The sequence below is a fragment of the Amphiura filiformis genome, chromosome 6 (assembly GCF_039555335.1).
Source record: "Amphiura filiformis chromosome 6, Afil_fr2py, whole genome shotgun sequence".
In the NCBI taxonomy this organism is placed as follows: domain Eukaryota; kingdom Metazoa; phylum Echinodermata; class Ophiuroidea; order Amphilepidida; family Amphiuridae; genus Amphiura; species Amphiura filiformis.
Genome location: NC_092633.1, coordinates 21,550,993 through 21,605,627, shown reverse-complemented (window position 1 = coordinate 21,605,627; position 54,635 = coordinate 21,550,993). Strand labels below are relative to the sequence as shown.

Below are 54,635 nucleotides of genomic sequence, written 5' to 3'. Positions count from 1 at the left end.
CCTTCCTCAATAGCATGTGTCCCTCACGGACCAACCTAGGCAAACAAACAAACAAACAAACAATAAACAAACCGGCAAACAAACACACGCCTAAAATCAGCCATCTTTTATATTGTGAATTTTGTTAATAAATCATATGCAGTAACACTATGGCTGTCGAAAGATAAAAAAAACACACACCTTAAAAAATAACCTTAATCTCTTTTTAACAACGGGATTAGCACTCAATGGGAAAATCCCGCAATCAATCGCCATCGTCTCCTTCACATCCTGTTTTTGTCGTACTTGCCCGCGATATTATTCCATCTCCCTGATCTACTGTGTATTTCACATTGCAGTCTGCACCCAAGACTACGACCTTGTCTATCAGCTGTTTTGGCGACCTCTCTCGAACTCTCGAACCTTGTCCTATGACCTGCAATCTGTGTACGTGAATACCGTATAAATTTTAGTGCTTTGAACAAATCACTCATCAGCAATGGCAGCGGCAGCAGTAGACGAACTCAGCGGCAAGATACAAACAGGTATGTATGGTCGAAGGAAGGGAGAGCGTGGCCTAGCGGTTAAGGCATAGGACTGTGAACCCAAGGGTCAAGGGTTCGAATCCCAGGTCCGGCTCTTTGTGTCCTTGAGCAAGACACTTCACTCTACTTGCTTAGTGCTTCGGAGGGCACTTTAAGCTGTCGGTCCCGTGTACATGCATATTTTCTCACATTAATGTAGTGTGCACGTTAAAGAACGTCACAGGCTATTCGAAAAGAGCAGGGATCATCCCGGTCATGTTGACTGTACTTCAAAATACACTCATCTACTCTAGGTTCCAGAGTAAAAAATAAGTACAGCTTGTCTGTACGCAGTGCGACAATACTCATACATATGAGGGAGGCACTTATAAGGAAGAAGAAGAAGGGTATGCTTATTTGTAAAACTAGACAAGAATTTATTTTAAAAATTCACTTTTACAGTTCATAAATTAGAAAGCTTACTACTTCCAATGCAGCTGAATTCGGCAACATATGAATGATGTTCCATGTTCAGCTTTTTATCATGTATGTTTATCTTCGATGATGATTAGAGATTGCATATCTAATGTGCAGTTTGAATCATGGAAGATGTGTAGTCAACAATGTATCCACCCCTTGAAATGATTAACATTATTCTGTCGGTCAGACATCCGGGCATGAATCGGCTGACATAGCCCTGGAGTGAAAACAACATTCGCATTCACTGAACTCTGAAGTGTATCACAAGCTATCACACTATTGTGCCAGGTTCGACTCTCTGCAAATAAAAATATGAGATAAGTTGTTTTCACTCCAAATTGGAGTACATTGTATGCATGAATGGATGTGACGTGGCCCAACCGATATGCATCAGGGCTGTCAACTCTCACGCATTGGCCGTGAGTCTCACGCATTGGGTCACTTTCTCACGGTCTCACGCCAAGGTAGTATAATCTCACGCCTAGGTAATAAATCTCACGCAAAAAGCTGGAAAATGAGTAAAATCTCACGCATCGTCATGAATAATTTGTTGCTCCTACCCCCCCCCCCCCACCCACCCGCTTTTCACATTCTAGAGTGGCGTGGCTCAAATAATCATGGTACAAAACTGGTACAAAATGAACATTGGAGTCGGCAAATCCCGGTACGCCTCTGTCTCACGCCAAGCAATTCCAAAAAGTTGACAGCCCTGATATGCATATTTATTAATTCAAGTTATTTGCAATTGCATTTCATAATTTATTCATGGAACATGGGAAGATATACTGGTATTGAAAATATGCAAGTGCAGACATGTGGGTGTGATTTTATTAGATCATCAAGCTACTATTAAAAATAGAAAGAGATTCCACAAAAAAAAAATCCTAATCCACTCGAGAGGAATTATAAGCCGATTTATACGCTATTCAATGCAAATCGTCACTTGAATGGCTTTAATCAGCGCAGTCACTTAAACACGGCCATCAATGTTTATCATCGTTATGCGACTCCGCTGCAGCTCATGGATCATAGATTCAAAATTTTTAATTTAAACAGACCCCAGGTGACCTGTACAGGGAATGGATGGTATTAGTACCCCTTGCATCGGTCAATATGTTCTTTGATTGCGTCATTGTGTTTCCTAGTTCAAGTTGATTATTACCAGCGAAAACCTGATCAAATTCCCTCATTTCCTTTCAAAGTACTTCCTTCTAATACTTGCAGATGTCTGCGGGACTTGTAAACCAAGGTGGAAATGATGAAAGGTTTTCCGAGACTGGCAATGTTATTTCTACAATCAGCCAAGCTTGACTATATAGATAAGAAATATTGGTGTTATAAAATTACCGGAAGTAAATTGTTTTCCTTTGTTGTCACAGCCACAATGCTCTATGGGTAAAAATGATGTCATTCTGCTTAGAAGTCACGATATTAAACGGTGGTTCATAACCGGCCAAGCTCAATAGATAAGAAGCTTAGCAAATTGATAGTAACTCATTCATACCTGATTGCTCAGAATCGACTCATAACGATCATAGTACAAACATGACAAAGGGACTGGGTTTGTCAATTCTCCTCCTATTAACCCTAACACCAGTAAAAACCACAAAATACCATGATGAAAAATTCATAACATGCATGCATCCCAGGGTTCTGCGATGATGCAATCACCAAGTGTGATATGCTCACGGAATTGCTGGCCGGGCAGCAATAACCCGAGCAGCTACCGGTCCGCGATCGTTAAGCTTGGCATGCGGGGTCAAAGGTTCAATCCCGGGGTGCCAAGTCAAAAATTTTCTTCTTCTTGAAAAATTCGGATCTTCTCTGACTTTCCGATACCAAAAAGCATGGGTCAGTGTTAGAGTTAGAAAAGATGTATTTTTCCAGATTAGAGTGTCCTCTAACCCTGACACCAGTAAAACCACAAAATACCACGATGAAAAATTCATAACATGCATGCATCCCAGGGTCTGCGATGACGCAATCACCCGAAGTGTGATATGCTCACGGAATTGCTGGCCAGGCAGCAATAACCCGAGCAGCTACCGGTCCGCGATCGTTAAGCTTGGCATGCGGGGGTCAAAGGTTCAATCCCGGGGTGCCAAGTCAAAATTCTTCTTCTTGAAAAATTCGGATCTTCTCTGACTTCCGATACCAAAAAGCATGGGTCAGTGTTAGGGTTAATAGCTCAATGATTTACAGGCCAAAAAATATTGTTGTGTTGCCCTCAAGTGGGACAAATGAGAAAGTTGGGTCGGTCGGTCGGATATCTGTAAAAATCATCATTCAAAAAAAAAATGTGACCCTGATTTTTCTGGATTTAGGGTCGGTTGATTGAGGGCAACATAACAATTTTTTTTGGGCCTTAGTTAGACCAAGAATTGGCCATGATGCAACTGAAATTATGAGACTGGGTGAGGTAAAATTGGGGGGGGGTCAAGATTTTTGGTCAGCTGGGGGGGTGGAGCAATTTTGCCTAAACGAAAGGGGAGCTATTTTTGGCACACATTCATGGGGTGCCTTTTAAATTAGACATTCTAAAAAGTTTGACATTTGCAAGGGGGCTAACAATTTAGAGCATTTTATTTAAAAGGCTCCCCATGAATGTGTGCCAAAACTTGCTTGCCCTCCCACCTTAAATAAGTGCATGCCACTTGAACTCATGTGTGTCTAAAACATGCTTGTTTCCAGTAGAGATGCTATAGTTGTTTTACTTTTGTCCTGCAAATTTAATTAATAAATAAGCTCTTTTTAAAGCTCATCATCAAGTTCCAAATGGTTCCTAGTTTAATTTGGTAAAAACAGCCTTAAATTGTCTTATCATATAATGTGGGTGCAGCTAGCAGGAAATTTTGCATATTTGATCTTGTTCCTACATTTCATCTTGTTTTTCTGCACCTTTTTGTGGCGAAATGGTTCCCAAAATATCTGTCCCAAAATCGCTTGCCCTCTCCTTTTGACCTACCAAAAATCTCTTGCCCTCCCCCACCCTGGGTGATAGAAAGATATAGAAAATATATATTTGTTGGATTTCAAGGATGCTTATTTTATCTAACCCTATTTTCAGCATTTCAAGGAGGCTTTTTAAAACATGTTCTTCAAGATATGTAAAGAATGTTCTCAGTAGCACCAGCATGTTTAAAACTATGCCACATTTTTATATCTTATGGATCATGTGCACCAAAACGCACCCAATTTTGAATCACTGCCTGTAAAATGAATTTGGATGGCCTGCAAATGTACTCCTTTTCCACAGATTTAAGAACAATCATGTGTATGCATAGTGAATGTATGTGAACACCCTGGCCAAAAAGGGGAAAGATGCCAGCCTCATAAAGCATTATCATTCATTCATGTAAAAGAATATTGAGCAGAACAACTGTTGGAAAAGATGTTGAACAGAACAAACGCTGGAATTTAACAATCCAGAACAGCATCCCATGAAAAGTAAGGGAATGGAACAAAAGATTATAACGTCTACAGTCCTGTTCCTTGGGGGTAAAATGAAGTCAAAAACTGATTGTATGTACTTGTAAAAAAGAAGGGTGAAATATGATGCAAGAATCTTATGATGATTTTTTAACATTTCACGATTAGGCTACACTTCGCGTAGCGACTGGGACCTAAAGTCTGTCATGTCTTCTTCAAGGCAGTAATTTAAACATTGTTTTTTTATTTTATCTCTAAAAATAATAATGATATTATATGTAGGTATACATTTTCAGAAAGGAAATGATGCAAGAAATCCAACTAACACAACCAATTCTTGCTAAATTGAGTATTTTTGAGAAAATTCAATTTTACTTTACTGACTAGAGGAAGGCATATATGGACTATAGAGGAGGTTACGGAAATTAGTTTCATGTATAGGACATTGATCGCTTGGTTTGTTCCTTAATACAGTATTGTCACTAGAGTATCCCAGGAGATTATCTTGGGCCATTTTACACCCATTGAACTTTGTTGGCACAGAATGATGAGACATGTAGTATTGAAGAAAAATGACCAAGGAGAAAAATAGGGTCAACAATGTTGAGCTAAAACAGTCCATGCGGCATGAACCACCCCAGGGATTTTTACAAAGACCCTGGATTACTTGATATTGTAGCTATACATGTAAACTTCCTTCAAAGTATTTATCATAGGTCTACCTACATTTCTTTAAATCAGTTCTTGGCCCTATTAATCCATGTGATCTTGGTCAGACGTTAACACATGAGCACTTTCGATCAGACTGCACGACATGGGCAGCAGGACCTTTTCAGAATACAGCACCAGATTGGGTCCGTAAGAAATGGAATGATCCTGTAGACATTAAAAACCTTTGGTGGATTCATCAGTATCCGTAAGTGTGTGACTAACGACTGGTTTAATAGTATAATGACCATTACTCCACAGTAGTATACCTGAATTCACCACCGCTTTGCTAAGTTAACAAAATTGGTCCTTAAAGACACTATCAGTGATTTGCTAAAATAATCAGAAAATTGGGAAAAAAATTATCACAAATCACATATATTTGTATATAGAATGGATTTGCATACATACCCTGCAAGTGATAAAAATCGAACACTGCATGGTAAAATGTCACATTTTTGATGTCATGACAGTATCTGCATTAGCTCTTAATCAGAGCCCTTGTGATATGACTCAAGTCCAGTCTAGTGGCTAGGGCACAAACCTCACACAAACCCTCTGATCACCGCAGGTCCTGAGACTTCCCCTCCCCTCTGATCGCAAAATATTTAGTGACCGCTACATGGCTACAGGCAAATCTAGAGGGATGGCCATGGTGTTCACAATTTGTTTTTAACATGGCAACTTTATTGAGGACTAATATCAAGGCTCATAATCTGAGCTATATCTGCATCTTAAGAGGGAATTCCCGGGACCAAATCACCAAAGCGCTCACTGAACTCCCCACCGCCCGTCCTTAAAGTCGGTGGAAGTTGCAGTAGACTGAGTGAACTGACATCAGGATGTACATTTGACATCAGGATGTACATTACCTTGGTTTCTCAAAATACATGTATGACAAGAATGTCCTCAGTTGGGCCAAATCGCACCTAAGTTTGAATATATCACTGCCTGCAAAATGCCTGCGGATGGCCTGCAAATGTACTCCTTTTCCATAAATTTCAATACAATCATGTGTACACATAGCAAATGTATGTGAACACCCTGGGCAAAACTGGTGAAAGATGTTAGCCTATACATGTATAGCATTATCATTCATTCATGTAAAAGATGTAGATGTTGCCCCCCCCCCCCTCCCCCATAAAACCATCTCACAAAGAGAAGACTTCAACCCTCCCCCAACCCTTCTAAACCTCCATGATAAAAATTGCGTGCAACTAATTTTAATGTGATTCACTTATTATTGAATGTGCCTGTCACGCCATCAACAAATTGCCCTGCATACTGAAAATGTGAAATGTGTGTTCCTTGATTGTTGTATTGAAGAAAATTGATACAAAAGAAATTGTTGAGCTAAAATGGTCTGTGCCCCCTGGAAGCCCCACCCCAAGGATTTTTACAAAGACCACCCTGGATTACTTGATATGCAGCTACATGTCAACTTACTTCAAAGTATTTATCAAAGGTATATCCACATTTCTTTAAATCAGTTCTTGGCCCTATTAATCCATGTGATCTTGGTCAGACGTTAACACATGAACACTTAGACAGACAGCACACACATAGCAGCTGGTATCCAGAATATACTGGCACCGGATTGGATCCATAAGAAATGGAATGATCCTGTAGACATTAAAAACCTTTGGTGGATCCATCAATATCCGTAAGTGCATGTGTGACAGGGTGTGTACATATGCTACATACCCTCAAGGTCTTAGCCAGCCATGCGTCCACCCGTCTTTAAGACGGCCTAATCTAATTTTAGACGGGTGGATTTAATGGATTTTACAGGCGTGATAGCTCTAAAACAGATGATTTTAAGGTTATATGCACTTGAGACTAATTCAGAGTGACATGTAAAGGCCAAATCAGGACATATTTGACCCTGGTGACCCTTCCATGGGTATAGACAAGTTGTTTTATATTTGAGGGTCAAATTTTGGTGTCTGCTTGGACGGGTGGTTTCTGATTTCTGGTTAAGACTCTGCATACCCTGCAAGTGATAAGATCAAACACTGCATAAAAATGGTATCGAAAATGTCACATGTTTACTAATGCTTGGGCAGTTTGTCCAAATACGAACACTCATAGCTACATGCAATTAAATGAAGCTATATAAGTTTGATATGGCAATTATTGACTTATTCTTTGCTTTAAAGCTATTCATACAAATTAAAAATTTTTTGAATCCATCGCTTGAATCACTGATGGAGCCTTTAAAGCGCATGTATATTGTGCCATAAGCTATTTATTGCATAGTATTTACTAACAGCTCGTATTAACCAGCATTTGCACCTTTCTTTATATATCAGTTCTTGGTCCTATTAATGCATGTGACCTTGGTCAGACGTTAACCCATGAGCACTTTCAAATAGACAACACGATATGGGCAACAGGTTTCCAGAAATCAACACCTGACTGGATCCGTAAGAAATGGAACAACCCTTTGGACATAGCAAACCTTTGGTGGATCCATCAATATCCGTAAGTGACTGATTAGAAAGATGAAGTTCATCCACAACATATCATCCATGGATTCCTCTTTATGTGCTCATTAATCATATTTTCTTTGTTTCCTAGAAAGAAATCTTCATGCACATGGTGTTGCAACATACAGCAGAATGTGTTTGTATTGTAATGTACTGTGTTGTTTTTGTGCTGAACTGTAAATTTGTATTGTATTGGGCTATTCCATTTAAAATCCACACTACCCCAGTGGAAGGTTTTGGAAATATCTTCCACAGGGGGAGTGTGTTTTTCAAATGTAATTGGTCAGGGTTAATCATTTTGAAACCCATACTCCCCCTGTATTATGGCTTTACCTATATCTTCCACAGCTGGAGTGAATATTTCAAACGGAAGTTATCCAACTGTCTATTCTATTCAAAACTCATACTCCCTCTGTGGAAAACTTCAGCTAAATCTTTCGCAGGAGTAGTGTGGATTTCAATTGGAATAGCCCATTGCATTTCACTGTACGGTACGGTATTGTACTCATGTCAACATTACTTCATAACAGACATCAATGTCACCATGTCATATGCTTCCTGACAGCTGTAAAGATAATGATATTAAAGAGTGGCAGCACCAGGGATCATGCAGAAAATTCTCCAATATTTGATTTACTCTCCAAGGTTATTTATCTAGAAAGTCATCATACATGAAGGTTTCATACTATTACTAACAAAATGCTAACTATGTTTCTAATAGTTTTGGGTCTAATCGAGCCAAATAACCTGGGATCTACCCTAACACACGAGCATATACGCAACGATGCATCGCATTGGGTGTATAAATTCAAGTTTCCACCAGTGCCTGATTATGTCAAATGGGATGCACCAGTCTCTTTGGAAAACCTTTGGTGGATCCGTCATTACCCGTAAGTTGCTGTCCTGTCAGTGATTCGCTAAATTAGAAAAATAAATGCTTCCGAAATATTTGTTATTGCAAGAATCAAGGATGTGTGCTAACACTCTGGACAAAAATATAAATGTGCTTTCGGGTGACCGGCTGTATATATTGAAATATAGTATGTGTGTGTAAAAGTTATGGTTAGCTACTTCTGGGGTTTCCAGTTGTGTACCAGACAAAATTGTCAAGGCAAAATTGCAAAATCATCCCGATTACCTGTTAATATGTGTGTGTGAAATGCTAGATCCAACTTATCTTACCACACAGGAGATCATTTCTCACATGCTCTGCAGGTACATGAAATGTCCAAAGAGCAAATGTAGGATTCGCAGCATTCAAATAAGAGGTTAATTATTAAATTCACACAGGCAGCATTAATTAAATTGATATTAAAACAGGGACATTGTTAATGCCTTTAAAATTACCTTACCTCAAAACATAAAGTCTGATTATCCGATGAAACATTCCTATCATGTGCACCCCTACTTATCCCCCTAGTCAATAAGAAATTGGTGCATTTCCTAGTGCTGCCACGTACTGTTCCATGTCAGCAAGCATTTCATATGGAAATATAATGTCACTATTGTGTAGAGAAGTAAATAATATATGAAACATTAGTCAAGATGCAAAAACATTATACATACACAGCAGGTTTGAGATGTTTCATGACTTAACATGATGATGAGATATCATGGGATGTCCAATGGCTCACTGTGAGTGTGTGTGTTGACCGTCAAATAGACACCAAGATTGTGCACTGGGATTGTGCAAGGGGTGCAGTACATACCCCTTGGAAAAGGTTTCCATGTAAACTCAAGACATTAAGAATGAAAATCAATGTTAAATCCACCCTATTTGGACTATGTTTCAAACTTTCCAAAATGTCCAATGATTAGACACAAGTACACTAGACGGGTTGTAGCCCCTTGAAATGACCAGTCTTGTTATGTCCCTGATTGTGCATTTGCTTTTTGAACCTTAACCTGACAGAAACTCATTTAAGGGGGTAACACCCCTGCCCAATTTTGTGCCTATTTTTGCATTTTTCTCAAAAATTATAGCGCATTGGGAACAAGTAAGATATGTATATTATAGGGGCAAGGACTACAACTACTGCACTGAAAATTTTTTTATTTCAGCACAGACAACAGTTGTGGAGCTACAGTCAAAAATGAGGGAAAACCAATATTTGATCAATAAATCAATTTAACTACTTGCTTTGAGTTGCTGAATTTTCAGTACAGTAGTTGTAGTCCTTGCCCCATATATATATCTAAATGCAAAAATAGGCACAAAATTGGCCAGGGGTGTAGTACCCCCTTAAGGTTACTATTAAAACAACTGCTGATGCATGAATTCTATGTGATACGATGACGCAATCAGCCAAAGTCATATATACCCAAGGATTCGCTGGCCGGGCCAGCCAAACCCACGTGGCTACAGGTCGGTGATCTTCTGCATGGTATGGAAGGGGTCTGTGGTCTGAATCCCGGGGGTACCAAGTGACTTTTTTGTTCATCTTCTCTCCTTTTTTGTTTCTTCTTGCCCTTCTGATAGCCAAAGGGGCAGTATATGATACAGATAGATTGGTTATGCAACTGTTGACACCTCTCTACAAGAGTTAATACCATCAATTTGGTTGAAAAAGGAGGTGACACATGATCAATTTCTAATAAGGCAGATTTCCAAAATGAAAGTCCAGAAGTATTATTGGTTATTTTCATGTTATATTTTGATCATGATGCATGAGAATTTACTGCTTTGGCAGCTCTTGGTGTGAGGTTTACTACCTTGGCATGAGATTTTACTACCTTGGTGTGAGAGTGTGAAAAAGTGCCCAAATGTGTGAGTCTCAAGCTCAATGTGTTAGAGTTGACAGTCCTGTTGCAATGCGTCGTAGGCACAGAATTAGAGAAGGAGACCCCAGACTCCCAATACCACCACAAACAATAGCGTCGTCAGCTATGGGGAGAAAATTGGGGTTATTTGGGTCCTTGCAGACGGTGCACAGAGACGAACAAAAATAATTCTGCATCTCATCTGAAGCATCTTGGTATCGTGTGCAGGTTGCATCAAATGCGTCTCTCAAATGCGCCCATCATCCATGTCACACTAGCATGCAACGCTTGGAGCACATTCTGAGGGAAACTGAATACGCCCAATTCTTGCTCCATGCATGTATCAAGATAGCGGTTGAGTCCTGGTTCTCCTTCTCTAATTCTTTGATTGTAAAGTCTTCAAGTCCAAACCCATTGTAACGTTTCCACAGGATTATGCATTTACTGCTACAGTGAATTTGATCCCTAACTTTAACAAACAATAATGTGTGATTTGCATAAAGAATAAGATTCCTATTTAAATGTTTGTTTTCACTGATCACATTAGCCCCTTTTAATTTCGAGCCAAACAAATGAGGTATAACGAAGAAAAATGTGATTTCATTCCAGCGCCTACAATGCGTGTACTACGCTCGCCGATTGTAACATGTACTGCTACGTGGAGCATCGGTTGACCCGGTTTTAATATAAAAAGTTAAATTTTACTGTTATTAAAGCACTTCAGGCTTAGTCTTTAATGTGGTATTTTAGTGCCCCACTGCATGGGCATTATAATTATGCAAAAAGTAGAAATCTGAGTAAAATTGAGGGCATCGCTATGAAGCAAATCACACATTATGGCTTTAAGTATTAATTGTTTGTTTTGGTATCAGAGATAAATCTAAACCAACCAACAAAACTAATAAATTGCAAAATTATATATCTCTTTGTAGCTATAGCAACAAAGAGAACCTGTTTCTTCTGGATGAGATGGATGCATGGAAGGAGGAGTTAAACTTCTACCATCAACATGGCGGTAGGTCCATCGTAGATGTCACAAACAGAGGGATAGGACGTGATGTCAAAGTTCTGGTAGAGCTGTCAAAAGCTACTGGTGTCAATCTAATAAGTGGAGGCGGTGAGTTCAATCTTGAAAAAAAATCTTGTTAAAGAGTATCAAATAGCCCAATTTCTGTTTGTAAAAGTCCTTGAAATGGTAGGAATCTGTTTCTTATCATACGGTTCTGCCAAGGTTTACATACATTTTGATGTTTATGCTCACTCTCATCACCTAGGCATGAGTTTGGGGTCCCAAACATGACCCAAGAATCTCCACAGGGTTAGTGAATGAAGGAAGGAGAGAGAGTGAGCATCACAGGGAATTGATCAATATTTTAATACTGATTTTATTCTGTCATGCCACTTGCCACTTTAACACTCTGGCAATGATTTGTATGTCATACACAACCAGCCTAGCAACACCAGTGGTGACCAGTAGCAAACACTCCACTCCTTTGTCCAAAGTGGCAGATTGCTATTGAAATCAAAGTCAGCTCAGAAGTGTTGCGCCACTCTTACGTATGAGAACAGGATACAATTTTTGGCAAATTTTTGGCTCAGAGGCTGTTGACTGTTGTTTGCAGAAAATGCAAGCGGCTCGATGAAAGCGTCACACCGCTCAGCAGCAAATGGCATACTGTATGAAACCAGCGTAAGTGATTAGTATTGTGCTTATAGAAATGGAGAATTATAAATTCTATAAAACCAATGATTTGTAAAGACAAATTACACCAGTGTAATTTCTGTGTTGACTAACATGAGATGTATATATTATATATTTCTACCCAGGTTGGTATGTAGGCTCTACCCACCCACCAGAATTAAGTACCATGAAACAAGAATCTCTAGTAGACCTCATGGTGGAGGAGATAACACAAGGAGCAGATGGATCTGATGCTAAGTGTGGAGTCATTGGAGAGATTGGATGTACTTGGCCACTTCAAGGTAGTTAGTTATTTTATTTACCACAATATAAAACCATGCTAAATTCAGAGGTTATACAAAGTGCTCCGATTAGGCTTACCATCCCCCAAACCAACAAATTAATTGTTGATCAGCCTTACAATGTGTGGAGTAGTATATACAGCCTCTGGCGTGTGTCCTCCATATATAAAAAAAAATGAGGGCGAACAAGAGAGAGAGGATAGGAATAGAAAAGAAAGGAAGAAAAAGAGAAGAGATGTGGGAGACAAAGAGAAGAGAAACTTGTAGGGCCAAGTCAGCAACATTCTATTGGGCCTTCATTTTCATGCTTTTTCCAACTACAACTTTACGTAATAATTGTGTCAAAATCAATGACCAATTGGCTTCAATTGGGCCTTAATTTTGCGAACGATATATTTGATACAAAGAACGAACACATCTTTTGAAAAATAGATGGTGGTAATGCACCTGAATTGTAAAGTCCATCCTCATTGTTTAGATGCACCCAGTGGCAGCACTAGGGGGTGGGGGAAAGAGGGGACATATTCCTCCCTCCCAATAATTTTCTTGCCTGCCAGTCCCCCCACTTTTGAGGCAAACCCCCCCAAATAACGTAAATTTCCACCTTTTGCGGCAAAATCCCCTGAAATTCACTTTGCCCACAATTCCCCCGAACAGAAATCTAGGTATGCTCCCTATAGAGCTACTTTATTTACTCTTATCTTTTGCATGTCATAACAAGGTACCGTATTTACGTCAAATAAATGCCCCGGGCGTTACATTTTCCTTTAAAAACTTAAAACTCACGCTAAAATGCCGAACTATGAACTAGAAACACTGACTTCTGGTTCACTCCTGGGTTTCCAATCCAGATTTTCGCCAAAAAATGACGCTATTATTATCGACCATGTGTGCAACTTGGTAAGCTTACTACACAAGATAGCATGGAAATATCGGCATTTTTGAAACATCTTGGTTGAAAAAAATAGTGGTGGGCATTTATTTGAGGGGGGGCGACTATTTGACGAAATACGGTATGTAATCAAACCATGTTTAACAATTTCTGATTTTTTATTGTATTGTATGACACATTTGATCATTTTCTGTGACATCTTGCTACAGACACTGAGAGAAAAGTTTTACAAGCATCAGCGGTAACTCAGGAACAACTTGGTTGCCCAGTGATTATCCATCCTGGACGGAATAAAGATGCCCCAGCGGAAATCCTACGTGTCTTACAGGAAGCTGGTGGTGACATCAGTAAAACTGTCATGTCACATATGGATAGTAAGTTCAAAACCTGCATACTAAATCTCATATGTTTTATTAATTTTAAAGTTGGGTTGTCAGATTTTTTCATATTGTGTTTTTGTACCTTACATTGAGGCCTGTACCAAAATAATTTGATTCCAAAGTTTTTAGTTAAATTGCACCATGCAGTGGTTTTGACATTAGAAGCAAAAATGTTGTTCACAATGCCCATAGAATGGGTGGCAACCACCATAGAGATGAGGCTGTCACTTTTTGATCATAACATCTAAATGGAACATATTTCAGGCTAAAAGAGTCACTGGTATTATGAACAAAATACAATTTCTGATGCCCAAATCCTAATATTGTGATAGGATAAAGTAGGAGGATGAGTCTGTCAATTTGGTCGAACCTCTTTTAAGCAACTTGCTTTGGCAGAGGTTACCAGATTATTTAAGTGGAGCTTACATAAATGTTATGGCATAGATGATTGATTGGGTGTCCATCCTTCTGCAGTTTACACGTAATAACTGACAAACTTCTGACTTAAGAGGCTGATAGAGTATAATTACCTCTTGTGATGTATAGTTTTGTGTCAGGTTATTTGAATATAAATGAATATTGATAAGCTTATTTGTATAATTGCATGAAATTTTACCTTATTCGCATATTTTGGCTAAAAGTCCATGAATCCACACTGTAGCAATTTTGTAGCAATTATGTGATTCTTTAGTGACGACAATTTCACTGTACATATATCGCTCAATGAGAAAAGTGATTGCCAATATATTAATCAGTAGGCACTATAGCATATCCCAGCATAAAAAATTGCTACCAGTAAACTTGGCTAGCAAGCCACACCTGAATGCTATTTTTTCTACAATTGCTAGTACGGTGGGCATTATCCTCCAGCATATTCTATGTTGATAAATTTAGGAAAAGAGACATTACACAGGGAAATATAGCTCGGGTAATTCAGAATGGATGGTAGTACCTGTTCTTTTAGATAGCAAATATCGATATAGTCAAATTTTTTGGTAAAATTCATTCTTCTATATTGTTACCATTTTGTCTTACAGGATGTGTGACAACAACAGAGGAGCTGCTAGAATTTGCCAAGCTTGGCAGCTATGTTGAATTTGACCTGTTTGGCTGGGAGATATCTTACTACCAACTTGCTAGGGAGGTCGACTTCTTAAGCGACGCTCAGCGTATCAACTTCTTTAAAGACCTTGTTGATGAAGGTTATGAAGACAAAATGGTGATGGCACATGATATTCATAGAAAATGTCAACTGGTAAGTTTTCACTGTCATAGTGCACGTTAGAATATGACCATTGCTAGGTCAACTGGCTCATGCTTTTGCTGTTATGAACCACTGATCAAAATGATCACAACACAAAGCCTATGGTGTATCATAATTTGGAATAGGTACATGAGCCTAGGCCTGAACCAGTAACCAGTGAATACTAACGTGCACTATGTCAGCGAATGTCATTGGGATTTATGCATACTGATGAATACTAGAACTCTATAAACTGTCCCTATAAAACCCATAAGACTAAAAAAAAGCTATGTCTCAAAGCCGCCATGCGTGTTCGTTTTTCTTAGCCCGTCCATGTCAGCTGAAACGGAAAATTCATTTTTTATTTGCTTTTTTAAAATAGTTTTTTGCTATAAAATCATTAAATTCTGAGATGTATTTTGAAGTAAATTTATGGGATTCGATACTCGCATTGTTTAGGTATAAAATAATTGATATATTGTAACTTCAATTGTGTAAATCAACCACAATGCTGCACTTTTTTAACACTCAAAAACACTCAACACATAGGGCACCTCCGACCAAACCCTCCTCAAGGTGTTGGGGTGAATACTTTGGCTTTAAGTATAGCATAACTTCACAGATATCTTAACCAGGATCCTGACCCAAATATCCAGTTGAACATCATAAAATATGCTGTCCTGAACATTTCTGTGGGGTCTTTTGACACAAATTCTGACATGATATTTTATAGTCTCAAATAATGGGGTCCAGGTGGACCGTAATTTTCCAAATTTGAAAAATATGCGAGGCCCTTATGATTTTACTCTGCTAAAAGACCCCAAAACTCTGTATAACAGGAACCCTGATCCTGACTCCCTATATAGCCCTTTATAATGGTGCTGTCTGCCGCAAAGGAGAATTGGGGGTATTTGAGTCCTTCTTTTGTTGCTCCTACATTGTAGCCGCACTCACAAACCACAGTTGTGACAAAGCACAGAAAAATTCAAAACTACTCTGCATTTCTTATGATTATATGTTTTTGCCCATTTGGTACAATCAGTGTGTCATGCAATGAAGCCTTTCTATGCCTTGTCTGCAATTGTCGCACACAAGTATTGATTAGGGACCATTCACAAACACTTGTTAAGGGCGCTGATGCAAAAAGGGGGCCCTTAAAACTTTTGACCTTCCTAAGGGGGGCTGAAAAAATGACCACAAATTTTCCTGGGAAAATTAAGTTTATATCCTTTTCTATGGGGTTGACCCATAATTTTCATGTTAAAAGGGGGGCCCTGAAAATTTTGAGATCTCAAAAGGGGGGGCCCGAAAATTTTTCTCGATGAAATTTTTTTGAATCAGGCCCCCACTAACAAGTGTTTGTGAACGGCCGATAGATCCAAATACATCCAATGTATGTATTTCTTTGATACATCAGATAAACAGTACCAATTAAATGATCCCTGCATTTTAAGTTTTATGCTTGTATGTAGTGATGTTCATTTGCTATTGTTATTTTACAGATGAAGTATGGTGGCCATGGATATTCCCATATCTTACTCAATGTGATCCCAAAGATGCTACTCAAAGGTATAACTCAAGCACAGATTGACAAGATTACAACTCACAACCCTCAAAAATGGCTGACATTTAAATAGACTGCAGGTTACCAGGAACTATTTGCATAACGCTAGTGTTTTGGACAAAAGTAGTTAGGATTCCTTTCTGGGAAAACTTGACCCGAATGTACATCATGATTATCATGTTGATTTTCACCTGTTTTGGTGTCAAAGCTAAGGATCATTATCAAACCTCTTTTCCGTCCTGTTCCTCATCACACATATAACTCCACATTGTATGCAGTGAATTAACAAAATATTGCAACATTTATATGAGTGGATATTCATACGTAGTGGTAGATAAAATGAATCAAAGTTTTAACTTCAACACTACACTATTTTGCACTCACCTAGAACGTTTTCACTAGTCCAACTAGCGTCTTCAGCAGATGGTGATGCTGTGATGATATCTTGTCTACAATTGAGATATTCCTCACTGATGACGTCATGTGATTGACAGTATGACGCCATAGGATGTTACGGTGTAGCCCCCCCCCCCCCGGCATCAGCAGGTTATCCCAGATAGGATCTATTTCAGGTCCTTGGTCATGATTTTAGTCTTGAGTCCTTATGTGGATTGCTGCCAATCACATGACGTCATCAGTGAGGAATATCTCAATTGTAGACAAGATATCATCACATCATCACCATCTGCTGAAGACGCTAGTCAGACTAGTGAAAACATTCCAGGTGAGTAAAAAATAGTGAAGTTAAAATTTTAATTCATTGCAACATTTGTATGAAATTGTGATCACTTTTACTATAATCTGTATACCTTTCCCGAGCCAGTAATTTAGATATTGATTTTTATTATGTCTCTAAATGTAATGATGAAGTATATAAAAGTATAAACTTCCAGAAAGGAAATGATGTAAGGAATATCTGCCATAACAGATTTCTGCAAAAATTAACAGTTTTTGATAAAAGTTGATTTTACTTTACTGACTTGAGGAAGGTATATACGGATATACCCCATCCCAAGATTTGTCCATTGTGGTGATCAGATAATTAATTCTTTAGTAGTGCACATACGTTGTGTGATAAATGTATTTGAACATCATGCTTTTATCAAAGAAACCAAATAATTAGACTAGGTCTAAAGTTAGACCTCATCTAAACAATAGGGTACAACAAAGAGTACCGACTTCACCATGTATTTGATTATTGCCCGGCACGTAGCGACATATTTCAGGGGTGCACTATTTTGCTCTTCATGAGTGACAAGGAAGCATGGTGAAGTCAGTACTCTCTCTTGTACCTCATTGTTTAGACCATGCTTAAAGTTAGACCTGGTCTAAAGCTGAATTTACATTAGGTTGCCGAGCGATTGCTATGCACTGCTTTTTGAAGGCGATGAAAGCAAACGGCACCAGAGTCAGGATTTGGAATAGCATATATCTATGGTAAATCCGGGGAGATGGTGGAAAACCTACCGTATTTGATTGTCATGTATGGGAACTAAAATGTAGTACCTCCAACCAGTGAAAGCCCATAATTGAATGATTGTTGGCATCTGTAAAACATGAGCCTGCAGGACGCAAACGAGCACACATTTGTGATGTGATCAAGCAAAATGAGTCAAATGTTGGGAATATTAATTTTGAGATATAGCCAATAATAGTATTCAACCTTCTTTATAAAATAGTCATATCTTTGGAACCGTAAGTGTAATTATGATGGGGTTTTAAGCAGAATAAAGCTCTTGAGTATAATTCATGTAATGAAATTGAAAAATGAATTTTGATATTGATTGGCATCATATTCATTTAGCTTGATTGCATCACATATTAAGATCAATGTTTGCTGGACACATGGATAATAATGTGGTACTCTATTTTGTCCTCCATGCGAGACGTACAAACATGACCCAGTTCAGACTTTTGAAATGTAATGATTTGCAACCATTTTTATGTTTTGATGAATCAAAGTGTTTGTGTGAAAATATTGAGATCCAAAACATAATAATGATAAAATTGGATGCTTTACACCCAATAATTATTGGTCTCGGTATGTGCTTTAAAATATTGGGCTTGATTATGTCTCGACCAAATTTTTGTCCCACTCATAGCTCTACCAATAAATAACAATTGACTCAATTGATCCAATTGTATGAATTCTATGAATCTTATCCAAAAATAATTTCTCAAACTTTATTGCTTTTCACTCAAAAATAGCTGAAACTAATATATTTCAGCTCAACCTCAAAAGTCACCCAAAAGTTGTGAAAAGAGTTGAATGTCTCCTATTTGGGCTAGCATATTTCAGGTTAGACTACTGCCCTCATTTCTCAACTGTCTGGATTGACGACTGAAAGAACTATGTGGAAAGAAAGTGGTGGACTTTGCAACCAGATTCTGGTCTAGATACTGTCTAGATAATGCCATAAACTCAGGGACAGATCACCAGGTTTAGTATGAAAGTCCTAGCAATAGGGGTATGACTTATCAGATAATAGTTTGCCCAGGTACCATATGTAATTTATGTGTTTCCACCAATCATGTGAAAAAAAGATTTGCACTTAGAAATTGTATAAATTGACTTCAAACAGTAACGTACAGTGGTGTGTTTAGCAATGATATTAGTGAAAAAGGCTAAATGACTCAAAGAAATCAAATAAAGCTATGAAAACTGGAAAAATTTTGCAAACATTTAAAAAATTTCTGAATTTTTCAATAAATTTCAGTCAAAATCAACCCATTTCGGCCTGAAAATGGCTGCTTGTACTTGCATACAGGTAAAAAAAATGCAAAATTTGAGTGGATCAGGACCATAGAACTGGGTGTTTTTTCATCACTTTTGTCTTTAAAATTATGTACTTCTTAAACTGAAATAATTTGAAATTGAAATTTATTATTTTATAATTGAAGTTGTAAATGTAACTACTAGCAATACAATCTTCATACCAATTTTAAAACTTTTGCAATCTCACAATGCAAAATATATGTGTTTTCTTTGAGTATGTAATTCTGTTTTACATATATTATTATAGATACCATGTATTTTAGACAAGTGTTACAACTTGCTATTCAGTATAACAAGTTTAACAACTTCATACCAATTTTAAAACTTTTGCAATCTCACAATGCAAAATATATGTGTTTTCTTTGAGTATGTAATTCTGTTTTACATATATTATTATAGATACCATGTATTTTAGACAAGTGTTACAACTTGCTATTCAGTATAACAAGTTTAACAAACTTGCAAAAGTTTCAAGTGCTTTTAAAAATTATGTAGGCTGAGTAAATTGAATATTTTCTTCATTTTGGTTCATACTGTGTATAGTACTTTGTAGTTTTGTATAAATTTTAATCTGATATGTTACACTTCTAGAAAGTTGTACTTGGCAAAATGCAAACATATTTTGGCTACAAAATTAGGCTATTTTTAGGAAAAATTTTGAAGAAATGATCCATCCAAATACCAAAATTGGCCTAGAAAAAGGTGCCAAAAATACTAAATGCCCAAAAGTTTGACCCATGTTTGCTGCACATCCCCCATATGCTTATTTGTACTTTGCAACCCTTTCCCCCATATTTTGTGTCAATAAAACATTGTTGAACATCGGCATGTTGTGCAGTCTTCTTTATATTTTTTTATCATGCAATGTCAGTAGGAATCTGTTACGTTGCCTTTCCCCAGGGTAATTCAACTGTAAATAATGATAAACCGATATTAAATATCTATAAACCTTTAGTGTGTTGCTATTCGATAAAAAATGCTTTGAATGAAGTTGGTATAGAGAGCATGGGGGAGTGGTTAGGGTATTCCCCTCAGGTTTGAGGTTGTGGGTTTAATCCCAGGTGTCTGGACTTTAAAACCATCTAAGAGATTTTAATCTTTAAAATTGTTAATTTCTATCTTGTTATGGTGCATTTAGAATTGAATAAATAAACAAATGTGTCCTTTATCTTTATGAGGAGATAGAACTTGGAGCCACACCATGTAGCATGCAGTCAGTTTCACACTGTAGGCCATTAACCCTCTCTCAAACTTTTATATTGCTGTTTGGATATATTCAAAGCAGCTTAAATTACACTCCATATAATATGTGACCGTCCACCACAAACTAGATGTAAAACGGCAAATTGTATTATGAGTTAAAAGTGTAAAATGCACATGAAGGTTGTATTCATAGGTACCTCAAGTTGGTGCTGCATGTATCTCAATTTGCTAGTGCCAGTCAAACAACTTTTAAACCAATCAATAATCCTATTGTTGAAGAGGATAATAAGCTTCTACCTATGTCTTAAATAGCTCTAAATCCTGTTCAAGTGGTGGGTTACAAAGCATTGTATTTTGTCTAGGTATGTATAACCAACAATTAACAATGAGAGGACATTCCTGAACCTTGTTGACTTGGGAATGATTTGAAATGACCACCAATTATGACGGTTTGATATTTGTTATATCAGCAATGTGGAAAAAGAGACACATGTAGAACCGAAATAAGGTTCCATTTTGTTGAAGGAGCAAAGTTCAACAAACCACGACCCGCTTCCGGATATCGTTTGAAGTCAAATTATATATATTTTAAAGCTTATGATATATATTTTCTAAACACAAAGTAGAACAAAATTGACCGGGCCGACTTTACGGATGGTTTGTGGTAGACAGTCACATATATCATAAGGGCAAAACTGTCAAATGCCTGATGGTGTGGCTGACAGTATATATACTGAATGCCATTTAAACAATGAATTGTCTAGGATTAAATATACATTCAACTGACTTAAAGGCACTATCAGTCATTCACCAAGTGAAAAAAATTACCAAAAATTAGCTTATTACATTTTCATAAAGGTAAAGGTAACATACATGCAAGTGATAAGACTCAAAGAAAACTAATATAGAGTACAGTTTGCCATTTTAGGTAATGTTTGTTTGTTTGGCACATGCTTGGGTCCATGGAAAATCCATGGTCTAGACCTATGCATAAGCCTGACTAGCTATAGCCTATAAAAAGCATGCTGGCCTTAAAATATATAGGCTAGCATGCTTAAAAAACTTAGACTTTAAAAAGCATGCTGGCTTATATAGTTAAAAGGGAAAAATGACAATTTAATAGAAAGCAAAGAAGGCCACTCCCAACAATCTGTGTAACAATTTGTGTTTGTCCATACAAACACTTACAGCCACAGGCAGCAAGAAATTGAATGAAGTGTCACATTTATCAGCACTGCTGCTTTCTGCCTTTTGTCAATTTGTTACATAAAAAGCTTTCTGACACAAACTTTGTTAAAACAAAGTTTTGATAACACAAAGTGATTTGAAAGTCCCAAGTTAGGAATGTGCCTGCATTACTTGTGAAGTCTTTAGTACAGGTGTGTGCTGTAATTGAACCAATTGCAATCTGTGGATGACTTAGTTGATTAAATAGCCCATTAATCAATATTCTAGTACCCCCACAACCCATTATTCAAAATCGCGCACTGTGATTTGTTGAAACGCGTCACGTGACAGACCATTAATTAGCGATAAAGTGTCAAGGGCAACAAACTTTATGTTCTTCTATCATCACAGCGCACAGCAGAGCGCACAGCACACCCTGCTTATGTAGGGGAGAATGGAATGTCAGGGGTGTGTTATTGTATGTGCATACCTGCTTATAGGGGAGAATGGAATGTTACGTTGTGTTATTGGAATGTGCATACGCTTTGGCTACGCGTATGCGCTCCACCTTGAGGTAAACAACTTGAAATATTTGGGCAAAAATTTGATATTTTCTCTTTAAATCACACTATTTTGTGGTAATAGAATAGAAATAAAGGGTGTAGCATTATCCTTTACGCAAATAATGTGTCCTCGGCAGTAAAACGTTTAAATAATGGGTTCGGCTAAAGCCTCACCCATTATTTACGCTTTTACTGCCTCGACACATTATTTTCGTAAAGGATCATGCATTACCCTTTATTTCTTAAGTGAACCAATCTGAACTTGAATTCTACTCATTGTATATAAGCATATCAAATAAAATTATACGATTTTAACCAAAATGATAAATGTATGTAGGTAAAGCCAAAGGTAAACTCAAACCAAAGTAAGATTAAAATACAAAAACACACAGAACCACACATTATGTAGACTTGTTTTATTTGCAATCTTAAATGTTTTTATTATTAAAAGTAATTATTATGTAGAGGCATTTTTAATTGATTAATTAATTAATGAATAATTATTTATTAATTTATTAGGGCCTAATTTATTTATTTACCTGATATTTATTTATTTTTCATTATTTATTTATTTATTTATTTATTTATTTATTTATTTATTTATTTATTTATTTATTTATTTATTTATTTATTTATTTATTTATTTATTTATTTATTTATTTATGTATTTATTTATGTATTTATGGATTTGTGTATTTATTTTTAAGAGTTGTATCTTCAATATTAAAGGTCAAAACTTGTATATGATGGACGGCTTTTCTTCCCAGCTACATACACTTTAAGAAAATATCATTAGATTCATAAAGTTTACTCCGAGGACTGTTAAATATCAATAAGTTGGCATAAAATTAGGACTATTCCGAATTTAAAATAAAAAAAAATTGATATCAGAAGGATATTGTTCGTATTCAGAATGCAATTTGGTGTATCTGATATGCTCTCAGGCCCCACAAAAATGCTGTGCAAAGGTGGGTGACTGACCCCTTTCAAAAATCATGAAAAGATGCAGCATTGCAGGATAAGTCATTAAAAATGTAATTAAGTATTTTTGAAGTGAAAAACAAAATGGCCAAAAAAAATTGAGGGAAACGGCACAGTATTGACAAAGTTAAGGCCCATTCAAATACGTGTAGATAATTAATATACTGTCTGTATATAAATTACAGATTCATGTAAATTGCCTTATTCTGTCTTAAATACACAGCTTTCGGCTGAACTACTAGCAGGCTACGGTATGTTAGCACATCTATGACAATGACACAGGTACCGAAATCTGAATTTTGATGACATTTTCGATGTTGAGCAAATCATTCAATCCTTTAAAAATATTTTATGTTAATACTACATGTAGGTTATTGAATAATTTTGTCTTACAACTAACTCCCCTGGGAAGGTGGGCACATGCATTCGAGGTGCTTATCATGCTTGCGGTTTTAAATTTAAAAAAAATAAAATAAATAAAAATAGGATTTGTTAACAGGACCTCGAGAGTCGAATAGACCATGAGTTTGGAATTAATTATTTACACTTACTTGAAGATTTCACAATTAACGATCGTTTTCTGGTATTTTGGGGGGTAGTAAAAGGTGACCAAATACTTGTTTGGGAACTTTAGGAAATATAGAATCCCCGGGAAAATACTTGTTTAGGAAGTCCATAGGCTAGCTACATGAGCATAAGATACACCTCAGAATACAAGTGCCCCACCCCGGCTCAACAAGTTGGAGACGGCAGAAGAACCAAAAATGAAGCTATCTACGGTAGATAGCAAATAATAAACATTAGGCCTACTAAATATTATCGAAGATGTCTTTTACTGATGTCAAAGCTAATGGATTACTACCAAGTTCGCAGCTTTTGCTAATTTCCGTAGCTTTTATGTTGATTAATTAGACTATTTGTTGTTTTTTACAATCAGCGGAATTTGTGGACAAATTCTATCTGTGTGTAAGTTCATGTCAAGAAAAGTTTGAGGCAGCAAAAGAATAATTTTGATGCATGGCATGCAGGTAAAGACCACTAAGTGCTGGCAACACAATTCACTAAAACAATTGAAAGTGGAATTAAATGCGTCATTGATTCTGTTAAATAAGGTCATTGACGTAGAATTATCTGATACGAAAGAAAGATGACCTGAATTATCACACAATTTTGATAATATCAAGGCACGCTTTAGTGTAACAATTAAAAAGATATTTATTATCATAATTGGATGAAGAAATTTCAAATTCTGTTTCGTTTGGATTTCCAGAACAATATCAGTTACTGCAGCGCAGATCACGAAACGAGGTAGGGTTTAAATTCGTTAAGATATAGCATAATGTTAAACATGTTAAAGGTGTTGCTTTTGTTAAAGGCTAATTCGCGGAGATATCATAATTATGTTTAAGTCTGAAAATAAAGATGCTGAGTTGTTTTTTTTCAATTTGAAAGGGCACGTCATATGCAATAATGATAAGAATGTTGACATAATATAGCGCAGCTGCATGCCGTTTGGCATGTAGACCTAGTTGGCACGACATTATGGGATGGTCGTCACGATAGGATCTTTTAATTGATTTGAATAATGAGATGATGACTTTTTTTTCTTTAAGGTTAGCAACTGTTTTAAACTGTTGCGATTTGGTAGTTCACAGGATCTTGTGAATGGTAGTGAGCTTTGGCAAAAATTTGCATTGATCATTTCATAGCAGGTGTGGAGAATTCAAATAGCTTCAAATATTAGGCCTAACAGATATACTTTTGTAGGTCCTGAGGTTCTTGAGTTGCAAAGAGGGCTGAAACAACAACACTTTTCATTAGAGAAAGTTGGGGAACATCTCCCATTCACCCGTGTGTTTCGAATTGACTACGTAATAATCACACACTCAAGGGTAATTTTTTCCACTCCTTTCCAAAGCAAAAAAAACAAAAAAACAAAAAACCCGACTCACATCTGTACCAATTTAATTAAAGCAAGCATTTTGACTGATTTATAGCGAATCAAGGCCCGATAATACCATTGCTACCATTCATACTACAGTTCATTCATAAACATATCAAACTCACTATATAGTATCGACCATAAGGTATATTCGAGCCAAATTTAGACACCATCCGGATATTTTCCCTTCATGTACCTTGCAATATTCATAAATTTTTGTTATAATGCCCATATTTGGCATGCTTATTACACAAATTTACAGCTATCTTCTCTTTAGATGTTTACTGAGGTATGTAGAGTGTGGCCTTAAACATGTAAAATTGGGAAGGCTATTTAGCATAATAAAGAGTTAGTTCCTGATGCACCGTGGAGTACAGAAACTGGTTATAGAGGTTGTGCGTGAAATTATTGATTGGCTCCAAATAAAGGATTTGAACCGGTGTACTTCACCGTAATCATGGCGCAGACCATTCCATTCAATCAAATGTTGTCATCAATCTATTTGATCGTAGTGCATTTGTTATGGTTGTGATTGAGACGAACTGTCATGCTTTTGTTGAATGCATTTGAGTAGTCCGCCATATTTACGGTATGATACCGTAAAACCCCGTCTACAAGCATATACAGTGCTTCTGATGAAAGCTAAATTATTCCAGGCGCCATTATGGAGTTTGAACAAATAAATTACAGATTCAAGCATATAAAAACAAGTATTATTGTAAGACTAATCTATTGTATTGGTACATACCCAGCAAACACAAAAATGTTTTTAAAACGTTTTAAATAAGTTATATTTTGGCTTTTGGTTTAAGTAAAAACGTTTTAACAACATTAAAATGTCGGGTTATACAAAGGTCATGAAATCGTTTTAAACGTTTTGTATAAAAACACACTACAACAATATTTTAAAAATGTTTTCGAAATGTCATTATAAACTATTTTTGCAAACATGTTTATGGCGAAATATTTTGTCAACACTTAAACAACATTATGTTAAAATATTTGCATCCAGCAAACACAGAAATGTTCTCAAAATGTTTTTTACAAAACGTTTTAATAACATTTAAATGTCGGGTTATATAAAGGTAGTGAAAACATTTTAAAAACGTTATTGTAAATATTTTGGGCACTATTTTTTGCAAAATATTTTTGCAACTCCAAAATAACATTCTGTTTAGAATGATTTGTACCAAGTTTTCAAAAATGTTTTTGGAATGTTATTAAAACGTTTTTATACCCTTTATATAACCCGACATTTAAACGTTTTCTGTAAAACATTTGTGTTTGCTGTGCAGAAAATTACCAAAAATGTTATTTAATGTTATGAAAACGTTTTATACCATTAATGTACCCTTTATATAACCCGACATTTAAACGTTTTCTGACAACCTTTTATAACCTTTTGCGAATGATGTCGAAAACGTTTTGTGTTTGCTGGGTATATGCCTAATTAGTATTAGTTAAGCTTTCATAAAAAACCCATATATGCTTGTAGACGGGGTTTTACGGTACGTCATATGCACAACCTCGATTTTCTATCGCATTGTGTATATATATATATATGTCATGTCCAGTTCTATTGGCTGTGGACGGCGAGATGTAAATTGGGTGATGATGTCACAGCTCATTATTTGTCACTCGGTCTATGGTAACTTGTTGTAATGTGTAAAACAACAGGGAATCAAGCAAGTTTTCAAAGTGTATGGTTTGTAGAATGAACTTTTGCAAAACATCAAAGTGTTATTTTTAAATAATATATTGATTTAGATAATAAAATCGATTTTTTTGGCTGCTTCGACCAACAGTACCTCGTCTATCCTTAAAATCTGATGTTATTGAAAACAATTAACTGAAACAAGTTCAACAACAAAAATGACGCTTCTGCTAAACAAACATAGGCCTACTATGCACTATTTTCTGAATGGCAATCCAATGATCCTTTAAACATGTTAGAAAAGAAACCGAGAAGACATGAAAGCAGTTTGTTTACGTCGGTCAATAATTTCGTAGAACAAGGTATTTTCGTTTGTCGCAGGGTATTGAATTTGGTGTGATTTGAAAGCTTGTTTCTACACAACATTAGTTACTGCAAAAATAGTAGATGGTATACCTCCTTAATTCACAGGTACTATGTTACGAGTCGTTGACTTAAGGCCAAAAACATCTTTTACCCAAATTCACTTCAGAATGTACAACACAACACACTGTTTGATTAAGTTAACAATATCTGAATCTTTAATCACATGTCAAGTATGTATATAAATACATAAATGAATACATAAATACATAAATACATATAATCAATCAGAATCAATCAAACAAACACATAGTTTAGTAATGTTATTTAACCAGCAGCCTTCTTCTTGTTGATCGCAAAGTTCTGATATATCCTGATTCACTTGTCCTGCAAAGATCACTGTTGAGCGAAGTCCACTGAAGACTTTTTTATCCTTTGCATATAAAATCCTAACAGAGATGACAATCTACAAAATGGTGCTCTTTTCACCTTTCACACAATTTCTAATGGAAACCAGACCTGCATCCATACAGCCCCTGTTTCCACTTACATTTACAGATGTGTTGTTTCATAAACCAGACTGCAGCAAATCGATAGAAGAATATATTCCTCTCTTGGAAGGGGTACGCACTTCGACGTATTCTACATCTTCTCCGTTATTACTGGATAGTAGTACATTGACAACATAAGATATGTCTAGTTGGCAAGTACCTTTCTTTGAAGGCACATGGACTGTAAGCACATTAACTAACCCACAACAACACTGTAATAATCTCTGACAAAAATCATCTACATTTTCTTATATACTAAACACCAAAAGGTCCCATTATATTAAAAGCCCATTACTTCTATCACATCTTCACAACATATGATGTAATCTGAAAATTCCAAAGCCTATTCATAAACATTAACCTTTCACATTACAACACTTCCTGCCAGGGTATTTCCAAAATGATGCCATATCCATTTTACATTCTCGGGGATTTCCCATCCGAAAATAGTCCTGATTTTGTTTACTATGCTTACACGACAGTGTGATTCCCAACTTGAAATTGTAAACAAAGATCAATGGTCAAATTAAATTACTCTGGGCATATCACAACTACCAGAAGTGAACACATGGACATTTTGGAATTTGTTCCCGAAGAAGGTGAGGCCTCAAATAACATTTATCAATCATGTCAATGTAAAGTTGGTATGAATTGTGACGAAATGCACAGGAGCAGCAAAATAGTCTTCAGGTTCAAGATTGAATGAGCGTCCTTGTAGATCTCCATGAATGGTCCAAAATACATGTTGACTTCACTTCTAATGACATGGATGCTGGTAAAAAGGCATTGATAATAAAAAAGAATCAAGCAAGAAATATATAATGAACCAAACCAGAAATAGATGAAGTTAGATGAAAGTGTTTTCCACATAAATCCATTGACATTTGTGTATATGGTGTCACAATGGAAATTGCCCAAAGTTGGCAAAAATGGTCAAAATACACCAAAGTTACACAAAGTTGCGTTAAGATGACTAAACAATTTGCAAAGTTGTGTAAACTTTCAAGTTAAAAAGTTAAAATTGCGCAAAATTACTCAAGGTTAATGCAAAGTTGCACAAAATTGCAAACAAATTGACAAAGTTGAATGACAACTATGCGCAGTTTAACACAATTTGGTAAACTTTGGACAATTTCCCCAGTGACATATGGGACCTTCTTCTAGGTTGGGTCACAGAATTATCATGTACATAATTGGTACCAGTTTACAGAATCAGATCCACACGCCTCCTATACACTTATAATAAATGAGGACCGAGACAAGTTTTATCCATAATTGGGTAAAGATGATAAGGCATCCATTAATCACTGGAATTATGAGTCCATTCAATGCAAACAGCACTTGGATCTCACATCCCTAAGAACATCATCACTCGGTCAGAATTGTGCAAGGTCTTCACTGACGATTTCTAAGATTTAAGTAGAGTTTTAATGGCTGATCATTTGCCAAATGTTAGTAAAATCATAGACATATATCAAAATTGATACAAGTCATCAAGTGAATAAGGTTGGTGGCAGGAGAGGGACTATTCTTGGATTAGGCCGATAGCAAGTTAACTCTTGTGGATCATACACAGCTTCCAGTTAGTGATAGAATTCTACCTGCATATTAAGTGATTGTTAGCCTTCACTGATGATAAGTGGCCCATAGAGGAATCGGAAGACTTCCATTTTATTGACATAGAAGGTTTCAAGAAATATGGAGACAGGTGTATTAAGGTATGCAGTGACTATGTTCAAAAGCGAGAAAGAAATAATTTGACTGGAAGTATCTTGTTCTACGAACTTATTTGACTACTCCTCGTTTATAATCCTTCTGCAGATCCCAATCGTAATCTTAATCTTACAGCTTAAACTCTTATACTATGGGAACCTTTATTCTGAAGTCTTGTCAAGTAAGTATACAATGAACCTAAGTTAATACTACGCTACTATTTACATTTTCAGATGAAAGGGTTTTGGTTGTTTGAATTACTTCTCCTCAACATCTCTGTCTCGCTATGTATGGCAGAGGGTGCCCATCCATTAGATATTTGGTGTACTTGTGGTTCTACTACATGGATAAGTGGGGAATGGACGGGAAACATTGAAGCCAATTTTCAGATACCTGTTTCCACTGCGTTAAATGGCTGGACCCTTCAACTCCGATTTAATCAACCAGTAACTCAAATTCAGGTAAGTTCTACATGTTCAGACTTTAAAAAAAATATTTTTCATATTTAACAGTCCTAGAAGGTCGTGTGTCTTGAGCTCGCCACCAAAAAAAGGTGGCGACGTTACATTTTGCCAAAGTCGACTCAAAACAAATGATGATATCTCTGTCAAGCAAGAAGGTATTGTCATGCTTGTGGTCTCATTTAATTGCTAAATAAAATGCACTTTCAACCCTGTAAAAAGAAAAACTTGAACTTTTTCAATACTGACACTGTGCTTCATAGAATTCAGAATGGGCAGGGTGGCGGTGGTGGGGGATGTGGTGGGGGGGGATGTGGTACACACAAACTCTATGGGATTGGTATTTTTAGTGCGTAATCTGCTTCTGTAAAGGCTGTAAATTGGATTTGGACTCTATTTAGCATCTAAAACACTCATGGCCTTACAGCTAAACAATTCTACTAATTGTTTTTAATAATTTATGATTGGTTTAGTCTAGAAAATACAAACTTTTTCATACAAAACTACCCGTTGTCATATTAAACACTGTAGTAAGTAATGCAGATGTCTTCCAAATCTAAAAGTTACTGTAAAATTTTAATTACCTATCCTATCATAGTCAAAGTATAGATTTTCTTAAGGGAAATTTGACGAGGAATCTAAATATGGACATATTTTTTCTGTATGGGTTAGGGGGAACTTGTGTAGGTTCAAAATATGTTGAATTGTACATAAATTCTAACAAACTATGGGACACCCTATATTCTTAGATTACCAAACAGCTGTGATTTTGGTTTCTTCCTAAGTCAGTTGGCTCTCCATAGCCTCTAACCAGATGAATGTTGTTTACTTCCAGTTTATTACTGTGTAAGTCGGTAATAAGCAATGCATTGAGTGACCCATATTTTATCAAAATCTTTTATTCCACCCTGTATAACTTGCAGGTCACCCTGTATAACACTTGCAGGTCATAATGAGTTGAAATGTATATATTTGAATTGCTTATGCCTTCAGCTTTCCAAAAATGTATACTTTTGCTAGTTTAGGGTTGATGATTGTCGAGATAATCTAATTAGAAACCCGGTTGGTGTAAACATTCATAATATTTGTCATGTAACGCTAAGGGTGGCGAGTTCAGGACACACGGCCAGAAGTAAAATTTGATGTCCAAGTCATTTGATGTCCAATATAGCCTTTAATTATAAATATTTTGGCTCATATCAAAATGAGATTGAAGATCTCGTAGCGAAACTCTATATGGAAGGAGAGGGACTCAAGGTCATCACTTTGATCAAAAGTGCTTTCTACCTTTCAACTGTTTACAAATTTGCACCACTGAGCAATGAGAACTATAGCATGTGTTTTCAGATAACAAATATCATAGATAACCGATATAAACAGATAGATTTGGTGACTTGACCAGGGAGAGAGGTTGGGTTCAACCATATCCAATCATAACGGAGTTTACAGCCACGCCGCAGCCACGCCGTGTCATGTTGACCTGATCGAGAAGTTCCTCCCCGACCACGCCTTTTAATCGACACAGTCAACACCTGTTAATCAACACAGACCCTACAACAGATAGCGTAAGGTTCTATGTTACTTTCCAGATCAGCCCTTATCAAAAGTTTAATATCATGTTCCATAATCAGTCATCACAAACCCTATACTACCACTGATGGTTTGAGGTTGCATGTCACTTTTCAGATCCGCAGTTATGATTATGATATTATATTAAAGTTATTTTATGTTACTTTCCAGATCCGTTATTATCAAAACTGATTGCTTAATTTGTATATGTTACTTTCTAGAGCCATCCAATACACTCGCATGATTTTGTGTTTTATACAATAATATATTTTTGTAAATCCTATTTTTCATGGCGCATTGTTCTAATATTATACCTGATTTTGTAACAGATGTTTAGATATGTTCAGAAATTGTATACCTGTGGCACGATGACAGGCATTCACAAAGGTTTTGAGGCAAACATAATAAATAACAGATTGCACACACTACTAGATAGAAATCAGCAAAATGTGTGAGCATCTTTTTGTAATGCAACTATTCCACCATGCACTAGCCCCTCTTCTCTCAGATCATCATATCCCTGTATAGAGTGGACCCTTCATGTAATTTCGTGTAAGCTAGTCCTAACTGCGTTGGATCACAATCACTGCATGTAAATGCTAGATGTTTTAACTTCGTGGTGTAAATGCAGTGCAGAACATTGATCATGTTCTTTTCAATAATCACTTACCCAGCAAACACAAAACGTTTTAAACAGGTTATATTTGGGGTTTTGATTTTGGTAAAACCATTTTAATAACATTAATTGTCGGGTTATATAAAGGTCATGAAAACATTTGGAAACGTTTTGTATGAAAACACTCTACAACAATATTTTTAAAATGTTTCAAAATGTTATTGTAAAATAGTTTTTGCAAACATTAATTTGTCAAATATTATTTTGTCAACACTTAAATAACAGTATGTTAGAATATTTGCAGTAAGTTATCAAAAATGATTTTGAATGTAATGAAAATGTTTAATACCCTTTGTATACCCTTTATATAACCCGACATTTAAACCTTTTTCGGCAACCTATTCTAACGTTTTGATGTCCCATATAGCCTTTAATATTAAATGAATATTTTGGGTCATATCAAAATGAGGTTCAAGATCTCGTCGCGAAACTCCATATGGATGGAGAGGGACTCAAGGTCATCACTTTTATCAAAAGTGCTTCTACCATCCAATACACTCGCATGATTTTATGTTTTATACAATGATATATTTTTGTAAATCCTATTTTTCATGGCGCATTGTTCTAACATTAGAAATGATTTTGTAACAGATGTTTAGATATGTTCAGAAATTGCATAGCTGTGGCACGATGACAGCCATTCACAAAGGTTTTGAGGCAAATATAATAAATAACAGATTACACACACTACTATATACAGCCTGTCTCGAAAAAAAAATTGTGCAAGTGAAAAGCGCCCTCTGTGGCAATTAGAAAACACCGTTGTGACAGGATGCTTATATCAAGCAAATTGAACAGAACAAACGGCATTTGAGAGCTAAGACTGCACCCTTGACGTTGATGTAAGCAACCTGTCACAACCGTATTTTCTAATTGCCAAAGAGGGCGCTTTTCACTTGCACATTTTTTTGAGACAGGCTGTAGATAGAAATCAGCAAAATGTGTGAGCATCTTTTTGTAATGCAACTGTTCCACCATGCACTAGCCCCTCTTCTCTCAGATCATCATATCCCAAATGGTATAGAGTGGACCCTTCATGTAATTTCGGGTTTACATGCTAGTCCTAACTGCATTGGATTACAATCACTGCATGTAAATGCTAGATGTTTTAACTTCGTGGTGTAAATGCAGTGCAGAACATTGATCATGTACTTTTCAATAATCACTTACCCAGCAAACACAAAACGTTTTAAAAACGTTTTAAACATGTTATATTTGGGGTTTTGATTTTGGTAAAACCATTTTAATAACATTAATTGTCGGGTTATATAAAGGTCATGAAAACGTTTTGAAACGTTTTGTATGAAAACACTCTACAACAATATTTTTAAAATGTAGGCCTAATTGTAAAATAGTTTTTGCAAACATTGGTTTGTCAAATATTATTTTGTCAACACTTAAATAACAGTATGGTAGAATATTTGCAATAAGTTATCAAAAATGTTTTTGAATATAATGAAAATGTTTAATACCCTTTGTATACCCTCTTATAATATAACCCGACATTTAAACCTTTTCTGGCAACCTTTTCTAACGTTTTGCGATTGATGTCCAAAACGTTTTGTGTTTGCCGGGTAATGCTATATCCCAATGAAAACCACCAACGTGTCTAATGTGATTTTCGTGATTGTGAAACATCATAACCGCACCCAAGTTGTTCTCTTTATGACACGTTCTTCAAATGTAGATTTGGGATGCTGAGATTCTGTCTAGCACCGGTAACGTGTACACACTTGGCGACAAAGGTTACAACGCCGTGCTTCAACCAGATGACACATTGCAGATGATGTTTATTGCTACGTATTCAGGACAAAACCAGACAAACCTGATGTTCAACTTTTAAATCAAGCACTATGCGAATGTGGTGGCGGGGGGAACCCCAACCCAACCACCTACGCAACCACCAACAAGTAAATAATGCTTTACTCCCGGGGGGGGGGGCACTTCAATATGAAATGGATATAGGTGTAGGGCTGGCACTTTCGCACTAAGGGGCATGCGGTGAGAGCAAAATGTAAAAAATATGGGGTCATTGGGTGAGAGCATGATTTTTGGCATTCGGTGAGAGCAAAATGTGAAAAATATGGGGTCATTGGGTGAGAACATGACCTTTTTTAAATGGAATCTTTGGGTGAGAGCCGAAAAAGCGCCACAGAAACCTCGAAAATTGAGTATTTAGTTCTAAATGGCTTCAAATTTCCTTTTTTTTTCAAAATAAGTAACAAAATCCATTATAAATGAAAGTTGCTGTTCAAATTGGACTTGCAAGGCTCTTTGGGTGACAGATCAAATGGAAAAATAGGGGGTCATTGGGTGACAGAGCATGGACAGAGCATGTGTTCGTAAAAAAATATGGGGTCTTTGGGTGACAGCGATGCTGAAAAAGGGGTCTTAACAGCCCTACATTCCCGTCACCTCCAAAGTTGGAGTGCCCCCCCCCCCCGGGCTTTACTAAAGTAAACACACGAATTCACGAAGATGAAGAAGATTGTGATGACAAAAGATGAAAGAAGAAGAAGAAGAAGAAGAAGAAGAAGAAGACGAAGACGAAGAAGAAGAAGACAAAGAAGAAGAAGAAGAAGACAAAGACGACGATGAAGAAGAAGAAAATTGAAGAACAAAAAAGACAGAAATCAAAACGAAGGATTGAATAATTTGACACTGAAAAATAGAAAGCGGTAAATTTAGTGTAAACTTAAAATGGAAATGAATGAAATCATTATCAATTTTAAGACAACCCACAGATAATCTCAGCCTCTCTGCTCAGTTTAATCATTTCTTCGTAAACATTGAAACAATAGCGTAAAACTGCAAGTGCACATGCTAGGAAAAGTTATTTTGACAATATTTTGGGGCAAAGCAGCGACGTTATATAAGTAATTTCGTAAAGTATAGCGTCGCTGGGGATAAAACCTCGTATGTCACTTTTCGGTGAAAATGAAATTTTGTACTGATTTTGTAGCTTGCAAGCCAGACTTTCTTGACAAAGAAAGTCGGTCATTAGTGCTCAAATGTCAAGACAGCAGTGTTTTGTTGCTCTCATAAACATTTCACTTTTTGGAGATACGAGGTTTTTTTTTACCCCAGCGACGATAGATAACGTTTAAATGATCTGCTTTACATTTTTTTCTGTTCGCTCTCTATAAAGTGCCTTACGATTACGGGGAAGTACTGAAAAAGTCTACTCGCTTCTACGAAGCACAGCGATCTGGTGATCTACCCAATGACAATCGCATTGATTGGAGGGGTGATTCAGCTCTTAATGATGGTAGTGATGTTGGGGTTGATCTTACAGGTGGATGGTATGATGGTAAGATTCCAACATATTGACACTGTATAACATGAGGCGCAAAATCGGCACTTTTACTGGACACAAAAATTTGTTATTCCAACTTGCAATGTCTAGCAAAAATTGCACAACTGAAACATGGATAAATATTATCACATAAATTATGCAACATTATAGATCCATTTGAAATAAAAGACAATGTTATAAACCATCCGCTTACTGTTAGAACATAATTCGAAAGGTGGATTTAATAGTTTGGACTATCAATTACAGTGAAGCAGGTATTCAAATGCCTCATATCTTGTTCTTTCCTAGCTGGTGACTTTGTTAAGTTTGGCTTTCCAATGGCTCAATCAGCGACTATCCTTGCCTGGGGTCTTATCGAATATCAAGCTGCTTATGAAGCTACATGTCAACTAGATATCATGCGAGATTCACTAAGATGGGTCACAGATTACTTCCTCAAAGCTCATACGGCACCAAACGAGTTCTACGCACAGGTATATATCTACTAAATTTACTTGCCATGTGATAACCATGTCCAGATGTACACCAGGCAAAAAAAGAAACCCGTCAGTTATAGTCAATTAGTCATCCATGCTGTTCAACAACCTCATAATTTTGGATTCATGATGCACTCATGTCTACAGTAGAATTCACCGCGACCTTTGCTGGACTTAAACCCCATTAAAAGCTATTAAACCAAGATAACACTCATTGAAAACAGCTCAACTGATTAAATCAGATCTTCTCTGGTTGTGCACATGTGTCTGTTTTATATGTGCGGTATCGCAATGACCTGGTATTTATAGCTTCAGTTGGGTAACCGATTATAAAGGAAACGCAAGGAAACAATGGTAAGTGGACCTTTGTTCACGAAATGAGACAATGACCTGCTTTTTGTTAACAAGCATTCCTGAAAATGAGCAACATAATGATTGTTGACTTAACACGGTTTGGAAATAATTTCTTCATATTTTTTGGTGTTATCTGTCGTTTACATATCCTTCCTAAAACACCAAAGTACGAATATTTCCAAACATCTAAATTAGCTAAAATTTAGAACATGTTACAAAACTATATTTTCTAGAATTTTAGAAGAGTACTGTTAATATTGGACGGTTATTTTTCACACAGCGACGTTAACTAGGCAATGTACTATTACCTATAACATACACTAAAACATATATAGGAAAACGGACAGTAACTGCAGTATGTATTCTGAAATAAATTATACATTTTGTTAATTGGACATTGCTTTCTCATTTGACACCCTGTTCATGAAAATCATTCAAGAATTGTCCAAGATATGCGCCTCCAAACCCTCAAACCCCAAAATATTAAAAGTTGCGATTTTATCGATTCATTTGTGCCTGTTACATTATGTGCTTTATTGATTGGCCCGTGGTGCTTGTGTACAATGCATCGATGCGTTCTCATTGAAAATCGTTTAAATTGCAACTTTTGATTTTGGGGTTTGAGGGTTTGGAGGCGCATATCTTGGTCAATTCTTGATCGATTTTCACGAACAGGGTGTCAAATGAGAAAGGAAAGTCCAATCAGGTTGACTATGGTATAACTGACGAGTTTCTATTTGTGCCTGGTGTATAATAAATGAAGGCATTATGAAATAAGTCTATTAATCAATAACGTCTATTTTGGTCTGGCAATGAAAATTGAATTGAAATTATTATCGATTACTCTGATTTCATCTTCTTTCAACACCATTCGACACAATGACAAACTCTTCAGAATGATTGAACACATGTCCATTTTTGTACACAACAGGTTGGTGATGGTGTTCTTGATCATAATTATTGGGGTCGACCTGAAGAGATGACAATGCCTAGACCATCTTTCAAATTAACAACGAGTAAACCTGGCTCTGACGTGGTAGGAGAAACTGCTGCTGCTCTGGCGGCAGCATCCATTGCTTTCAAATCATCAGGTACATAAATGGTGATAGATAATGTGACCACGGTGATGATAAGTTGTAATACACTAAGCCAAAACAATTAAACAAAATTACACACAGGATTGCCTCAATACTCTACTCTAAACACATGTCAGTAACCAAGCAGTTGTCCAACTGACACAGCAGCAAAATGTACTGACATGGAATAGCTACTTGGACCACATTCACAGCCCAATAATTGGCACCCAGCACAACGAGTAGATCACCCCCAATATTTTGTCAGGAGGATGCTCAATACAATCATCCCCCCAAGTTGAGGCCTGTATGTGGGTTTCTGACCAAATTAACCTTATATTTGGCCATTTTAGCCCTAAAGATGCAAATTTTTGCGCGCTTCGCGCGAATTTATTCCACTTTTGCACTATACACTCATAGAAATTGTTCGTTGGCATTACTCAGTAAGTTGATATAAGTCGTTGCGTCAACTTTCCGAGTAATGCCAACGCGTACAATTTTGAGTAACGCTGACTCGATATCATTATGTTGGTCGCACTCATTTGCACTTACTTTATTGAGTTGTTACAACTCAGAAAATGAAACTAGGTTAGCATAATTTTCTAGAGGTGTGCTATAGTATACAAAATTTTGCACTGATTACAAAAATAAATATTTGAATACTGCGAATTGTGCAGAAAATGATCCAATTACGTGAAATAAGTACCAAAGTACCAAATTGGAATAACTCAAAACAATAAGTACCAGTAACTTTATATGAATGAGTTATATCAACTTACATGTTGAGTTACAATAACTCAACTAATTGGTTCTTTTGAACCTTGTTTATTTTTCTAAGTTCCCTTAACTTGAATTCAGAAGTTGGCATTACTTAAAAAGTTGACGCAACGACTTACATCAACTTTTTAAGTAATGCCAACAAAGTTGATTAGTTGACGGAACTATTTGAGCTTTTTCAGCATTTTTTAAGTTCGGATAACTAAAATGAATTTTGTTTTGGCAACTTTTACACTATTTTGAGTTGTCCAAACTTACTCCTTTTGAATTGCGCCAACAAGGCGAACAAGTCATTTCTATGAGTGTATTTCATCAATTTAGCATCAAAATGGCAAAGTTGTTCACGCGCTTTGCGCGCATTTGTAGAGTAATCTTATTCTGTCGCCAAAAAGTGCTGGATTTACTATACTTCAAGAAATTTTTCCAACCCCATCCCCCCAATGTCAAAAAGAAATCTACGCCACTGACGAATATTCATCTCAGATGTCCACTTTTCAATACACTATAGGTGTCCTTTATTTAAGGCGCGAATTGTAAAGGCATGGGCACTCAAGGTTGCCCTTTAGTTTTACGTCACTTGTCACCTAGAATCCGAGAACGGTCGAGCACATTGTAATATCATTGAACTTATTTACACTTAATTTGCCTGTATGAACTAAGAAACTATGCATTACAGTATCACCAGAATATACTTTTCAATGTATAACATGTCACTTGCACAATATCTTACGAAGAATACACGATCAAAGGTAATGAAGCTGTGACCAGGTCCGGTGATGTGCCCTGTAAAATGCCTTGCTCTTTCTGTGTCCTTTTTGGGCAGAAGGGGGAAAATACTGAACCTGGTTTGATAAGTAAACATATTAAGAATTTAATAAACTGACCTTACACAATTATGTTTTCTATTTCAAGATGCATCGTACTCAGCATTGCTTTTGTCACACGCTAAAGAGCTTTATACATTCGCTGACACATACCGTGGCAAATACTCTGTGTCTATACCAGAGGCGGCTGAGTATTACAGGTAAAGACTATTTGTCTATGTTACGTCATCCATTTGTTTCAGGCAACACATTAGGTCTACATATTTTTTTTATACTGTCCTCATCAACATACACCCACCCACCCACAACCCACAACCCTATATGAAGAGCTTATTTCCAAACCGTGTTAAGTCCACAACAATCACATGTTTCTCATTTACTTGTGTGATACAATCACAATTATTTTGACAAGTTTGGCATTAGCAACAATGAATTATACCATCAACAAACCATTGTTTACCACAACAATGCTGGTTAACAATATGCAGACCATTGTTCTCATTTGGGAATCAAAGGCCTCACACAGTAGTGTTACTGTGCACCCATCCACTGCTTGTTTTGTAATGGTGCATCCAACTGGAATTATAATTCCACAACCCATTGCAATATCGCACAGGTAAATCAGAAACATGTGTTTGTGGACTTACCACGGTTTGGAAATAAGCTCTTCATATCTTACCAATATTAAATATTTCTTCTAATTTTAATTTATCCAAAACATAAGCTCAACTGCATATGGCGATGAATTAGCTTGGGCCGCATCATGGATCTACTTCGCCAGTAACGAAGCATCGTATCTTACAGCAGCAGAAAATCACTACAATAGCTTTAATCTACACAATGTTGCCTGGGCGTTCTCTTGGGACGACAAAGAAGCTGGAGTTCAGGTCAAATATCTGTTGTGCAAGTGCTGGAAGGAGGTGGGGGAGGTTTCAGCGTCTTTAATATATCAATTAAAAATTTATTGTACTCTCAATAATGTATTAAGCGTAAAACAAGAGTGACATGTGGGCACACTCGCCAAAGAGTGAAAATGTCATTCTGTGAAAAGAAGTGGAAGAAACATGAACTTCAATGTCATGTTGAAAAAGTGTTATTTTACCAAAGATTTATCATTTTGTAAAGTTTTCAGGTTTTTAAAAAATTCTTAATATTGTTTTCTATTTTGTTTTTACCGTAGCTTCTGTTGTACAAGCTAACTTCCAAATCAACATACGGTAATATCATTCAACAGTTTTTGGATAGCTGGTCCCCAACTGGCAGTGTACCTTACACGCCTAAAGGATTGGCATACCGTGATAAATGGGGGGCTACCCGTTATGCAGGTAAGACATCAAGAGTTAAATATGCTATACATAACCAAGCTCTAGCTATACACGTTGTACAATTTTCCATTTGTGGGGCATGTGGTTCGGTTCGCCTAGTTATCTTCGAAGGCTGATACAGTGCCGGGATACAGTGGTCATAAGAGTATCATCACCTATATACTCATTCTTCAGAACAACGATTTCAAGATGAACAGATAAAAGCAAATATGTTATAATCGTCACCTAATAAAGCGCCTTCTCTTGTTCCAGAAAATAATAAGTTTAGATTATACGCAAAATGGATTCCATGCGCAAGTGAGTCCAAAGTTCAATTGATCTACGCAACCGCGTTTTGCACACGCAACATTGATCTCTTTTCTCAAACCGACGGCAAATGTTGCATGGAAATAAAGCTGTTCGGAAGTATATGAATCATTAATCATGTTAATAGTTGGCAAAAGTCAAGACCCCAAGTTAAATACAACCTCAACACCGAGTACTACAAGGTCATGTTGCTGTTTAACGTCAATTCGAACTTGCAAACACTTTAAATGAGAAACTTTGGGCGCTAGTAGCAAAAGGGGTATTGATCCCCATGAGCATGATGAAACGTATGTGCATCAAAAAAGTTATGACCATAATTTATCACGCGATATATATTCCAGGATCACGAATCTTAGTGTTTTGTTTTTGTGAATACAAGAACGCCTCACAAATAACGTACCTCCATGAATATTATAATGTAAATCAGATTTACTTATAGTTATAAAGATTTTGGCAATAACCTAAGCTAAACTGGAAGTGCATGTCTAATTTTCTACAAATCACATACTTCATATAATGTAGGCTATATGATTAAAATCTAATAGATTAATTAATTGCGAATCTGAGCCTGCACTTCAGTGATACGAGATCATATGTCTCTTATACTTTTCGTAATGTCCAACAGCCAATTCTGCCTTCTTGGCTTTAGTTGCCGCCGATGCCGGCTTAAAACCAAGTGTTAACCGTGGCTTTTCGGAGAGTCAGATCAACTACATGTTAGGAGACGGTGGACAAAGTTTTGTTGTTGGTTTTGGAAAAAATCCTCCGAATGCACCGCACCATAGTTCTAGGTAAAAACGCTACCGTATGATACTTATCTTTTAACATAGATGATAACCATCTATGGTAAGACTTTATTGTGCCATTCCAGGACCGGACTGGTACTTCGTGTCGGCTAATTGTGGCAGCCGGTGAAATTTATAGTGGAACGGCCCTGGTTGAAATCTGATTTGGCCCGTGGCCGTTGGTGGTTCAGCTCAAAGAAAGTCAATCTATGCGACCTTGAAATCACATATTTCAGAAGTACCAAAGCTCATCGAGAAACCGGGTGAAACTTCCCGATGCTCCCTATCAATACCCATAATGTTCGAAGCGTTGCTACAAACATGACAAACGTAAACATGTTCAGTTGTCTGTCATATATCCAGGACTTGGTTTATTTAAAGAAAATGAAAAAGATAAGATGCATTTAATAGCGTCTGCTTAACATAATACATTGTAATATCAGGTTTAATGATAAAAGCACCTCACCTGGCTGTGTTCGACCATTGTTCCCAACTCTTGCATATCTTGTTCATGTAGGTTCTATGTATGCAGGAAGATCATAATACCACCAAGGTTTTTATAATTCTTTTTCGTACTCTTGTTTGCCATTCAGTAAGCCGTTTTGTACTTGCAGATACTTGGTTATTGTCCATGTTTCTATCACAGATAAACAGAGAATGGCCTTGAATCTATCCCAAAGTAACTCCAACCTGCTTTTAAAATGTTTATTGTGATCAAGACGTCTTTACTGGTGTTGCCCTCCATCTTCACTGTTTGGCCAAGATATCGATGGCTATAGCTACCTTTTCGATAGTTTCACCTTCTACTACACTGGTGGTTTGTCATGTATTTAGTTTTTACCTTCTTTATTCGCAAGACCTCAACATTTTGGACATAACTTCTTGACTCCAACTTAAGAGGTCTATGGTCCACGGAGTCAAATGCTTTTTCATATTCTCTAATATTCAATGTATACTTTCCTTAATATTTCTCAATCTCAGTTCATGCCCTGATTTACCTGCGCCATGCGGTTGGAATGAATTCAGTGCACCAGGACCGAACCCACAAATCCTGAATGGGGCTCTTGTAGGTGGACCCGATGAATTCGACAACTTTGTCAACGATCGTACTGATTACATTTACAACGAGGTTACATGCGATTACAACGCTGGATTTCAATCGGCTGTGGCAGGTAAATACAGTGGTCATATCAAAACCAACCTGTCAGGTAAACCAATTCTCTCGGTCGGGCTGTCGTCACACAGTGGAAAAAGCCTTGTAAAATCAGTGTTCGCATGTGCAGTTCCTCTTGAGCTGGTTGCTATGCGCGCGCTTGTGCAAAGGGACAATGTTCCCGGATGTCCGACCGAGAGAATAAAACAAAACAGGAACATGTCCAAAAGGAAACCAATATGATATTCTGTTTCAAACTGATAAGAACGTCTAAACATTCACATTAATTCTTACTTCAAATTAAGTCCCCAAACCCGGGCACCATGAACACTGTCAATGTGAAATTCATACAACTTTATAAGTTGAATGTATTGTTTTTCTTTTCTTTCAGGATTATACACGTTGTATATGTAGTGACATGAAGTGGCAAGTTTCCAACGACAGTCTCATACTGCATACTTAAGAAATACTTATGATATACTATCAACTTTGACTATAACCTATCGTTGATTTAAATATGTTATTGACTATTCTGAACCATTCTCTTCTATGTTGCCATTTACACCAGTACCGACGCTGGTTGCCAGGTGGTGTATGACGTGCAGTCCCTAAATTCAGTAAATTTTCATCGTCAACCGTGTAATTGAATGGGATTATTTTGAAATTTTAAAACGCTTGAAATATCACAAACAAATAGGCCTATGTTGATAAATAATATAAATACAAGCTAAAACCGTTGGGGTTCGATAATGAACCCCACAAAACTAACCGAGTATATTGAAAATGCCATACGGCCGGGCGGTTTCACGAGTTGCCGGCTCGATCATGTCATCCGCCGCCTGCTGGTTGCCTAATTAGACAGGGTGTGTTCTATGGCACGAACTATACCGCGCACAAAAAGTATCTTTACACTTGGGAAAGAGCCCATTATTTTAAAATGTAATAATATTCCGGTAAATTTATGTTTTGAACAGACGTAAGATTTCATCCTGCGAGTTTTGTACCTACATGGATCTGCTGCACCTCTAAAAGCAAAGTTACAAACATTTGAATGAGCAAAAGTCACATTTTAAAATTAACAAACTGGCTTATTAGCAAGCGCAACAAAGAGACATAACACATTTTCCTTTGTTCAACCTTAATTGAATCCACTTGTTTTTGTTTCACTTTTTTCTTCTCTGCATTTTTCCCAATTTTATTTATTTTTTTCAGTTCTTTTGTTTCAGTTTTCTTTAGTACTTTTGTTTCAGTTGTTTGCTTCCAACTGTATCTTTAGTGTGGCCACCATGATTGTCCACTGCACCTGCCGTGCAGGCGTCCGATCTGTTGTTGATCAATCTTGTTCCACTGCCTATGAAGAGTGCGACACAAACCTACAAAGGTGGGCATCGGTAGTTATCCTCTTGAAGACCTTATGACCATCCTCTTTAGGATGTCCCATTAAGTTATCCAAAATGTTGAGATCTGGACTCTTTGGAATCAAGCCTCTCTCAACGAACAGCCGGCACCCGTAACAGTATGCAGTAAGCCGACAATCTGATCCCTCAAATGGAGTGGCAATTCTGGAAACTACTGCCTACCTTTGCAGTTTGTAATATCAATTCCTTGATCGGAATCGAGATTTTTTTTCTTTTGATCTTCTCAATCTCGTCCACCGTTTTCTATCGATTGATGCACAATAAATAAGTATTACTAAATAAGTAAATAAATAAATATAAAAAGAAACAAAAGCTAAAACAAAACAACAACAAAACAAAACAAAACAAAAAACAACAAAAAACACCCAACAAAAAAACAAAACAAAACAAAAAACAACAACAACAACAAAAACAAGCAGCGCATAAATTAGCCATCGGTCTAGACTCTCTTATACCCGAATAGGCCATTGAAAACATAAGCTATTGAAAACACAAATTTATCCAATTATTATATACTAGGCGGTTACCCGTATTTCGCGGTTCTCGGCTGTCATAGTTATTGGCTTTTGCAGATCTCAAAATCGTTGACCATGGATGACCTAACAAACGCAAACCTGGGCTTCCTTGGCCAAAGTTACACCCACCGACCAAATTTGAGCTCCATGAGCAATTTGAAATCTTTGTTTTTTGACCTATGACCTCTCAACCGTAGGTCTGACAAAAAGGTCACAATGGAACTTTTGTTTGTTAGTCCAATTTCCACCTACCCACGAAGTATGAGCTCCATAGGCAATTTGAAATGTTTACCTTTTTGACCTTTGACCTGTTAACCGTAGGTATGAAGAAAAGATCGCCGTGGAAACTTTTGTTTGTTAGTCCAAGGTCCACCCACCCACCAAGTTTGAGTTCCAGAGGGGCAATTTGAAATTTTGACCTCTCTTGACCTGTGACCTCTTAACCGTAGGTCTGACGAAAAGGTCACTGTCGAAACTTTTGTTTGTTAGTCCAAGGTCCACCCACCTACCAAGTTTGAGATCCATAGGGACAATTGAAAAATGTTTACATTTCTTGACCTATGACCTCTTAACTGTAGAACTGACGAAAAGATCACCGTGGAAACTTTTGTTTGTTAGTCCAAGGTCCACCCACCCACCAAGTTTGAGCTCCATGGGAGCAATTTGAAATTGTTACCTTTCTTGACCTATGACCTCTTAACCGTAGGTATGACGAAAAGGTCACCGTGGAAACTTTTGTTTGTTAGTCCAAGGTCCACCCATCCACCAAGTTTGAGCTTCATAGGGGCAATTTGAAATTATAACCTTTTTTGACCTATGACCTCTTAACCGTAAGTCTGACGAAAAGGTCACCATGGAAACTTTTATTTGTTGGTCCAAGGTCCACCCACCCACCAAGTTTCAGCTCCATAGGGGCAATTTGAAATTTGTACCTTTCTTGACCTATGACCTCTTAACCGTAGGTCTGACGAAAAGGTCACCGTGGAAACTTTTGTTTGATAGTCCAAGGTCAACACAATGGCATGGCTAGATTTGCCATTTAAAGTGTTTGAAATTAGACTTCAATTGAACTTGACCCCGTCCTTGACCTTTGACCTTAAAAAATATAAACTCGTTCTTCCTCATACCAAGCTGCACCCACCCACCAAGTTTGAGCCCCGTATGACCTACGGTGGCCTCACATTAGCAGTCACAGACAAACAGAGGCGCAGACAGAGAATAGCGTATTATTATATAGATCTTATTTGGCTCTTTTCCAAGTGTAAAGATATATAATTTATGCGCAGTTTACAAGAGCAGTTGTGACTGCATGAAACCTTATCATAATAACACAATCGTAAGTGCAATAATTATAAAAGATAAGTAACAGGCTATAATAATATAGAATACTAGGCGGTTACCCGTATTTCGCGGTTCTCGGCTGTCATAGTTATTGGCTTTTGCAGATCTCAAACCTGGGGTTCCTTGGCCAAAGTTACACCCACCGACCAAGTTTGAGCTCCATGAGCAATTTGAAATCTTTGTTTTTTGACCTATGACCTCTCAACCGTAGGTCTGAAGAAAAGATCACTGTGTGAAACTTTCCACCCACCCACCAAGTTTGAGTTCCAGAGGGGCAATTTGAAATTTTGACCTTTCTTGACCTATGACCTCTTAACCGTAGGTCTGACGAAAAGATCACCGTGGACACTTTTGTTTGTTAGTCCAAGGTCCACCCACCCACCAAGTTTGAGCTCCATAGGGGCAGTTTGAAATTGTTACCTTTGTTGACCTATGACCTCTTAACCGTAGGTCTGACGAAAAGGTCACCGTGGAAACTTTTGTTTGTTAGTCCAAGTTCCATCCACCCACCAAGTTTGAGCTTCATAGGGGCAGTTTGAAATTTTTACCTTTCTTGACCTTTGACCTCTTAACCGTTGGTCTGACGAAAAGGTCACCGTGGAAACTTTTGTTTGATAGTCCAAGGTCAACACAATGGCATGGCTAGATTTGCCATTTAAAGTATTTGAAATTAGACTTCAATTGAACTTGACCCCGTCCTTGACCTTTGACCTTAAAAAATATAAACTCGTTCGGTCTCATACCAAGCTGCACCCACCCACCAAGTTTGAGCCCCGTATGACCTACGGCGGCCTCACATTAGCAGTCACAGACAGACAAACAGATCTACAGACAGAGAATAGCGTATTATTATATAGATATGAAAAATCATTACTCTCTAAACGTAAGAGAGTGAATTCACTCCATACTAATCTATATCCAGAAGCGTAGCCAGGACTTTTTTGGGCCCGATGGCAAAGGGGGCAAGGGAGGGTACAAGGGGGAACATTTGAACAAAAATGGGCTTAAAGCTTAAAATATTAAATATCAAGGCGGGTAGCATCCCACGAGGGGGGGTTGGCAGACTTCTCACAGGGGGCAACTGCTTGCCCCATTGGATATGCCACTGATTCTATCAGTGATTATCTATGCCCGTGTCTATGCCCGTGGAACGGTGGCATAGATATTGTATTTGTTGTGTTTAGTCTTCGGCTTCTCCTTCTCCTCCTCCTTCTTCTTAAGACCACTTCTTTGCACTCCTCTAGCTCAAGAACCAAAGAAGCCTCGGGGCCCATACTTGGTACAATGATGGCCCATGACCCCTAGATACATCCTAGGGTACCCCCGACCCCAAAGGTCAAAGGTCATGGGCTACAGGGGGCAATATGTGTAAAATTTCAAACAGCTCTAACTCAAAAACTATAGCGCCCTCAGGGTTCATACTTGGTACAATGATGGCTTATGACCCTAGAAGTATGCTATGCTAGCCACAACCCCAGAGGTCAAAGTTCATATGCTTTAAAAAGCAAAATAGGTACGACCGGTTAACACAGTGTATCGCAATAGATAGAATTTTGGTAGCTACCTGTATTTGCAATGATGAAGGCTTCAAATATACGTCACGACGTACAATGGGGTTAAGAGCTTAACCGCTTAAAGGGAAAAAAAATGTTTTGGGATTAAAGGGGTATTCTCCAGTCTGGTGGTGTTTCAGAGAGAATGAGGGTCTGATGGAGTATAAGAGAGAGTGATGGCTTGGTGGGGTATTAGAGAGAGTATGGGGCCAGCCTGGTGGAGTTTTAGAGCGAGTGAGTGTCTGGTGGAGTATAAGAGAGAGTGGGGGTCTGCTGGGGTATAAGAGAGAGTGAAGGTTTCGTAGGGTATTAGAGAGAGTGTGGGCCAGTCTGGTGGTGTTTTAGAGAGAGTGAGTGTATAGTGGGGTATAAGAGAGAGTGAAGGCTTGGTGGGTATTAGAGAGAGTGTGGGCCAGTCTGGTGGTGTTTTAGAGAGAGTGAGTGTATAGTGGGGTATAAGAGAGAGTGAAGGCTTGGTGGGGTATTAGAGAGAGTATGGTCCAGTCTGGTGGTGTTTTAGAGAGAGTGACTGTATAGTGGGGTATAAGAGAGAGTGAAGGCTTGGTGGGGTATTAGAGAGAGTGTGGGCCAGTCTGGTGGTGTTTTAGAGAGAGTGAGTGTATAGTGGGGTATAAGAGAGAGTGAAGGCTTGGTGGGGTATTAGAGAGAGTAGGTCCAGCCTGGTGGTGTTTTAGAGCGAATGAGTGTCTGGTGGAGTATAAGAGAGAATGAGGGTCTGGTGGGGTATTAGAGAGAGTATGGTCCAGTCTGGTGGTGTTTTAGAGCGATTGATGGTCTGATGGGGTATAAGAGAGAGTGAAGGCATGGTGGGGTATTAGAGAGAGTAGGGCCCGTCTGGTGGTGTTTTAGAGCGAGTGTCTGGTGGAGTATAAGAGAGTGATGGTCTGGTGGGGTGTTAGAGAGAGTGTGGGCCACGGGCATAGATATTCGTGTTTGGTCAAACACAACTGTGGTTTCTAGTTACATTTCTATCAGATTCTAAGTGACTTTTACTCTGTTCCCACTCAATTTCCACTTTTTTTTTTTATTTCACTCCATTGGTATTAATAAATGTACCCTGAAATTGTAGCTTAGGGTTAGGGTTATAAAATACTAGGTGAATAATATGTGGATTAAACTGGTTTACTCACTATAGACGCACTTTGGATTACAAAATTCAAATTTATCTAACGTGATCGGTGATGGAAAAATTTTTTACGTTAAAGATGTAAAATCATCGAAATGGATAAAATTAATTAATAGTGTTGGAAAAATATATCACATTGGATAGGCGGTCATACCGTACTGGTGGGCGTGCTTACACGACTCCACCACACTATCATGCATCTTGTTATTATGTGAATTTGGCAGCTGACGGACTCTTAAAGATAAGATGAAACCATGTAAGTACATGATGTCAGCTTGATTATAAAAGTCGTATCACAAAGCTTCACAAGCCAGACAACTGACAGAAGTACCTGAGAGATACTCACTTTTCAAGATGTCATCTACTCAGGTAGGTTAATATCATATTTTGTTAATGTGGTACTTCGGTTGTTCAAATTGAAATTAATAAGTTTGCTATACATGTACCTTTTCTAAATATCTTTGGTTGGTGAAATTAAATCCACATTTTGTAAGTTTGGTATAACTATTCTAAATATCTTCATCAGTACATATGGATTAAGGTACCTGGGTCACTTTAACACACCAACTAGAGATTTTTGTATCTTAAAAAAGCTCATTATATTTTTCATCACCCAAGTAAAATTTAGGAGAGAGATTTGCTTCCTTTAGAATTTAGATGGTATGAAGAAAAAAAGATAGATTTTTATGGTGTGCAACCCCAATAGCATGTACAGTTTTATGGATCATTTAATATGATTCACGTTTTTGCTTCTGATACAAAACCACTGGACCAATCAAGTTAACTCTTAACTTAAGTTGTGCGTCCATGTAAGTTAGAAATCACTTAATGAAAACAAACATCGGACTATCCACTTTTGACTTGCAAAGGCTCTTGCAGAGTTCATTAATTTTGTTACCCGAGTGCCTACTTCACCAGAGACACAACACCAGTCGGACTTAAATACAACACGCCCAGAGCACACCCTAAAACGCCTCTAAATTTACTAGCATGCCCAGTTGTGATATTACGATGGAAAGAATCTGACTTGGAAATCTACTATGCATAAATATTATGCTAAAGATATAATGGGTGTGAGTAGGTCCTATAATCGAGGACAGAATTAAAAATACTAGTTTGCGTCTGACGTCCAACTCAGAAACGGTTCGTGATGATTGAAATTTCTGAACGCAGCAGATCACCGCGTGCCATATGGTTATTTTTTTCACTTTCAAACATGCAAACCGTCTCACAAAGTTTGGTATTAATAATAGGAAACTTTCTTTCCTGAATGCACCATGTCAGCAATGCCTAGAAAAGTTGCTTTTTAATATAATTTATCGCCATCTTCTGCGACTCCTTTTCTCCGATGAAGTCACGAGATGAATTAACCTTCGTTTTACGCGCTACTAACCCATCAAGGGTCTTAGGGAGTTGATTGACAATGACGTCATACGCAAACTAGTCTTTTTTAAATTCTGTCTACGATAATAATATACATGGTAGCTCATGGTATTTGGGACTTTTGCAGCGTTTAATCAATAAATTAATAATCGTCCGATAAATCAAAGGGCTCATTAGCGTATATACGAGGAAATGAAAATAAATGAGGAATTTTAATAATTATGTTTTAGCGTTGCCGGGAAGTTTGAAATATTGATACGATCGCCCATCTTTCTCGAACTTCGGTCTCCAACCATCCGAAATGATGGGAGGTGCTTTTGGTTTTAGTCACGCGCGTTTCTAAAATAACTTTCAATGATAGCCTTCCTGTACCTCGATTCAAACCATGCAGGGGCCTTTGGAACTACGTCCGACGCGCACGCTCTTCCAACTGAGCTATACGGGATAAATACTAATAAATATTTTAATTATCTCTGTATATTATAATTTTCTCTTTCAATAGATTTGAGATAAATATATATTTTAAGATGATCACCATTTCATGCCACCAATCCATCCAAATTAGTCATTTCCATCCAAACTTGTCATCGACGACTCCTAAATTGTGCATTAAGGATGGGTTTCTTCTGTCTAATATTGATAAGACATTGCAATAGACTTCAGGGAGTGTGACCATCCAAAAAGCGTAGATAAATGTTGTTTTTTATATTATTATTATTCTATAAGAAACTAATTCAGAGCTAATAAAGCAATAATGTGCGATTTGCATAAAGAATATATTCCTATTTGTGTTTGTGTGCCACAAAATGTTACTTTTCACTGATCATATTGTCTCCTTTTAATTTCGAGCCAAACAAATCAGGTAAAATGAAGAAAATTGCTATTTCATTCCAGCGCCTATAATTATCGTCAAAATGTGTATTAGCTCGCTAATCGTTATTGAGCTTCACGTAGCTGGGACGTATAAACAGGGATATGTCTCATATCCCTGGTATAAACAAGACGTAAGACGAATAGCGAGTTTATACGTCACTGATTCAATGAATAAAACCGGAGATCTCCGGATTTATTATAAAAACTTTAAATTTTATTGTAGTTAAAGCACTTCAGGCTTAATCTTTCACATGTTATTTAAATAATATACTATTGTGCATATCTTAAATAGAGCAGATAGACCGATGTGGCATCTAGCATTGCAATCTTGCAAAAAGTAGTTCGAGAAAAAATGAAGTCGTCGCTGTGGAGCAAATCACACATTATGGCTTGCATAATGTAAGGCAGACCAGGGTCTTTTAGTTCTTAACGGACTTTTGCCAGGTGTTTTGCATCTGAGCAACTACATATTTTCTTCCCCAGTAAACATGTAAAAGCTATTAAACATGAAAATCGAATCAACGACCTTTAATGCCCGGAATTAACTGTTCTTATAATATTGTGCAATATCCAATCCTATAGAGTCAAATAACTAACTAACTAACTAACTAACTAACTAACTAACTAACTAACTAACTAACTAACTAACTAACTAACTAACTAACTAACTAACTAACTAACTAACTAACTAACTAACTAACTAACTAACTAACTAACTAACTAACTAACTAACTAACTAACCAACTAACTAACTAACTAACTAACTAACTAACTAACTAACTAACTAACTAACTAACTAACTAACTAACTAACTAACTAACTAACTAACTAACTAACTAACTAACTAACTAAATAAATAAATAAATAAATAAATAAATAAATAAATAAATAAATAAATAAATAAATAAATAACAGCAAAACAAATTTCAAAATCAACATACAACACAAAACCCAAAGTAAAATAGGGGAGGTGATAAGAAGGCCCGTAATACATCACCTCACTATTCAAAGTTGCAAAGATTTAGACATCTTCTTAATTTAATTGAGGACTTTTCATTCAATTTAAAGTGAATTTAAATGAGGACATCTCAATTTAAAACGAAGTGAAAGAGTTTTTACTCGAATTCTTCTAATACTTGTATTTCAACAGCATTGTGCGGGCATTTTATTGGCTCTGGTGACGGTTGCCTATGGAGCCTCTATTGAAGGAAACTGGTGCACATGCGGTTCCTCTGCTTATTCAACTAACTCATGGCCAGGTGGTGCCGAATACTGGCTCGATGTACCTGTAGCAACCGCTGTTAATGGATGGACCATGAAAATACGATTCGACCAACCAGTTACGAATTTTCAGGTAAATTTAAAGGCGTCCGTAGCCCGGGGTCCGTAGGCCTACTATCTTGTATATTAGCTTATATTGAGCCGTGGAGGGGTATAATAACTTGGTATACTGGTCGGGCAACCAAGCTTTTTCCAAAACACGAGCGACCAGCTGTAGTTCCTATAACAGGTGTGAGTGAAACGTATACATTGACTCAGCATAATGTGAAATTTCCATAGAATTACGCCGGATCCACGTTTTTATGCCTATTCTTCGATAATCAATGGTACGATGCAGAATTACAGCGTATGTCTAGTGCGGGGCATGGCAATACATTCAAAAATTGTTTGCACCTATCGCTTTGGTAATTAATCCTGTTAGATCACTACTTCTACAGCGAATACGCTGGCGAAGTGACGTAATAATCGGATTAACTACCATAGCAATAGGTGAAAACAATTTTGAATATACTCGCGCTGCACTGGTATGTTCACGTGGTACCTCTGCATTGAACCAGATCATGCTGATCACTCGCACCTGTAAGATTAGTATCTTTGAAAAGACCGGTATTGTATTCAATCATGGAAATAGTAGATGAGATAAAATGGGAGGCAAAAAGATGAACAAAAGTAAAAAAGGGCGGGACTTAATGGGTGGCAAAGGGCGGCTGGTTTATTTAGTGGGCGGCACGGCGCCGTTGGGGTAATTAGGGGGGTGTAACACCTGTTAAATTTAACGTTTAAAAAATTTGGTAAAAAAATTTCCGCTTCTACAAAACACCCCCCCCACCACACTTTTTAGATTTTCGAGAGCCGTCCTGGCTGGAAAAAAATTGGGTCAACCTTTTCGGACTGTTGCTGCAAGGGGCGGCAAAAATATCGATTTTCGATCGCCTGTGACTAATCCCTCTTATCTATTCTTCATTACAAAGGAAGAGTACTCAACAAATTTCCTTTTGAGGACACTCATATTGCCGCCATCAGGCGACGAAAAAAGGAAACCTGTTCTACGGGCGGACGGACCTTTCAAGTAGGGTCGGTCTGTCCAATAATGCATTCATATTTCCCGCCATTTCCTGCTCACAAGGCCGCATTTAAGCAATAGTCGCTTGACTGCAGCCTTAGAATTGAAAATGTCATGTCATAGAAATGTTACGTCACAGATGACCATCGTGTAGGGATATAATCCCGAGGATTATGATTTAACAATAGTGGTTGAAAGTCTATAGAAACGTGTCGGCAATGTATTTGGAACTTTGATGATGGTTAGTTGTGGCAGCGCACTGAATGGTCTATTGTTCTATTGTGTCCGATTTAAGCGCTGACATATTGGAAAATGTTGCCAATCAATATTCATATGAGTGTACATTCAACGTCCAATTTTCGAAATTGGGTGACTTGTGCTTGGCAGGTGTAAAATACATCAGACTGGGCGTTTTAAATACGTAACGCATAAAGGCATTGGCATCATCGAATGGCTGCCTATAGTGCTGTTAGTGTTAGACCTATGTGTGGGTGGGGGGCTGTGTTTAGTTTCTATAATAATTATTATAAGGCCTACATTTATTTGTCATTCCTTTCTTTTCCTTTCTCTGTACTTATTCTTTCCTTGCTAAAGTATCACTCCCTCTTCTTATCTCCCTTCCTTCTCCATCCCCTCATACTTTTTGTCCCTCTTTCTCTCTTCCTCCAGCCCCCTCTCATTCTTCATGTCCCCTCCTCCACCTCTTCCTCCCTCATCCCCTCCCAAGACCTCTCACAAAAGAGCTGCCCCCCTTCAGTACGCCACTGTTTATGACATTCTCCTTCTTAAAATAAAATAAAATGTCAATTTGTGAAACAACTTTTATATAGGCCTATACCGGTATACTTATTATATGTTACATGTATACGTAGCTATTACCATTATACAGTAATAGACATGCAGACATGGCAGCTTTGATATGTAATCATTCAGCAAGCGCATTCAATTTATTTAAATGAAGCACCTACAGTCAGTGGGGGTGACAACGAACTGCATCAGCGGCTAATGTGTGCCTTTTCAGCTTACGGCTACTCAATTACACCCTTGAGTGGTATGACAACAAAAGGTACATTTCGTTATAGTAAGCGCTTTCACGCGACTTTCGTTTGATCACTTTTTGACAGTAGTCTGCTAGGTAAAGCGTTAATACACTGTCGGGTCAGCTTACCGATTTAATGGTGGAAGCCCTTTGTCCAAAACAAAAGGTACCTTTCGATGAATAGCTTGTCAGATTTCAAATCGGCACAAGTGTACAATGCGTTACATAATCTATTGCCTCTCCATTCTTAATAGCTCCATGAGTTGTGGTTCCTTCTCATCTACTATTTCCATGATTCAATCTAAAGTCGTGTTCACACGGTCGGACTTAAGTCACTTAATACCGGTAATAAGTCACTATTACCGGTTTAAGTCGCTTATTACCGGTAACAACTCACTTATGTACGACCGTGTGAACACGACTTCAGATTGCAGACATACACAGGTGATGAGTGCAACTTGCTTGTAGTGCAGCGCGATATATTCAAAATTGTTTTCACATATTGCTATGGTAGTTAATCCGATTTATTATGTCACTTCGCCAGCGTATAAGCAGGCTTTAGGTGTCGATGTACACCTCTTTA

General features: G+C 37.3%; 2 protein-coding genes across 6 annotated transcripts; both read left to right on the top strand.

The window, feature by feature from the left end:
* The first annotated feature begins 398 nt into the window (after positions 1-398).
* Positions 399-21,337, top strand: LOC140155139 (N-acetyltaurine hydrolase-like). Of its 5 annotated transcripts, none has more exons than XM_072177855.1 (7): positions 399-524; positions 7,433-7,604; positions 11,302-11,486; positions 12,197-12,352; positions 13,454-13,618; positions 14,662-14,879; positions 16,370-21,337. In XM_072177855.1, the coding sequence occupies exons 1-7, from the start codon at positions 479-481 to the stop codon at positions 16,502-16,504; spliced, it is 1,077 nt and encodes a 358-aa protein (XP_072033956.1). In that variant the 5' UTR covers positions 399-478; the 3' UTR covers positions 16,505-21,337. The 5 variants fall into 5 exon arrangements, with proteins under 5 accessions (XP_072033956.1, XP_072033957.1, XP_072033955.1 ...); XM_072177856.1 differs by lacking the exon at positions 7,433-7,604 and adding an exon at positions 8,331-8,499 and having other exon boundaries at positions 422-524; XM_072177854.1 differs by lacking the exon at positions 7,433-7,604 and adding an exon at positions 5,154-5,328 and having other exon boundaries at positions 422-524.
* Positions 21,338-27,772: 6,435 nt separating this feature from the next.
* LOC140154410 (endoglucanase E-4-like) lies at positions 27,773-42,853 on the top strand. The gene is made up of 11 exons (XM_072176978.1): positions 27,773-27,814; positions 29,578-29,805; positions 35,189-35,360; positions 35,655-35,839; positions 37,128-37,287; positions 38,959-39,070; positions 39,595-39,757; positions 40,051-40,195; positions 41,127-41,292; positions 42,268-42,458; positions 42,831-42,853. Exons 1-11 carry the CDS (start codon positions 27,773-27,775, stop codon positions 42,851-42,853), a joined length of 1,587 nt encoding a protein of 528 aa, XP_072033079.1.
* Positions 42,854-54,635: the final 11,782 nt, after the last annotated feature.

Excerpts from the sequence above, each read along its gene's own strand:
- LOC140155139 (XM_072177854.1), top strand. The coding sequence starts at position 479 with ATGGCAGCGGCAGCAGTAGACGAACTCAGCGGCAAGATACAAACAG. Across the intron at positions 5,329-11,301 it reads TGGTGGATTCATCAGTATCC|CTATAGCAACAAAGAGAACC; the intron begins GTAAGTGTGTGA and ends ATCTCTTTGTAG. Across the intron at positions 11,487-12,196 it reads CAATCTAATAAGTGGAGGCG|GTTGGTATGTAGGCTCTACC; the intron begins GTGAGTTCAATC and ends ATTTCTACCCAG.
- LOC140154410 (XM_072176978.1), top strand. The coding sequence starts at position 27,773 with ATGTCTAGTTGGCAAGTACCTTTCTTTGAAGGCACATGGACT. Across the intron at positions 37,288-38,958 it reads CATTGCTTTCAAATCATCAG|ATGCATCGTACTCAGCATTG; the intron begins GTACATAAATGG and ends TTCTATTTCAAG. Across the intron at positions 40,196-41,126 it reads GGGGGCTACCCGTTATGCAG|CCAATTCTGCCTTCTTGGCT; the intron begins GTAAGACATCAA and ends AATGTCCAACAG.